This window comes from Bidens hawaiensis, unplaced genomic scaffold (assembly GCF_021521415.1).
Source record: "Bidens hawaiensis isolate Kalapana, Puna unplaced genomic scaffold, B.hawaiensis_p1.1 tig00034270_1, whole genome shotgun sequence".
NCBI lineage: Eukaryota > Viridiplantae > Streptophyta > Magnoliopsida > Asterales > Asteraceae > Bidens > Bidens hawaiensis.
This window is the reverse complement of record NW_027495926.1, coordinates 79,757-151,845: the sequence shown is the minus strand read 5'-3', so window position 1 is coordinate 151,845 and position 72,089 is coordinate 79,757. Positions and strand designations below refer to the sequence as shown.

Below are 72,089 nucleotides of genomic sequence, written 5' to 3'. Positions count from 1 at the left end.
CTAATATCTAATATTTATTTTTATTATTTTTTCTTAAAATCCTTGTTATAAATATGCGTGTTAAATGGGTCATGTGCAGGGTAATGCAAATCAAACTCCAACACATACCCAAAAAATTGACAAGAACCTTGACACAACATGAGTTTTTACAGGTTGACAAGAGCATAACTCGGTTAATCGAAAATTATAAGTTTTTGCAATTAATAATACAAATTGCAAATTCATAGTTAAAAATATATATAGAAGATGGATGTTTAGATTACAGTAGCGATACTTATTTCTCTTTTATCTTTTAAATTTTGAAATAAAATACTCAACAGGTTTAAATGATGACATAATAATACATGTTTTTTTAAAGCATATATAAAAACAAAGCGGTTAAACGGGCCAACCAGTGAATATGTCAGGTTGACCTGAAGATAGCTTACTTAGCTAAACATGTGCGCGGGTTTGACCCGAAACTAACATGAACCCGTTTAAGTAACCAAAAACCACACATTTCGTGTTAGTTAGCGGTGTCAATAATTCAAACTTCGGTTATAAAACATAATAATTGACCAGTATATAATAATTTAAATATCAATATATATTTTTTTGAAGGATTATTACGTTAATTGCAATACAAATAAAATATTACCCGATAAAGTTTTTCTGGAGTTTGAGCTTAAGCTCGGATCTTGTTTTATTTCTTGTTCTTTATTTTCAATAGAATTTATAGCAAATGCAGCGGCTGCAACAGCAGTTCGAAACTCGACGGTTTCCACTTTCTCATCATCACGACTCTTTTCATGTGAAGGTTTTCTTCGACCCCAATCTTGGCTTTTCCGACTATCTACAAATTAAGAAAATGTGTTACTTGTCAACCAGGGTGTGACATCCATTCATATTCTAAATAGTAACACCTTAACTAAAAGTTACAAAAATAAGTCTTATTTATTGTACAGTCGTAACTTTGATTTTTGTTACTTTACCTCCTTTGAATGATCGTGTTCTTCGAGATGAAACCTTATGGTCTCTAATTACACGTGAAGTTTGTGCGTTGTTTTCCTCCTTGACGTGAAAAATTCTCATGCTACAACAATCATAAATAATAAGACCATGAACATCATATCACCCTCTCAAAAATGTGTTAAACATTATATATTGTAAGAACAAACAATAAGCGTACTTATTGACACCTTTGTTAAAAAAAAAACTCTACACATTGTTCATTTTATACGTTAGGAGTGTAACGCTTATGTACAATAACACACAGAGTATAAAGATATATAAAAATTAATCATTTACCAGATTTGTTTGATAAAATTCTCCATGATTGAATGTGAGAGGATGTGAAATTTACTCAAAAGATGATGGGATTATAAGAAGAAGCAAGGTTTTGTTTTTGGTCTTTACTTTGCATTTGGTTCTTGATAATGTATTGAGAAAGTATTCTTTTCTTTTACACTGTGCAATTGGTTTCCTATGGATTTAATTTTGGACCCACTTTTGATTCTTTTATTTGATGTATACTACTTTTAGAACTTGTTTCTTTATGAAGAGATATCAGATATGGTAACTAAATGCAACGTGGATTTTCATATGGGTTGGCTCGGTAGTTAAAATCCTACCAAAGAGCATAGTCAAATGTCAAGTGGACTCTCATATAACATTTGGGTTTGCTCTTTGATAGGATTTTGACTCCTGGGTTAGCCCACGTGAAAGTCCACGTGATTTTAACACTTTTTAAAAGAAAAATTATAAAATTTTATGAGCTTTTTTCTTATAAAAAGTATAAGTTTTTAAAGTTAGCTCCCTTGGAAAAAACTATGCTTTGTAGGGTAGTTACAAAGTCGAATAAGACTCTGTAAACTAATTAATAGATAACAAATAAGTCGAGCATGATTAAAGCTCAAACTTGAAAAACTACTCTTAAACCGTGCTCGAACTTTAGACATAAGGCTCCAACTCTATGAGCCTGAGCTTAAAAACTCTTTATGATTTACGAGCCGAGCTCAAGTTTAAACGAATTCAGACTCAACTCGTTTACTTAGAAAAGGAAAAACAAACATTTTTCTTGCAAAAAGTGTTGATAAATTAAACCATCAAAGTACTTGCACAGTTGCACACTTTCTTCTAGCAAATAAATCCTACGGCCCAAATTCAGCCCAAGTCAATTAAGCCCTAAAAGGCTAAAAATACTTAAATAATATATATTATGTCATATATAAAAATAAGTAAAAGTATAAGTAATTTAGTCCATAAATAATAATGAGCCAAACTCGAGTCAAGTTCAAACTTTAAAAACTACTAATAATACAAGCTCCAACTTTATAAATAACGCTCGAAACCCTTTGAGCTCAAGCTTAAAAAACTACTTACGAACCAAGCTCAGATTCGACACGTTTACTTAAAAAACATTATTTTTGGTGCAAAAAGCATTGATAAATCAAAGTACTTGCACATAGAGGTGAAAAAAAACCCGAACCCAGAGCCGAACTCAAAAAACAAAACATGGAACCGGGTTTTTAGTACTCAAACCCGTATCCGTACCTAACCCTACCGTAGAGTACGGATATGTTATGCATTTAAATACCAAAACTCATACCTGAAACCAGATCTGATTTTACCCATTAACACCCGAACGAAACTGGATTTTTCCAATACTGGAAATCGGGGTTTTCAAATACCCGATCTATACCCGAAAAATACTTGAAAATTACCCGAAAAAAGTTCAATTTCTTAAAACCCCACTCTATAAATTCAAAAATTTGGTTTTTTCAATACCCGAAAATAATGTATTCAAATAGCCGGTTATATACCCGGCTCGAACCCGATGCTTTGATCATAATTTTTAAAGGCAATACTCGAACTCAACCCCAACCCAGGTGTCACCTATACCCAATTTCCAAATACCTAGTAATACCCAAACCCAATTCCATACATGACATAACCGAAACCAAATAGTTAAAAAACCCGATTCATCTAATCAAACACTTCCTACAGCCCAAATCAAAAAATAAAATCAAGCCCTAATTAATCCCACTCCTTCTTCACCATACCATTTCTTCATCTTCTTCACAACTCCAATGACCACCACCACAAACATGTCTGACAAACGCAACATTCCGGACCAAAAACGCCGCATCCTGTCGGAAAAGTTCGAACTCCGTCGCAAACTCCACAAAGCCTTATCCAAAGACACCGGACTCCCACCCGAGGTCCGCGAAACACACCGCTCCAAGCTCGCCGCGTAACAGCTCGTTCACTCGCGTCATGAACCGGTGCGTCTTCACTGGCCGTGCTCACGCCGTTTATAAAATGTTTAGGGTTTCCAGAATCGTCTTTAGAGATTTGGCTGGTAAGGGCTTGATACAGGGAGTTAAGAAAGCCTCATGGTAATAATAATATTATTATTGTTGAGTCTGTTGGAGAATAATAATATGGTTGAAGAAATGAGGATATTATTGTTATTATTATTATTATTATGATGGATTATATTGTTTGGTTGTTGAACTGATTTTGAGATATAATTTGGTTGAATGTATTTAACTTTGAACATGAAATTGTGTTTGATGACTTGATCTGGATACCGATACTGACTAGTATATTGTTTCAGTATCGGTACCGGTACTCAGTTTTTCATGTTTTTTTTCAGTATTGGTATATTGTTTTAGTCATTTTCGATATTGGTATTTTTTTTCCGTACCGATATCGATTGGGCAGCTTAATGTTTAAGGATGTTATAGTTATATGATTATGATCGGTGATTGTTTCGTTGTTGAATTGATTTTGAGTTAAGAGTTTGTATACAAATGGTTTATGATTATGAAAGATTGCATATGAATTTGTGTTTGATCTGGAATATGAGGTTTCTTAGGGATGAATATTTTGTACCAAATGCCAGTATCTGGTACCGGTACTCGGACTTTCATGTTTTTGGTTTCGGTACATTTAATTGTACCGAACTGAAAAGTGTATGGAATTCGGCATATAGTTTTAGTCATTTTCGGTTTATGTTTTTTAATGGTACCGGTATTGAACCAAAAAAGTTCATGGAATTCGGTACATGGTTTCATTTTTTTTTGTATCTGTATTTATTTGGTATGGTATTGGCTGAACACAACGATACCGGTACTCGTTTCTCATGTTTATGGTATCGGTACCATTTGGTTTTAGTATTTTTAATGGTAGCGGTACAGAACAAAAAATATCGGTTGAATGAGGATATTATTTGGAACTAATTTTGAGTTGAAATTTACATACCTTTGGTTTATAATTATGTCGAATCTTGAATATGAACTGTCAATTGAAATTGTGTTTGCTCAAGGTGATTTTATCAATGTTTGATCTGGAAATTTGGAGCAATTTTTAATGAATACCGGTACTGTACAGAACCGAACACAAACGGCCTCGGTAATGGTATACGATTTTTCATGACTTTGTTATTGGTATACTTTGGTTTTGCTATTTTTTGTGTTATAAGTGGTACTGGTGCTGGATTAGGTTAACTGTTTCGTTGTTGAAGTGATTTTGACTTGAAATTAACACATACCTGGTTTATGTTATGATTATATTTGATTATACGAGTTTTGTTTGATTAGGTTGAATGTATTCATCTTTGAACATCAAGTTGTGTTGTGTTGTAAACTCGTTAGGTGCTTGTCGGCTGCGGTACTGACTAAATGATGATTATTTATGTAATTTACAGTTCTATATATTTATATACACACATTTTTACATGTGAAAGTTTGAAGTATACGGGTTTTAATCCCTTGTCAACCCGTTCAGGACCAGAATCACCAGAAATTGCCATGAATTATAGTGATTATTGTCGCTGATTAAGAAAAATTTGACCGACAGGGTAGCCTGACTTATCGCTGATTTTTTTTCCCGATTTTTACAATGAAATTGTGTTTGAGCATGCTGTTTCTATCAATGTTTTATCTGGAAAATTGAGGGCTTTATTTCACTTTGTGCTATTATAATTTCAAACTGGAAATAGAGCTTGTTTGCTTATGAAAGAATTTGAGCTGGATCAAGCTTCTATTTAGTTGGGAGATTCAAACGAAGTTTATATATATAAGAATTAGTTGAGCTACAATATTGAAAACAAGAAATAAAATTCCAATCTTTGCAGTTGAAGTTACACTCAACAGAGTTGCAGACTGTGACCAAAGTCCATCTAGATTCTTTACAGTTTTGTCGTCTAATGTTTTACTTATGTGATGTTGAAAAGTTAAAATTAAAGTTGGATTTTAAGTGATTCTGTTTGTTATTTGGTTAAACTTAACGTACGAACACGAAGCAGTTACAACATGTTCGTTTAAAGCTCTACCTCTTGAAGGACAATACTTGTACATGATTAATTCGCACAAAATCGTAAGGACCAACAATGTGATAAACTTTTACAATAAAAGTTTAAAATTATTTTTTTATTGAATGGTTTAGGAGGTTGTATGAATAAAAATAGACTTTGGACGACTTTCAACCCACTTTTCTCATTGTTGACTCGTAAGAGATACGACAACTTATTCAACCCATTTATAAGTTTTGCTACGACCATTCATTGGGAGAAGATCTAGATCGTTACAGGCTTACAGTAGTTGAGGAGATGTGTCCGTCATACTTCATCTTTATTGAAGGTGTAATATACTATGAAGAGGCTCAATAGAAAGGTCCAAGGCTAAAGGCGCAAGACCGCCCTTTTAACACACGTCGGTCCAAGAATCATCATAATAGACATGTATATCAATATGAGAAATGTATATGAGAATAACAAAGAATATGGAAGATCATTAGCGTATCGAGTAATTCTTCTGGTAATTCTTGTGGTTCAACATCGGTTAGGCCCAACTTGTTGGACTTGACTATATAGGGGTGTCTCCTACAACTAAACGGGTCGAATTTGTCACGTCATAACATTAACACAACTATCAAAACGGGTAAATTTTGGTACATGTTGGGATGTCCTGAAGTACTTTTTGTCCAAAACTTGTATATTTGCATAAGCAGTACTTACAAAATTTCCATATTAGTCAAGATGGCAAGCTGGGCATAAAATTCCTTCATTTATAAACATTGGTAGGGCTGTAAACGAGCCGAGTCGAGCCAGAGTGTGCTCGAGCTCGAGCTGGCTCAAGCTCGGCTCATTTTATTTGTCGAGCTCGAGCTCGGCTCGTTTAAAGTTCGAGCCGAGCTCGAGCTCGTCGAGCCTACTCATTTAATTTTTTTATTTTTTATTTTTTTATTTTATATTTTATAAATTTTGATATATAAAAGAAAAAAAAATTATAATTTTTACATACATGTTATATAAATTTTATAAACTAGAGAATTTTTAATGTTATATGTTTTTTTAGTTATTCTTTTATAAGGTTTTAGGTATTTAGTGGTATAATATATGTATACTTTTTATTTATTTATTCTTGATATGCAATTATTATATATAGATATTAAAATTTAGGGTTTAATATAACCGAGCCAACGAGCTGAGCTAACGAGTCGAGCCAGACCGAGCCACGAGCCGAGTTGACCTTGGCTCGAGCTCGGCTCGTTCAGATTTCGAGCCGAGTCGAGCCGAGCTCATTTAGAATTGAGCTTTTTCGAGCCGAGCTTTTTTCAGGCGAGTTTCGAGCGAGCCACGATCCTCGAGCTATATTTCGAGCCGAGTCGAGCCGAGCTCATTTAGAATTGAGCTTTTTCGAGCCGAGCTTTTTTCAAGCGAGTTTTGAGCGAGCCACGATCCTCGAACTTTTTAAACAGCCTTAAACATCGGTGAAAAAGGTGTCTATTTATGAATGGAGCATTTGGGTTTATTTTTGTCTTATGGATCAAATGGAGTAAATCAAATAAGTTAATTAAAAAGAAAACGAGTCAAATGGGTTAAATAGGAAATTTTTTAGCTCAAAATGAAAGGTTAAAGAGTCAAATGAAAAAATTAGTTAAAAAAATGTCAAATTGGCATGATCAAATAATTTAGTAGAAAAAGCCAGTCAAATGGGCCAAATTAAAAGTTTTAAATTAAAATACAGGGTAAAATGGGCTGGATACAAAAATTAGTAAAAAGGAAAGAGTCAAATCACAAAACTTAAATATAAAAGAAACAGTTAAATTAGGAAAATAAAAAAAACTAAAAGATAAACAGGCCAAACGAGTCAAATCAAATTATTTAGTTAAAAAGAAATGGGTCAAATGAGCCAACCGGTTAAATAGGCAAACTGAAAGAATTAGTTAAAAAGAAACGAGCCAAATCAAAATATTTAGTTAATAAGAAATATGTCAAATGAGTCAAATTAAAATATTTAGTTAGAAAAGAAACGGGTTAAATGACAAATAGAAAAAAAATACTTAAAGATTTGTAAAACTCGTTCGGCGCTAGGTGGGAGATGGAGTAGTGACAATTGATTAATCGGATTGAAATTTATATGTAATTATCCAGATGCACACCCCAAATTTTATATACAAATATATTTCAAATTGTGATAAACTTTTGACCAAATAGCGATTAATAGTTGATTAAGTATCGGCTGACAATTAATTAAGAATTAATCGATGTCTAGACTTTACAATCATAAGTCTGGAACACGAGTCAAATAGGTCAAATCAAAATATTTAGCCAAAAAAAACAATTAAATAAATTAAAAAAATAAGTTAAAAAAAATACAAATCTATGTAGATTGTGTGTAACCGGAAAGGTTTTATAGTTCCCAACCAAGTGATCGTTTCCTACATCTCCACAAAATATATTGTTTTGGTCACATCATTCATGCTTGTAAACATTAACAAATGTCACATTTTTTGTTCTAAAGAAGGGACCACTTTCTGCATTATTTAATTCAAATTTCATATTCATTTAGATCATATATTTTTGGGATGCTATATACATAGGCCCCATATTATTCATATGTTATCAATGTCGATTGTGTTACATTAGCGGGTTACGGTTGACGTGTTAAATGTTTAACTTGAACACGACTCATATCTTTATTCGTGTAAAAAATTCAATTTTAACATGCATACTCTTAAAAACAATTATGTAGCCTAAACACATGCGGTTTAACCCATTTACCTAAACGTGTCAAAAAGGTTGATGATTGATTTGTATAAAATTAGAAAAAAACATGTATAGGTTTTAAAGTTGAACACGGTAACTCATGCTACAAATCTTTAAAACCGTTCATATATAATGTTGTTACAACTCTTATATAACTCATCAATCTATTAAAGACTTGTAATGTTGTTACAACTCTTTTATAACTCATCAATTTGTTTAAAATTTATTTAACTCATTTATAATTTGATTACAACGTCATTAGAAACCGTCAAACCGCTCTTTACTCGTCAACCTATCTCGAGTATGCAGGTTATTAACATATTTTGACACATCGTATTTATGCAATCCAAATTATAACCTATTAACCAATAGTAATTCATACATGTAATGTGACTATGATACCCTTAACATTTATTTTAATTGCCAAAATGATCCTACTTCAACGAAGAAGTAATTATATTTGTCTAGCTTTCATATTTCTCGTCCAAAACAATTCGTGGGCCAAATGCGAGTTGTAAATGTGTTAATCGGGTTTTAGGTTGCAAATGTGAGTTATACATGTCATAAACGGGTTAGTGGGCCAACTTGTTTAATTAAATAGGTCCGTGGGTCAAGTGTCGACCAATAAAACTAAACAGGTGTGTCGACCAATAAAACTAAACAGGTCAACCCGAATATGAACCGTTAAAAGGTTGTCTCGGATATTGCCATCTTAGTTTTAATTATTTTCATGTATTGATTGCAAAAGAAATTATTAATACTTTTAAATAGTCTATAGAAAACACGTGACCACGAAATAGAATTAAGATTTTTTTTAACATTTTCTGAAGATGATTTTATATATTAGCATACTTAAATAATATTAAATATAATGAAACAATTGCACTAGCTAATGATAATAAGATCATCAAATTACAAATCACATTACTTTTATGATTTTATAAAAACATTTAAAAACTAAAATAAATGAAATATACGGATGTCTATCATGGGTTTCTTGCCCTTCCAATTAATTTGTAACTATTTTTCATTTATTGGCATGAAAGTACAAAAAGAGGAAAAACAGGAAATCAAGTGGAAATTCAGGGTGAAGGTTTGGCGGGATGAAACTATGCATATGTCCCGTATATTTATTTGTATAAAATAAAATTAGATTATAATAATATTGACCGATATTAATTCATAATAACAATGTGACAAATACGACACTTCTGATTTTTAGTCTATTTGTTAAAGGACAACCTCACTCTAATGGCTCTTGACAAACAATTGAGTTATTTTTATATTAGTCATACCGTTGTTAATTGTTTTGGACGATAAATATGAAAGCTAGGCAGATATAATTACTACTTCGTTGAAGTAGGATGATTTTGGCAATTGAAATCAACGTTAAGTGTATCATTAGTCACATTACAAGTATGAATTGCTATTAGTTAACGGATTATAATTTGGATTACAAAAATGTAATGTGTCTAAAGAGGTTAAGAACATGTGCGGTTTGACGGTTTCTAATAACTTTGTAATCAAGTTAACATTATGAGTCTTTAATAGATTAATGAGTTATGAAAGAGTTGTAACAACATAATTTATGAATGGTTTAAGAGATTTCTAGAATGAGTTACGTGTTCAACATTAAAAACTATGTATATTTTTTTCATTTTTCTAAATACTATTTTTTTTATACGAATCAACATGTTAATTTTAATTAAAATCTCAAAAGCATTCGTCAATTAAGCAAAATAATCAATAACTTAATGACTTTTTTTATATTTCAAATAAAATGTTGTATACTATTTTAAACGACAAAAATGAAAGTCAACAAAGACAATTACACTTCCATTATACTCGTGTGTAAACACGTAACTATTTAAATTTACAAAGTCAATAAATATTATAAACTATTTAAAACGACATAAATGAAAGTCATCAAATTACACTTTCATTAAACTCGAGTATAAACACATAACTATTTAAATTAACAAAGTCAACAAATATTGAGCATTTAAATAAACAAAAGTACTATTTTGACCCTTTCCCCACCACCCCTATTGAATTAAGCAACCATCTTCCTCATGAGAAAAAAGCCTGTAAATTTAATGAACTCATGGACTTCACTTGATATCACATTCAACATATAAAGAAATAAAAGTACAACTATTATTGCTATTTGTACAACTAGCTTTTATAATCTATCTTAACCTATTTCCATTCTTGTTTTTGCTGTCCACACAAACATGTTGCTATGCTAGCTATTCACCATCAATGAATACAAATTCAAGAAAAACAAGGATGGAAATAGTAATTATATGGTTACAATATTCTTAAAAAAGTAACAACAAAAATAATATAGGAGTAACTAAAATCTTTAGAACGACGACTTTCTTTTTGTGTTTAGCCCACCGTACTTTCTAATTTGGAGAGCTAGCTATCCCATACTGGTTAGACTATGTTGTCTTAACCGGACTCACGCTAGCAGAAATTGACTTGGGAAACTAATCGGCGACTGCCACTTGACAGTCGTTCTGATCATGGGTTCAAGAAATTGACTAAAGATTACCAAAAAGAAGAAGAAATTTAAATAGTAATTATATATGATTACATTCTTAAAAAAGAAGCAACAAAATTAATATAGCAAAAAGCAAGCTACTTTGTAAAATCTTGATCATGGGGTCAAGAAACTAACAAAAGATTATAAAAATGACAACTTTTTAATTGTGAAGCGGGTTTGGTCCAGATGGGACTAATCTTTTTGCTACACCATATCTTGGGTCGATTTCTTCGGGTGGTGGTGGTGGCTGCTGCGGTGGTAGTGGTGGCCAGAAAGGGTGGAGAGTTTGTGATTGGTGATCATGATGGTGGTGGAAGGATTCTGGTGATGTGGTGGAGGTGGTGGTGGTTGTGGTGATGAGGAGTAGTAGTAGCATAAGACTATTCCGGCCAAGTGGAGGAGTTAATGAGAGAAAGTTCTTCATCTTTTTTGTTGGAAGAGATGAAGATGGTGATTATGATGGTGAAGTGAGTATATATAGGAGCTTCATGAGTCCACTCTTGTATTATTACTAATTAATGGATCACACTAGTAGTTTTATTACTTTTTGTAAATAACTAAATATGTAATAACTAATTTATTTATTTTTATAAGTAAGTTAACTAATCTTGCATATTTTTTTATCATTAATGTTTATACAAAATTTAATTGTGAAAGTAGCAAACAATGGTTAAAACTCAAAGAGAGAATTGCGGCTTTTGTTTTTGTGGTTTGACTAAATATACGGTTTTAGTTCAATAGTTTTAAATTTGCGGTTTTCATCAAACAGTTTTGTTTTCACTTGCAATTAAACCCAACCCAACTAACCATGTTAACTCTGGTCGTTAAACCCATCAGCTTGCCCCTCACGTGAGGGACAATTTTGTCATTTTTCCCCAAATAAACCCATGCCATAATTCCGATATCATTTTCATCTCCGTCATTCTTCCCTTCGTCTTCCACAAATCCTACACAAACAAGCGAGGATTACGATTCGTTTGTGGTGGCTTCGATCATGACACATTTGGCAGATAAACGGGCCAAACGATTACACCAACTAAGGACAAAATTGCCCCTAACATGAGGGACACGCTGATGGGTTTAACGATCAGGGTTAATTTGGTCGGGTTCAATTGCAAGTGAAAACAAAACTATTGGATGAAAACCGTAAATCTGAAACTACTAGACTAAAATCGATGATTTGGTTAAACAACAAGGACAAAAACCGCATTTATTTCAACTTAAAATCATTTTTTTAGAACAAGACCGGTCGGTTGGGCTAATAGCCTCCACGAACCGGCTAAGTGCTGGATGAAACAATTTTTTTTTTGAAATATGAATTTTCTTTAGGATAACTTAGCATGGAAACATCCAAACGATTTACAATGAAGTGGCAGGTAAGCGGGCAACAAGTTGCGCCGCAACCTCCTTTTGAATAGCAAACCCAATCCTACTAAAAATAAAGTTTCGGTTTATTTAAGTGTTTTAGACTTTATATTTGTATAATAACACAATGTTATAACAAAAGATTACATACAACACGGACAAAATATGAAACTATAAGATATATCTATAAAATAACTATTATTAAATAGTATTGATGCTATTGATTCCAATATTAGTTTATTTAAAGTTCTCAAAATAAAAAAAATCTTATTTGTTAAATAACATTTGATAATATTAATTCCAATATTAAATTTAATGTGTCCTAAGCATGATCCTAGAAACAAAAAAATATCTAAAAGAAGTCTATCCACACCATAGTTAAGAGAATTACAAAGAAAATATTATAAATATAAAATTACATCACTTTTCCGAATCGAACGATGGTAGCTTTGTGCTACTCTTAATTCAAAGGAAGGAGTTGGCTTTAATTTCCTCGACCGCTTTCAAAATAGATGAAGATCTATTGTTGAAGAGCTAATTGTTTCGATAATTCTAGATACATCAAAATGAATACAATATAATAGCTTGTATCACTTTCTAATTTGATTCATGACCCCACATAGTACCTAGCATCTCCAACAAATCTTTCATCGAGCTGAAGTTATGGGAAGTTGAAATATTACATCAAATAAAAACCTACAAATAAACCAGATACGCAAACTTACGGTCAAGGACTGTTTTGAGGAGTCAATTGCAAAAAGATTGGGAAACAATTCTCTCATAGGACGATCAAATTCCCACGGGTCAAGCTAGAATCTAATCATTTCCTGATCTCCCACACCATACCTTTTTTTTTTATTAGTCTCCATAGAAACAAATTCCAAAACTAGTTTATCTTTGACTGGAGTAATCAAGATGTCATATATGTTGGTAATTTTAGTGTTATCAAGAATCAACATGATGTAGGCGTTGTTGGGTTAATCTTGATAATCTAGTAAAATATTATTAGTTATTAACGAGTTAGAAGATGTGGAAGTGTACTCTGTTTCATTTATTTTTCTTTATTATTATTATTTTTGGGTATAAGCATTGGGCCATACATTGATTTAAGCATTTAACTTGGGCTATCTAAATTAAATGGGTTTTTACTTAGCACATTCATATGGGCTTAAAACTCTTGGGCTTGGGATCTATATTTGGAGCTAGTATTTGATCCAATTGTAAGGATCCGGTTTTGAGATTTTTGGATCGACTAACTGATGGAAAACGTCGACTCAAAAGGAAAAACGGGATATTATGTAAAAATTTATTAACTAAAATATAGTTTATATAGTTTCTTTCGAGCCATTAAATGATCGAAAACACGGATTCCCAGATACATAGTTATTTCGTAACGACCGTAGAATTAACTTGGTGGTCAACTAAACCTTGTAAAACGTGCAAGATTTTTAAAATAATAACAAAATATTTGAGGAAACAAATGGTTGGCCGAAATCCAAACCGTTTTTGGTTTAGGAATTCTTACGGACCACTGTGAAACCCGAGACAGTTCGTTGTCCAACAACTTTACAAAAAAAAGGACCAGGGACACTATCGTCCCCATTCCCCATTATCACCGATCACCTTACAATCACCTTCACATACATCGAGACCAGCGCCTACCATCATTGACCACCGTTGACAACCATTCACCACTGCCGCCGTCATCATCACCGAAACCACCATATCCAACCAGTTGTCCATCAAATTTAGTGAGTGGGGTTTTTATAATATAGAAAGTGGTTTGTAATAAAAACCGATTATATGAAACCGGACTAGAAAAAAAATGTTGAACGCAACATAGATTTTTAATTATTTAGTAATAGATTATATATTGCTAAAATATAATTTGACAACATCTTATTAAATTAGAGTAAATTTGGCTTTTACAACTTTAATATCTAATAGAATTTTGAATTTTGATTTTGATTTTTTGTTGTTATAATTGCATCTCCTAGGTATTTCTTTAAGGTTTATCATTTATGTTGTTAAAGTTATCCTTGTCCTCGTTATAATCCTTCTTAAGAAATTAGTTTTGTTGGCGCTTAGTTAGAATAAAATGTATAGTTAGATTAATAATTCTTGTTTTAAACTCAACTTATTAAAGAAAGTCAAATTGTGAAACCATTAGTAATGGTTCATTGTGGTTCGGTTTCGGTTTCGACTAACAAAAAGTCATTGTTAACAATTTGGCTCACGGTTTATCTTAAATATCGTTAAAACTGGACCACGAGCACCCTTATGTAACATATTAATATTTTATAGTAATATTATACTCAAATTAAAAAGAATAAATTGTTTGTTTTTATGATGCAATTATTTTATGACCGTTTAAAAATCACGCGAGGGAGGGAAGTTGGTTTAAAATGGAAAATAAAAAGAATATATAAGCAAAGATGAAGGGACAAAGTTGTAGCTATTATTTAGATTTACAAAACTTGAGTAACGTTAAAGGGACAAGATTATAACTATTGTTAAAAAATTTAGATTTGGATGTAGTACTCTCTCTCTCTATGTGTGCGCGCGCGTGTGAGAGAGTGATTTTGGGAAGAAGAATTGGAGTTATAGGTTGAAGATGAAGGTGAAATACAAATTAGGTTAATATTTAAAAAGATGAAGACGAAAGTTTTGAGTCAACTAAAGTAAAATTTTATAAAAAGTATTTAAAAAATCTTTTATTTATAAACTGTTTTCATCCAATAGGGTTATATGAGTGAGAAACAAAGTTTTGAAAAAATCACTATTTTGATAAATACGTTTCAAATAACTCTTAAACAAATAATAACAACTAATTATGCTAATTAGTGCATTGAATTTCTCAAATAGTCATGACATTGTTTTTTAATAGATTTTAACATATTGTTGTAGTTAAACACATAATAACCCGTAATTATGCTAATACATTCAATTTCTCAAATAACCATGACACAAGTTGACATACATAAATCTCACATGAGTTTGTCTTCTTTAATTAAAATTAAGGTAGCCGGAAATATTTATATTTCCCTAGATATTTTTATTCTTCATGGGTGGCGGTGTTGGGGTGTTTTGCTTCGGTGATGCTGGTGGTGGTGGCCGACGAAGGTTGGAGATGGCTGGGTTGTTGTAGCGTAATGCTGATCATTGTGCTTGTGAGGGGGGGATGGTAGTTTTCACCGAATTGGTGGAGGAAGTTGTGGTGATAAAGATATGTAAAAGTAACAACAACGTAAGAACTTTTCGACTACAAGTTAATGGCATGGAGTTATTCATCTTATTAAGATTTTTTTAGGAGATATGGATATAGTGATGGTAATTAACTAATATGAAAGGAGTTTTGTAGAAGGTGTTTGTGTTATTTCTTATCTCATAAATTGGTATATTTTACCTAAGGGTAATCTTATCACACAATTTGACACTAAAACTAAGAGTCGTATAGGTAAGGATAATCTTATAACATGTTTTAATGGATTACCTTAATACTATTACTAGGGTTTATAAATTAATATAGGTAAAGTTAAAATACAAATTACAATAAAAATGAGATGGTGAGAAAGAATCTAATCCATTGATCTTAGATTTGAATGGTGGAGATTAATTTAAGAAAAAAATTTGATGAAAATGATATGAGGGCAATAACTCACTTATGATGACTTTCTCTCTCTCTCTCCATATACAAGGCATGTCAATTCCTCCATCATTTTAAAACGTCTATAGCTTTTTCATACGAATATTTTTTAGAAAATTTTTTATCATAATAACAAACGTTTTTCTATCTTTAATATGAATATCATATTGTTATATAAAAATAAATAAAAGTTAGTGGGTTTTTTTACATTGTGTTTTTTAATTGAGTCTTTCTATGTATTGTGTTATTGATTTTGGTCATTGTGTTTTTCAACTTATACTTATATTAGAGATAAAAATTATAAAAAAGATTATTTCGTTGTGTCTTTTTGTTCGTCATTGTGTCTTTGTACTAAACATTTGTCTTTCTACTTATCATTGTGTTTTAGTCATTGTGCTTAACATTCACTTAAGTTGAGAAAAATAGTATTATGTTCATGGTGTATTACGTTAGTCATTGTCTAATATGTAGATTCCATTGTGTTTTACGTTGCAGGTCATTGTGTTATATTTACCATTGTGTCTTACGTTTGAGGCCATTGTGTTATATGCATTTATTATTTGTGTTTTACTTTTCAAGTTATTGTGATATGTATTCATTATTATGTTTTATGTATTAAACAATTTATTGGCATTTTTCTTTATATTTACATATTATTACACAACGATGTTAGTAGTATTTAAAAATAACACAATGATCAGTTGAAATACATAATGGCGAAGAAAACACAATGACTAAAAAAGACACAATGGTACGTAAAAAGACACAATGACGTAATTTTTTTATACTTTTATAACAAAATCATACTCGTATTATAGATAAAAAACCGCATGTTATTATGGGTAATTTTATTTTAAAAAAAATATGATATGAAAAAGTTATAGACGTTTAAATATGATGAGAGAATTAACATGTGACTTGCATGTGAAAAGAAAAAATGTGTACCCAGGAGATTTGAGAAGAAGTGGGAAGTAGACGGCAGTGATTGCTAGATATAAAGGTTGAAGATGAAGGTGAATTTTAGGTTTTTTATATATGTTTTATGGGATGTAGCTAATTAACCTCGAAAACACGAGTTAAACAAATAATAACTATTAATAATGTTTTAATGCACTGAATTTCTCAAATAATCATGACATTGTTTTTACATGTTGCATAACAATTACACCAGTATTGTTTTTATAATATAACATATTGATATAGTTTGCCCTGCTTGCGGTGCGCGCATATAATGTATATATGTGTGAACCCTCGGGTGGGCAAAAGTAAAATTGCACTAATTTTGACGTTATTTTACTAATTTTGTGAAAATAACGTTAAAAGTGATGGAAGGTTAATCAGGCATCATGTGGTGGCGTTGATAGCCGAAAGACAAGGGTACATGCACCAATCAGCCGGCGTCCCGATGATTGAGTGCTATGTGCCTTATGTAATATGTCCAAGGCTTGATGCAAAACTACTATCGAGCCGGGGGTCTCACCGGAAGTAGTCTCTCTATCCCCATGGGGTAGAGGTAAGGCTGTCTACATCTTACCCTCCTCAGACCCTACCATAGCTTTGCTATTGGTGGGATATACTGAGTACGATGACGATGATGATGATGATGATGATGATGATGAACATATTGATATAGTTAAACACATAATAACCCGTAATTATGCTAATACATTCGATTTCTCAAATAACCATGAGACTTTATACATAAATCTCACATAAGTTTGTCTTCTTTAAGTAAATTAAGGTAGCCGGAAATATCATCCCTAGACATTCTTATTCTTCATGGGCGGCGGTGGTGGGTCGTTCATCTTCGGTGTTGGTGGTGTTCGTGGTGGTCCTGGCCGACGAAGGTTGGAGATGGCTGGGGTCGTTGTAGGGTAATGCTGATCATTGTGCTTGTGAGGGGGGACGGTAGTTTCCACCGAATTGGTGGAGGAAGTGGCGGTGATATAAGATATCTGGAGTAACAACAACATAAGAACTTTTTGACTACAAGTTAATGGCATGGAGTTATTCATCTTATTAAGATTTTATTAGGAGAGATGGATACAATGATGGTAATTGTGAAGGGAGTATTTATAGAAGGTGTTCGTGTCATTTCTTACCTCACAAATCGGTATATTTTACCTAAGGGTAATCTTATCACACAATTTGACACTATAACTAAGAGTCGTACATGTAAGGATAATCTTATAACATGTTTTAATGGATTAGCCTAATATTATTACTAGGGTTTATAAATATATGAGACCTAATTTATCTTTTAATCATTTACAAATAAAAAAAAATTAAAATAGGCATTCATAAAGTGTACTAGAAAATAATTGTTAAGTCATAGTCCAGTTTGGCATCGTCTTTGTGGCGTGTCTCGATAATTGCAATTACATGAGGACAACCGAGTTCAGTTAGCCTGTTAATATGTTGTGAATGTATTAAATTCATTTGGAATAGCTGTTTGTTAGTAGAAAAATTTAATGGGTTTGGTAACACTATTCATAAACTTTGTAACAAAACCTATCAGTTTAATCACATCATATATTCGCCACAAATCATTAAAGACTTACTTTCCGTTTATAAAGTTACCATTGATAACCAAGTTTATGTTAAATATGACCCTTTTGGTTTTAATTTGAAGGACCTCAAGGTTAGATACCACATTTCCTAGTTATGTGTTCAATGTGGCTTTTATGGCATCCAAAGTTGATGATATGTTATAAAGATACAAGCATGTTTAGTCTGTAACGGTAAATCGCAGACAATCGGGATTGTTTATGATGAGACTTTTAGCCCGGTTATTAAACCAACCACCATTTGTACAATCCTAGCCCTGCCCATTTCTCAGTCATGGCCTATACATCAAATGGACGTTAAAAATGCCTTTCTTAATGATCATTTATATATAGGAACAATATTTATGCAACAACCTTCGGGATTTATGTGACACGTCTCTTTTTATACACCAATCTGGGGATAATCTTAGTTACTACTATACATGGATGGCATTGTGCCTACTGCTTCGCATTCAAGCCTTATTCACAATATAATCGCTCGCTTATCCACGAAATTTTCCATGGCTTATCTAGGCCCTTGAATCATATTTACGGCATCACGATCACTTGGGATTATCGTGACTTATTCTGTCTCAAGCTCAATATGCATGTGATGTTCTTTATCGGGCTTATATAACCACATGTAAAAATGTAATACACTTTAGTGCCACCAAGGGGAAACTTTTACCTATGGGACATTATATCAAAGTCTGATCGAGGCACTCTAATATCTAACGTTCACCTGACCAAACATTTCATATGTAATTCAACAGATCTATTTGTTTATGCATGCCCCTATGGATTCACATTTTGCTTTCGTACCAGCTTGAACGTTTCATCTTACTCGTGTTCTAGTTGAGGGGGGAGTATTAGACGAGATATTATCAAATTATTATTATTATTATTTAAAATTATCTATTTCAAAAAGTCCAAATATAAACTTATTAAAAATGGACAACTTGCAAGACGCAAAGAACCGAAAGTAAAAGGAAAAGCAAACTACAAACCGTCAAATACAGAGAACATACAAACTTATAAAGGAAAATTGGTAAAATTAAATTTGCACCATCTATTCTACTCCAAGCCAGTGCCATCTCCGAGGATTTAAATACCTCAGTCGGGCCGAAATAAATATGCCCGTAAGCACGAATAACAAAATATACAAGCTAATTTTTATAAATGACGATTAATGTTATAACAATAAATATAACAAAAATATAATATGAATGTAACACCCAAGTTTTCGAAACCCTAAAACTTAATACTTATACGAGTTATTAATACAATAATTATTAAAATTAATATAGTTATTTTTAATATATACTAAATTTTTTAACATTGTTTAAAGGATTTTAAATGGCATGTTGAAATAAAAGTTAAGGGTGAAATATAATTAAAACAAAACTAAAATGGGTGAGTATGTAAATAATATATTTAATTATAAAATAAAGAGCAGGGGCTATTTTGCGATTACTCGAAACTTAATTTTGTTGTTTATCTTTTCCACCAAGACTTTCCGGCAAAGTTATCCGGTGTATCTATTTTTTTCGATGACTTTTAAACAACAAAATTAACGACCGATTCAACCAATTGACGATGTTTCAAGATTTTTTATATATCAAAAATATATATATGTCTAAAAAAGTTTGGCCCATGAAACTTACGTGCCCCGGCCGGGGGTGCGCCTTGCACACCCCGGGCCGGACCTGCTCCAAGCTCGATCGTTTCTTCCTATATTTGATCCAAAGAAAGGAAGTTGACTTAATGTCGTTCACCAAATTACTCACTGAGAAAGGTTTGTTTTCAAAAATCTTTGCATACCTTGATCTCCAACTAACCGACATGTAACAACTGAGATAGCTTGGATCACAGTGTATTCCTCCTTGTTCTTCTTCTTCAAAGATGGATAATCTAAAATGCCCTTTATCGTATAAAAATTAGCGGACATCAGTAACTTCACCCAACTATGAATAATCGACCACACCCATTTAGCGACTTGGCAATGAACCATAAGATGTACTGACGATTCCTGATATATATTACACAACGCACCGACCTCATTCCCGACGGTTATCCCTCTTGTCAAATGTGCTAGTTTGGTAGCAATGCGGTCTAAAAGTAATCTCCACGTAAAACAATTAACTTTGATGGGAATACTATTAAGCCAAAAGTTACCATCCACAAGTTGATGTTTTAAGTTTTCTGATTCCCGTCTCAAGTTTTTAACCAAGAAACCCTCAACCGAACCATTCCATCCTTTCCATAACCACAAATCTGGTTCCCGTTAACATAATCTCCATAACCATGTTATTTTATTATTAGTCAAATAATAGCATTCGAGAACAGAGATATAACTATAGATTGTCTACTTTACATATTTATGGGATGATTGTTAGAAATGTCATTTACTACATATATATAGGGGCTTTGCAATGTGATATTGATCATTCAAATAAGATAAACCGATGATTACTTTCAGATATAGCCTCATGCGTTAGGAAATCAAAAGTATCAAATGCGAAGCGTATCAACATGTTTGGGTTGTTAAAACATGTTTTCTCGTGTTTGATCACTTTGCATGAGAAACTTAAAATGTTGTGATATGATTTTTATACAACTAGAAGATAATCGAATATGTAATTAACCGGCTGGTTTCTACTGATTAAGTGTAAAGTTACAAATGAGAATTCAGTAATAAAAGAAAGAAACGATTACAACCAAGAAGAACAATTAAGAAAGGAGACGAGAAATCAGAGGAGGTACATAGTAGGAGGTGGGAGAAGAAACTCACATAATTCATTCATATTCGTAATTCCCTCTTCTACATTCATCCGCTTTGATATATTGTCAAATCTTTTACTTTGTTGGGCCGCCTTTACTGGGCTAATTTGGGCTCGCGTCCAGTTCATAACATAAAACTAGCCTTGTAATTATACCGGGCTCAAAAGATTTTACTATTTTCACTTTTGGTATATGCATTTATGCATGTGTCATGCTAATATAACGAACAATCTTTATCATGTAAAATTCTCATACAAACTAAGATTTGAAAAAACGATGGAAACCATTTTTATCTGAGTAAAACATCATTAGGTGGACTAGGTCTCACGACATTAAACCCCCTGGTTTTTTTTTTCAGGGTTTAGTGTTCGTCGTTAAAAAAATATATAAATATATATACCTAACAAATGAAACCCACTAGTCTAGGAGCTAACTGTGGACAACATATATTACGTGATTAGGAGGGAAATCAGCAATATATTATGTAATTCTATAATATTAAAGTGGATTAAACCGGCATCACACTATCGATCATATGTAATTCTATAATATTAAAGTGGATTAAACCGGCATCACACTATCGATCATATGTTATTCATGAATTATTCTCAGGCCATGAAGAACTGAAACTAACAATAATATTAAAATAAAAATATAGGAAAATACATATATAACTGATTAATTTAGAAGTGTTTTATAGCCGATCTTGGTGATCTTGGAAACAGTTCATTGGGAACAGGAATAGGAATTCTTGGGTTGTGAAGCCGGTTCGGTCCAGAGGGGACTAGTCTTTTTGTCACGCCGTATCTTGGATCGATTTCTTCCAGGGTGGGCTTTGGGTTGGAGATCGTGGTGACGGTGGTCGTTGTGATGGGACGCTGATTATGGTTGTTGAGGGAAGTTTCCGATGATTTGGTGGACGAGGCAGCGGTGATAAGGAGAGGGAGGAGTATCAATAAGAGAAAGTTCTTCATCTTCTTTTAATTTTGTTGAAAGAAATGAAGATGGAGCCGGTAATTGTGAAGGGAGTATTTATAGCATATTCATGAGTCCTATAACTAACTATAAAACTTATATTCAGTACTCTTATTAATATATTGTGTAGTATCTCCTATTTGTTTTGGGAACATGATTTATATATGTTGGAACATAACACTTTTTAGTTTTGGATGATTTTGTTTATCATTTAATAATTCATACTAGCTTAGTTACCCGTGTTACACAGGGTTAACACGGGTGTAAAATAAAGAAATCGTAATATATATATATATATATATATATATATATATATGTGTGTGTTATATTATAATGAATTATCAATGTCATGTTTAGAATGGATAATTTTACATAATTATAAGTAACCAAAGCATAATAATTATTTGATTTTGTTCCATAAAAATAAGAATAAGAAAAAGAGTATATAAATTGTTTGAATATTATAAAATTAGTATATTGTGAATTATGAAAATTTCAACAATTAAATATAATTTTAGTTTTATACTCGAAGAGATTGCATATATATATATGCCAAGTCAAAAAGTCTTAACACAATTAAATTTACACTACCGCTCAAAAAAGGGGGGTCCAGGCTTAATTTTTGGTCGAAAACGGCTTAATTTACACTACGTATAACAAATTTCGGATGAAAAACAGGCAAATTTACACTATTACGCGAAAAAACAGGGGGGAGAGGGAGCTAATATGTTATGAAGAAATGGGTTTTAGTTGGATTTGGACTTGAGCCTTATGGGCTGTTTGGGCCAACATGGGTTCACTTAAACAATGGGCATTCATTTGGGGGTTGGACTTCTAATTGTTGGACGTTCAAGCCGCTAAATAATTTTGGGCTACGAAAGAATTATCTTTCGAGGTTGATCAACTGAAGAAAGTCAAATTTGCTCGGGTTTTCGTCGTTGTTGAATCGTGTTCAAACAGTATTATTTTCATATTATTTTTTAAAGACGCTTAAAAGGGAAATAATAAACTTTGTCATTTGATCGTTATCCCCAATAGTTCTTCTGAACCTATACTGCTTGAATATTCGAGATGGATAAAGAAGCGATAACTACTTCATGAACGAATTAGGTGGATCATACCTTTAGGGGGTGATTGAAGAGGCTTCGGCTTTATCGGGTTGATTTATGAAGATGCGAGACACGGTTCGACGATGTTTTGATATCACAAGTCAAGGGGGATGATTGTAAAGCCAATATTTGTGACTTGTGATATCAAATTACGAAACCCGTTATTTATTTACGGTCAAGTTAATAATTTATGTTGGCGAGAAATCCGGACACGGGACGAGATCTTCGGTGCACGAAAAAACAAATTTCGGATAAAAAACAGGCAAATTTACACTATTACGTGAAAAAATAGGGGGCCTAATATGTTATGAAGAAATGGGTTTTAGTTGGATTTGGACTTGGGCCACCTATGGGCTGTTTGGGCCAACATGGGTTCACTTAAACAATGGGTATTCATTTGGGGCTTGGACTTGTAATTGTTGGACATTCAAGCCGCTAAACAATTTTGGGCCACGAAAGAATTATTGTTCGGGGTTGATCAACTGAAGAAAGTCAAATTTGTTCGGGTTTTCGTCGTTGTTGATCCGTGTTCAAACCGTGTTCACAAGTCAAGGGGGATGATTGTAAAGCCAATATTTGTGACTTGCGATATCAAATTACAAAACCCGTTATTTATTTACGGTCAAGTTAATAATTTATGTTGACGAGAAATCCGGACACGAGACGAGAGCTTCGGTGCACGAGTATAACTTCAACGGAGAGATCTTCTAGTTTATTTGTATTATGTTAGGCTATAAATATGTTACTTGTATGTCATGTTTGTTTGTGTTTGTATGGTGTACATCATTCACCCAAGGGGAGCTCACCTTGGGTTGGTCTTGTTTAATATATAAAATATTTTAACCGACAACGAGATTGTTCATATATCTTATCTTTATAGTTATGTTCCGTCATTTGGTTTACCACACCCGTCTCGAAATTTTATCAAGCGCAAAATCCGTTCGTTGTCGTTTTGGGACCTACAGTTACATGGTGAAGTTTTTGGATGACATGTTACTTTTGATGCAACTTGTAATTTTTTTTATCATGGTTATGTTTAGAGTGGTTTGAAACTAAATGTACATGTTTTAGTATTCTAAATTCTTTTGTAACGTTGTTTGGATTTATGAAGTTGTATTAATGTTATGATGGTTAGTGGGATATCTTAAGAGTGTGTTAATGTATGTATAATCCTTTTAGTTTTATTTTCTGTTTCATGTATGTTATATCTAACATTACAATAATTAATAGTTTTCAATTATATAAATCATCATTTGAATAGTTATTCATAAAATCATATTATACAAATTGTTCATACTTTATATTCACTAACAATAATATTACTCCCCCTCTCCATGTGTGTTTAATTAACATTGTTTATATTTTCACATGTGGCGTCCACGAGTTAATAACCTTGAGTTCAATAAACAAACAAAGGATATTAGTCTTCAAATAAAAAAAACAAATATAAAAAATCAAATTCTCCAAATATTAAAAATAACAATGAAAACATATCGTTTCTTTATTAGTCAATAAATTGCTAATAATAATAATTTGAATTTGATGATGGAAATAAGAAGTCATCAATTACATCATTTGATGATAAACCGAAGAGGAAACTTGTGGATGTGTTTGATGTTGATGATAAATCTAGCATGTCAGCAATTAAGTGTAAACATCAAATGTGGAAGACCAATGTGTTTAGTGGTGTTGTTAAAGATGAAGTTGATGATAAAATGACATATGGTGTTAAGCTTGTAACTCATAAGTTGGAGAATGTTTTAAAAAAATGATTATAATTACCATTTATTAATTAATAAATAAAGACAATGATATGATTTTATTGTTATGTTTTAAGATTTGGAGACTAATTTTTCTTTGTTTGCGTATTGTACTCATGGTATAAGTTATACAATGTTTTAACTTTTATTTATCTCATTTATCTTTGTTAGTTTTCGTATGTTTTTGTATTTGAATTAAAATAAGTTATGATGTATTTTAATTCATGTAAAATTATTACTTATATATAAATACAACATTTGCATTTCATTAAATTTATATCATTTTACATATATATTACGTTTTATATACGTTTCATCCGTATGTAACACATGTACTATCCTAATTATTCAGGATAGGAACAACCTCTATGCAATACACGATTTTTGGTAAAAAGAAAAAAAAATACGGACAACGGAAAAGTGCATGGATTACATGCAATTGAATGAAACCACTATAAAGCTAGACAGGTTTCTCATTCCTCTAGTTGAGGAGTTGCTTGATGAGCTATGTTATGCAATAGTCTTTTCAAACCTGGACCTCAAGTCGTTGAATCATCAAGTTCGAGTGAACTCCAACCTTAAGTAAGCGTGTTCTTGTATTTTTGTGACAACATTCTCATCTACGGTTTTACAGGAGGTTCCTTATTAAGGAGGAACGTGCAAGTATTTGCAAAAATAATTAGTCCAATTGAAATTATGGACAGATAGGTTGAGTATTTCAGGCATATCATATCAGCCGAAGGTGCAACTACTCATCCCAATAAAATTATAGCAGCCAAACAATTTGCATGTTAAGCAATCGAGAGGCTTTTCAAGCCTCACAAGCTAGTATAGAAGGTTTTATAAGATTGCTTTCACCTGGTGATCAACCACAACTTCGGATGCATCTTAACACTTAGAGGAAGCCTTAATAATAGGGAAAATTCCCCTAAATAACCCTTTTGATGAGAGAGAAAGTGGGAAATAGCCTAAAATCCCTACATATTCCCAAAATATCTCACTAAATTTAGATTGAGGAGACGAGATCTAATGAAATTTTTAAACCAATAGAAATATGACAAGTGTAACTTTTTTTGAAAATCCGACGAGTTATTTGAAAATGTTGGGGATCGGTCCATATTTTCCACTAAATGTTCTACTAATAAAACAGTCTTGTCCGACGGTTTAATAATGTTTCATACCAGATCCCTTCAAATTTCCAAAAACTTGGGAAATTGTGTCTTTAAACTCATTTTTTCAAGACGCGTTTGGGATGAATTTGTACCAAGAAGACGAGCTAGTAGTGTATTTCTTATGTGTTGAAATCTAGTCCACACCTACGATATTAATTTTTAATCCGTCTACGCCAACAAGATTTTATATGATTCCGTCTACTCCGACATGATCATCCAATGAATATTACTTACATTATTTTTCCATATACATGTGTTTCATCTTCATCTTCCTCCTTTGTCCTTTGAATAAACCGGCTCATACCAAATTTAGTGGGCTATTTTGGGATTTTGGGCTTTTCCTACTTTCTCTTTCCTCAAAAGGGTTATTTAAGGAATTTTCCCTTAATAATATCCCCAGTTTTGGCACTTCAAGATTTTACAAAGCAATTTACTAGTAGAGAAATATTCTTCTGAAAAATTATGTAGGTATGCTTCAATGTGTTAGATATAAGCTCTACTACATTGGAAATGTTTCTTTTACACAGTTTAAGAAAAATGAAATGTAGGGATGAATTTATAACTTTATTTGATAATAGTTCACACTTCACACTCATTTTAAACGGAAACATCAATGGAAACACACAATCCAGTACAAAACATATCTTTAAGGCTTAATAATATACAAAAAAAACCAGCATGACTAAGTTGCTTATATGATTTTGCATTCATTTGTATCCGTTGGGGATGATCTTGTTGAAGGTATCAAGTGGATCTTCTTCTAACACTTTTATTTCCACATTATTGAAACCACTCCATAGATAAGAGATTTCTTCATCACAAACCACTTTCAATTTATCAAATTTTTTTACTGACATTGGAAGCTCATTCTGATTCAGACCTGTGCAACCCATAAGATTAATTGTTTCTAGACTACTCAACTCACCTATATGTTGTGGTAACTTGCTCAGGCTTAAACATCCGTACATATTAACGATTCTTAGTTTCTTGAGGTGTCTCGTGGATTCAGGTAACATTGGGAGCCTCGTGCAAGATGTAAGCCGGAAAACTTCCAAATTTGATAACTTTCCAAATTCTTCCGAAACTGAAGTTAGCTCGTGGCAATTAGTGATGCTGAGTTTTTTAAGGTTGATTGCATTGCATAACATTGTAGGAAATGTAAATAAATCATCACAAGAGTCGATATCAATCTCTGAAAGGCTGGTCAACTTGTTGGCGATTCCTTCGTTGAAACTGTTACCTATTTTGCACATGATCAATGACAGCTTTTGCAAGTTCTCCAACATTAGAATGGTTTTACTAATTGAAGATATCGAAACATGATCTAACCTAATTTTTGTTAGGCCAGTTAAGTATTGGGGTGTTGGGAAGTTCTGAATCTCTGAGAAGTAATAACCATAGTTTGTGATCATTAAAACCTTTAAATTCTCCATGTGTTGCATAAACTGTGGCAAGGGATGCATATTTGACATGAAACTCAATACCAAAACTTCCACTTTAGAGGCTCGAATTTCGTTCCATGATAAAGGGAAGCTTTCACCTATCTTCAAGACTAATTGAATAAAAAGAATTAAAGAGTGGCTTTTAATATACATCAACTTTAAATTCAATAGGGAATGAATCAAACAAACCTGTGGAAATTGATAATATACGGGCGGTGACAGTTTCTGGCAACTCAGGGAGAACTTGTCCATCTAGATGTACAATTAACCTCTCTGTGTCTTTTCTGCTTAAATGAATAGCTAGTGCCCTCATCATATCATGTTGCCTAACAGATCCTTCGTCACAATAGTTAGCCAAATGTTTCCTACAGTCAAATACGATATTTATGACAAAATGAATCTTCTAGGATGGCGGCTTTATAATGGTGAGAAACAAGTAAGAGGTAATAGTTAGAAATGCCGGGGAATTTCCGCAAACGATTTTTGGATATCTGAGAGTCGTGTAAACACTATCATATCAAAATTATTCGTGGTTCCCAAATATTTTGACCGGATGAAACTCAGCGAAATCAAGTATGGATTTGTGTATGTTATGATGAACCAATAAGAACTTTGTATGATCAAGATAACGCTATATTAGGGTTTACAGGGATAATGATAACTGCATTGCGGTTATCATAACTGAAAATACGCTCATGTTTAATTTATTAAACGTTGTAACAAAATTAATTAATTAATTTTCAAATATGCTCATGTTATTTCTAATACGTTATATTAGGGTTTACAGGGATTATGATAACTGCTTTGCAGCTAGGAGCAATGCATTTATCATAACTGAAAATACGCTCATGTTTATTTTATTAAACGTTGTAACAAAATTAATTAATTAATTTTCAAATATGCTCATGTTATTTCAAATACGTTATATTAGGGTTTACATGGATAATGATAACTGTTTTGCAGTTATCATCTGCCCCTTGGACCCTGCCAGGGGCTGCCGCCCCTTGGATCCTGCTACCAGGGGCGCTGCCCTCGGACCCCGCTAAGGGGGCGCCCCCTTGGAACCCCATGACTTAGGGGTTTCGCCCCTAAGTTCTAATTATAATAAGATCAAATAAGTGTGCACTCCGCACCCGACTTATTCATATTACAATTAACCTGATCAACAAGTTAATTCCCAATTACACTAAAATCGCTAACAAGAAAAAGTGTGAGCGACAATTTAGTAAAATACCAAAGAGCTATTGCTACTACTAGGTGAGATAACATATCTAAGTATTATAGTAGTTACTTTCACCTTGTATGAGCAGAAAAGTGGTCACATACCTTACTGGCAACTGAGTTGCAAAGTTTTTAGAAGAAAGATTAGTGAGAATGTTAGTTGTAGCCATTCCATTTTCGTCATGCTTGTACAAATGAGTCCACATGTCCCTAAGTGCTGAAGCAGCTATCTTCTGATCTTCGGGAAAAAGTCCCAAGTCCATGTAACATTGTTTCAATTTGTCTTCTGTCATAAAAAAATGCAAACTCTTTTCAAGACAATTTTGTATAGACTGGTCCAAATAGAAAACCGACTTGTTTTCCTCACTGAGCTCCTTCAACATAAACTTCCAGTTATCCGCAGGTGTCCCGTTTAGTAAACTGCCAACCACACTAAGGACCAGGGGATGATTCTTGCAACACTTGACCAACTACACAAATCCATTTATCCATATGTGTTACCAAAAATTCCTTAAAAGAGATAACAATAGGAAAACAAAATAAAAAAAGAAAAAAAGAAAAAGGTTTCACTATACCTTATGAACAAGGTCATTTGATATATCGTTATGTTCATTTCCTTGGTTGCAATATGCGGACACCCAAAACAGACGGGTAGCATCTTCATCGTTCAAAGCTGGCAACGGATATGTTTTGAATTTATTAAAAGTGATCCGCGACGTGACAAGAATCTTGTATCTAGGTGACTTGAACTTGAAGTCTGTAATAACAGAAGCAGACCATACATCATCAAGTACTAAAAGTACTTCGGACGTGCTTTTACCCAAGAAACTCCCCCATTGCTGGACTGCGATGTCATCATCAATATTACCCGGTAGCTCAGGAAGTAAAGTTTTGATGATAACTGTCTTATCGTAGGTGCGTGAGACCGTAACAAAATATATGTTTGTACCAAATCTTTCTGCTCAAACGAAAACACCATCAACATCATCACAACCAAGGATTTCCATTATATGCAACCACAAAACAACTTTAAGGATGAAAGATGATAAGCATTATTGTATTTCTTGTAAACTATGGTTGCCCTCTCATAACCATTTTAGTTCAAAAAATAAATATGGTCTCATATTGACATTCTATATAATCATTGTGTACCTAATTATCATAACTTAGTTACATTTTTCTGCTAAATGAGGTCATTTGTCTCTCAAATGAGGAGCATCATACATCTTTTTATGTTTCTTCAAGTAATCCGTTATATATAATATATTCGATGGAAAATATTATAAAATACGATATGTTGATAAAAAAAAATGATTAGCATGTTTGAGATTGAGTTTGAAAAATGCTTATTGGCTTTTTAATGATTTTAAAAAGCCAATAAGCCAAAATGTGTTTGGCAATCACAAAAATCCTTTTTATTTTAGCTTTTTAAAGAGGTTAAAAAGCAGTTTTCCAAAAGCCTCAAATCCAAACTTTTTAAAATGTCTTTTTGAAAAAGCCAATAAGCCAACGTGCATCTTTTTTAGACTTTTAACAGCTAGGCTCAACGATGGTCTGTTTAAAAAAATGTAATTACCAGGAAACGAGTTTAGCAAGACTCGAACTCAAGACCTTAGCAATGTCGAAACTAAAGTTTAATGGACAATTAGGGGTTTACCATAACATCAAAATGGATCTATCTAAATACCTTGAATATGAGGATCATGACAGAGCTTTGTAACCAGAATCGTCTTCCCACACCCTCCTGCAGCCGAAACAACTACAACCGAGCAATCACCGTCTATAGAATCCTTAAGCACCATGGCCTTCAAATCCCTAACGTTATCGTCAAACCCAATAGCAACGCAGCTTTCCAGTGGAACACTAGAAGACAACCCTCTTGAACTCCCTACCACTATCACCTTTTCGATAGCTTTCACCGCCTCATGTGTTGCTATCACCTGATCAAGTGCATTGTCTACAGTCACAGCAATATGCAACTGAAGGTCGACTTGCACAAGCTTAAGCAATGATTCGTTCATTTCGTCCAACTTCGAAGAGTGGCCGGATCTCTTCCAAAATTCCCATTTGATCTTCTTGCATTTCACAACGAGGTTTTCTGCTTGTTTGAGCAGATTCTTGAACCTCTCAGTTTCCGCTCTCCGCCTATCTAGTTTTTTATTTAATTGCTCCATTTCATCGAGATCAGGCTTCATAATCTCTAAAGTTTTTTGCATTTCCTTGAGCTTAGACTTAAAATACCATGTTTTCTTTATCGTCGTTACGATGACTTTTAATAATCCAGAAACTGCTTCTTCTAACACAACTCCAGCTACTTCAGCCATTGATGAAAAACTGAAACAAAGTCAAGTCAGTTAGATCAATCAAATAAACATTAACATTGGGAAATTACACGGTTTGACTTTTGAGTTCAAGGGGAAAGAGGGAAGAAGGTTCACTGGTTTTAGGAAATTTTTGGAATTGAAAAGAAGTAAATGAATTATGATGATATTCTTTTGAATGTTTATATAACAATGATTAATTTATATTTATAATCTATTATAAATTAATAATACGTTGAAAAACCAAGCGAATATGAGTTGTATTTTGTCCTTTGTTTGTGTATATATATATACTAGCTATTAAAATCGAATAGTGATAAATGTGACTTTTCCGGGGGAAAATGTTTTTCTGGCGACCTGCAGCTAACGGCGTTAGGTTTCTATTAGCGCGGACCGTTGAGAACAAATACGTTAAAAGTTGGATCCGTCAGCCTATTCGTTAGTTGAGATCGACAGCGACCAAAAAAAGAGAGTTATGATTTATAAAAACCAATATACTGTTACAAAACAATTTGATTGTCACGATAGTTATTCAACTGTTAATTAGTAGCTAGTGGAAATACTCATGAACTGTGATGTCTGCTATATTATCACTTTGTGATTCAATTCCAAAAACGAATTACTCTCAAAGGTTAGATTTTTTTAGTATATATTCTAGTGTTTTTTTAATCATATTTGGACTGTTGAGTTTGTTTATTGAGGTGCTGATTAGACGCCTAATTAAGTAAAGTAATCAATGTATAATTAGGTAAACCTTTGAATTAATGATAACCCAATACTGGCCACATTACTATAATTAAATGATAGCTCGATGACCAGGTCTAATACAACTACTAATTACTTACTATATTACACACTTGTGTGATTAGGTCATGGGATATATATACTATAAAATTTTAGAGCATTCTTAACGGGTTTTACATACCTATCTTCATTTTCAAAATTTTAAAAAATCATCTAAATAACCACTTTAACCCATTCCCTATCTCCAAACTTTTTCAAAATTTTAGTGAAATGGTACAGGAAACCTTCAAATTTAGAGCATTGCCACAACACTCCATTTTCAACTACAGTAGAAACTCGATTATTTAATAAACTCTCTAAGATAATATTTTGTGCCGGTCCCGACTCGGGGATAGGGTGCTAAACTAATAATTCACTAAAATTATAAGATAATATATTTTTGATAATTTCTTTAGACCCCAAATAAAATATAAATTAATAATTCCTTATATATAGCATATTACATGAATGATTTATGAAGGTTTCTTGAAAAATGACTTAATTGTCTTTTGTTTTTTGTTGAAATCAATTTCCCCTTGAATCTCGTCTCTAATTTTCCTTAGCATGGTAAAAACTTCTGGTGTTGTTTTCTCATAGCATGGTAAGTGATTCATTGAAAACAAGAAATAAGGTGGGAGATTGAAAGTTTCTTTCAAATTGGGTCGTTCATTTGATATACATGCATTGTATACAATAATTAAGTGGAAGCTTGAAAGGTGTTTGTAAACTAAGTATTCTACTATAAATTAATAAAATATTAATTAATATATAAATTAATAATTATTAATTTATCAATAATTAATAACTCTTTTAATTAATAAATTTTGGTGGTCCAAGTGTATTATTTTATAGAGTTTCTACTGTACCATTTTATAAAAATATATTAGAAATCAATTTATATTAAAAATGATAATAAGCCAAAATAATTAGTAGTTAAAATTATAAATGGAAAAAAGAGAAAAAGTAATAAAAAATATAGAGATGGGAATATAGAATGGATTAGGGAGGTTTTTATAAAATGATGATAAGTTGAAGAATTTATGTTTTTTAGTTAAATTTTAAATATGAAAGTGAAGAACCCATCGGGAATGCTCTAATTCCTCTTAACTTCACAAAAACACCACATCACTCATTTTTCTCTTTTTTCACTTCATCTCATCCAAAAGGAATGATTTAATCTAATTAACTCCATCTCACTCATATTAATTGTTAATTTAATATATTTTTGTTTGTCTTTTTAACACGTGAAAAAATAAATCCATGACCATTTTTACCAAATTAAACACAAGTGGGGAGTAGTTTAATCAATATTTAAAGTATCATGTTATCTTAATTTATATTAGGTGTTAGAGTATATATACCAGTAGGCCTTATCAATATTATATATTTTAAACTAAATGATTTACTCACTTTTGATTATCACTTGACCACATTACATACCGTTTTTTGGTTTTAGTTGCGGGAATCATAGTTACAATCCGGAACCAGTTTTCCTTTATAATACAACTTAGGGGGTGAGCAAATTAACCGTCATAACCGCAAACCGAACCATAATCGACATAACCTAGCCGATTCTAACCGATAACCGATATAACCGATGGGTCGGTTTAATGCATTTTTGAAAACCGCCAATGTGGGTCGGTTTTTGTTAATGTTAATTCCAAACCCGCCATAACCGAACCGCCCCATTTATGCAACTTTTACACTTATTGCCGTTAGTACGTTACTAGAAAAAAGTTCTTCACACCTACTAGAATTTAGTCCAATGATAATAATAATAATAATAATAATAATCATAATAATAATAATAATAATGGTGATAGTGGTTACCATATTCATTCTTATATTCCATAATTGTCGATCTAAATTTACATTTCAATTATTCAATATGTCAATTAGATATGTATATTCCATAAATTGCAGTAAAAAAAGAAAATATATTTGAATCCACAATACAATTAGTGGCTATTCAGTATTCATAATCATACGGAAGGATTATTTATTTAATCACAGTTAACCGACCCATAACTGACTCGTTATAACCGTTAAAACCGATTAACCGAAACCGCCATGACGGATCGGTTATGGTTATGGTTATCTATTAACCGCTATATCGGTTATGGTTGTGGATTTGGCCAAAATCCGCCCCAAACTGACCCATGCACACCCCTAATACAACTATTGGATTTGCATATTTACATTTATGTTCGATTTAAATAAGTTACTCAAATGTTGTAATTTTATTATATGTTTGTATATATGATTTTAATAAATTTACAAATTCACGCCATTGTGTTAAGATTCAAAATATCTATCCGGCCAAGTCTTCACAACTTTGTAAAACACATGTGTATTCAAAACAACTCTTTCTTCTTCTGTTTCTTCATCATCTTTTTTTCCTTTTTCCTTTTTCTTTTTCTTTTTGAGTTTTAGTAATATATTAACTCAAGCAAACGATTACAAAAAAAAAACAGATACGTGGGTAACAAGTTGTGTCGCAAGCCACAACCCTCTTTTAAATAATAAATCCGATCCTACTAAAAACAAAGTCATATCTCCACGACATAAACTGCATATAAGTCTTAGCCTCAATCTAATTTATCAACTTTCCACAACCCTTTTTTAATAGTAAATCCGATATATAAATACCCCAACCCTATAATAACATGCATTTAGCACATAAATCATAACTAAAACAAGAGATATTACTCGCGAATGTACCTTAATAAGTCGGATTTAACTAAGGTGATCGGTTATAGTCGAACTTCTTGATAGTCTTGGTAGCAGTGATTCTTGTGAATTATGTTTCCTTAAGTGGCAGATGATGGAGGCAAAGAGAAGAAGCGGCTAACCGGAACACCGTGTAGATACGTTTTTACGGGTTGAAGAGATCGAGTACGTACATATAATAGAGCGAGGGGAAGCTGCAATGGAAGATGCTCTTTTAGAACACGGAATAGACGCGATTAAGCAATGGAATGGGAAGCAACTTGGAACTCGTTAAGAGTGAAATGTTAATGGAGTGGGGTGGTTGACCGGGTAACAAAAATCAACTTCTTTTGACCTTTACTTATTTCTTTCTTTACTATCATTGCAATTTTTTTTCTCTCCCGTTTATATCTATCTAATATTTCTCAAATTCTATCTATAATATAGTATTCTACCTAGTAGTAGTTTACTAATAATAATAAGTAACATTGGTTTTTATTAACCCCAACTATTATCTTTTGATCGTTGTCGTTCTTAACTAACGAATTTGTTGCTAATGGTCCCAATTTTTAACGTAATTGTTCCCAACGGTCCACGACTAACGGAATCCTAACGCCGTTAGTTGCAGGTCGCCGAAAAACTTTTTTTCGCTGGAAAAGTCACATTTTTTTTCGGAAAACTCAACATTTTCATCCAAAACATCTTTGTAACTTTGTATCAGACATTTACATTTAGGAATCTTTTTCAAGTAATAACCCCAATTATTGAGGTCGTTGGAACCCTATAACCATCGTTGAAATCGGTTGGTGGTGCTCAAGAGGCGGTGGTTAGTTGATAGTGAGTCAATTGGTGGCGGCAGCGGTGTTTTCCGGAAAAAAATGGGACGTTTCGGCTAAAAACGTTTTTCTAGTGACTTGCAACTAACGGCGTTAAGATTATGTCAGTTGCGGACAATTGGGAACAAATGTGTTAAAAGTTGAGACTGTCAGCAACTAATTCGTTAGTTGGACCGTCAACGACCAAAAGCAATAGTTAGGATTAATAAAAACCAATATACATAATAATAATAGTTATATATTATTATTATTGTTGTTGTCGTTGTTGTTGTTGCTGTTGTTGTGTGAAATCTATAATATATATATGTTTATATATATATATATATAAACGGAATCTCTAAAATCCTTTGTATCGCGCTCTGGTCGCCCCCTCCCCTCCCTTCTCTATGAAGCCACCAGATTGCTTAATTTGTTGTGAGCTCTCATTAATTTAACTTGTTTCTTTAAAATTCGCGGGTATGGGTACCATTTTTGACTTGTGTATCTCAAATCAAATACCATATAACCTGTTTTGTGTGAAACCCTAACTTCAGACCTTCTCCATACCCATCTTCGTCCAGATATTTTTCTCAATCTATCACTACGGATCTCACCTTCTTTACTCAACATCCCCTTCTTCTCTTTAATCTTAAGATCTTCTTTGACTGCAGTAGTTGGATTTGAGTGCAAAGACTACAACACCACTAATCCAATCACACTTGCTCTCCAATTGAATGATTAGAGCTCGCCATTGTCAGATTGATGGTGTTCCACCATTTCCATATAATTAAGATTAAAATGGAATACTGTAATATGCTCATATAGGTGATTAGTTCTTCATTATAACAATCTTGCCTTTTTATATATGATTTTTGTTCCTATAACTTATTTAGTTTAGAGAAAAAGGATGGAAGGTGTGAAAAACTCGCAAGGAGGTGGTGCACATTTATAACTTGCCAGAACCCCTTAGCACGGCCGTGTTTTGCAAAACACGGGCCATGTTGGCAAGTTTTCTATGAAATTGAACAGTTTGGGCTGGAAAGAGTACCAGAAACGATCACTGCAAGGAAATTGTACTGGCACGGCCATGGTGAGTTGGGCACGGTCATGCTTACCTAATTTTTTTTAACTTTAATTAACTTATCTCTACAAAGAAAAATAAAATCTAACCTAAGCGTGCTAATTTTTTGCCAAAGTCGATAGCTTCACTTACAGTTATGGTAGTTTAGTTCATGGAATGGGGGTTAAGTACGTTCATCGTAGTTTCTATAGGTTCTCCTATGTAAAGCTTAAGTTGGTAACCGTTTACCTTAAAACTGTGCCCATCCTTCTAGACAAGTTCAATGGCTCCATAAACAAAAACTTCCTTAACCGTAAAAGATCTGGACCATCTAGACATCAATTTTTTAGGAAATAAACAAGGGCGAGAGTTATAAAGAAGTACATGGTCGCCTGCTTTGAATTGTTTTTCACTTTTTAGACGTGCATCATAAAGTCTTTTCGTCCTTTCCTTGTAAATCCTTGAATTGTCAAAAGCTTGCATCCTCAACTTGTCTAGCTCGTGTAGCTACATGAATCTGTTCTTCCCGGCAAATTACAGATCAAGATTGGCGGTTTTAAGTGCCTAATATGCCTTGTGTTCGAGTTCTACTGGATGATGACATGCCTTTCCGTACCCCAATTTGAAAGGTGATGTGCCTATTGGAGTTTTGTAAGCAGTACAAAAAGCCCACAAAGCGTCGTCTTATTTCTTCGACCAATCTGTGCGATTATGACTAACAGTTTTTTCCAGTATTCGATTGATATCCCAATTGGTGACTACCATTAGTTTGTGGGTGATAAGATGTAGCGAGTCGATGATGAACCCCATATCTGGTCAAAACTTTCTCCATTTGCATATTATAGAAATTTGTTCCACGATCGATTATAAGTGCCTTGGGAATACCAAAACGAGAGAATAATTTATTCATAAACTTGACTACCATCCTAGAATCATTGCTGGGTATAGCTTGTGCTTCGATCTATTATGACACATAATCCATTGCAACTAGGATGTAGCGATGAACAAATTATGTAGGAAATGGTGCCATAAAGTCGATGCCCTAAACATCAAATACTTCATAGACCTGGATTGGTCTTTGTAGCATTTCATCTCTGGATGAGATGTTGCTAGCACGTTGTCATGCATCGTAAGAACGAACCAATTTGTTTACTTCTCGGTAGATTGTAGGCCAATTGGAAGCCGGTGTCGAATACCTTTTTTTGTAGTTGCTGATGATCCATAATTATCTCCTCCTGGTCCTTCATGACATTGTTTAAGGATTTCTCGTGCTTTGTCTCCATAGACGCAATTATCAACTCCTATGCGGAATAAGTAAAGATCTTCCCAAAAGTAGTATTTGATATGGGAAAAGAATTTCTTTCTTATAAAACCTGCAAGGCTAAGAAAACTTTGAATAGATTTAACATATGTGGGTGGTGGAAGATTGATAATATTTTCTACTTTGGCTTTATCCACCTCTAATCCTGCTTGAGAGATCTTGTGCCCGAGAACGATGCCTTCTTTAACCACAAAGTGACACTTCTCCCAGTTTAGCACAAGGTTAGCTTCCTCACATCTTGTTAACATCCTTTTAAGATTTTCGAGACATAGATTTAAAAAAACGCTAAAGACGGAGAAGTCCTCCATGAAGACTTCCATTGAATCCTCAGTCATGTCATGAAAGATAACTACCATACAACGTTGAAAAATAGCCGGAGTATTACACAGCCCAAAGGGTATTCTTCGGTAACCGAATGTGCCATAGGGTTATGTGAATGTTGTTTTCTCCTGATCTTCAAGGGAAATTGGAACTTCAAAATATCTAGAGAATACGTCTAGAAAGTAGTAGTAAATCTTTCCTGATAGACGCTCGAGAATCTGATCAATAAACGGGAGAGGAATGTAATATTTCCTAGTAGCATCGTTGAGTTTGTGATAGTCAATCAGACTCGCCATCCCGTGACGGTTCTATTAGGTATTATCTCATTCTTGTCATTGGTGACCATCATCATTTCTCCATTCTTTGGTACTACTTGAACATGACTTACCCAGGGAGAAGCGTATATGGGTAAATTAGCCCTTCATACAGCATCTTGAGTACTTCTTTTTTCATCACTATGTGTTTGAAGTTTTCTTCCAATAAAATATTGTGAGTGCAGAATGACGGGCTGATGCCTTTGATGTCCATGATTTTCCAAGCGATGGCTTTTTTATGAGATTTAAGAATGTCGAGGAGTCTTTCTTTCTCATCGCTCGAAAGGTCGGAATAGATGATGACAGGTAATTGAGATCTGCCCTCAAGGAAAGCGTATTCGAGGTGTTTGGGTAATTCTTTGAGTTCTGAAGTAGGAGGATCTTCAATAGAAGGTTTTGTTGGCTCATATTTATGGTGACTGATGATTGCAGTTAATGCATCCGAAGTTAAAGTATTCGAGGTTAACGTATTCAAGGTTAAAGTATCCGAAGATAAAGTATTCGACAGCTACGGAAAAGGGGGAGTCTTTTATTGCAACTGATCTAATATGTTAGGGGTAGTTTAGTCATTGGATTACATGTAATATGGCTCATTCGCTAAGCATTTTTAGAGAATGAGGTCTATTCGTTATAGACTAGCTGCTCATTCGTTGGGTTAGATAGCCCGTTCACTAAGGGTGTTAGCGAATGAAGGATCATTCATTAAAGTATGGCTATTCGCTAAGGATGTTTAGCGAATGGGAAGCCATTCGTTATGGGATCACCTCATTCGTTAGTGTTACATAGCGAATGAGGCCTGGGCCTATAAATAGGCTGATCATGTTCATTTGGCATAAGGATTTGGTTTTATTTATTCTCCAAGTAACGTTATGATGCCGAATTCTCTCTAGAAGCGAGCTTAACCAATGAACAGTTAATGTATATCAATAACGCATTCGTTTAATGTATATCAATAAAGGGATGTTAATGAATGACCTTAACGTGCGATAACGAATGAGAGGTTCATTCTTTAGGCCTATCTAACGAATGAGCTCGTTTTTCTATATATACTTTGTAATGTATTTAAGTAATTAACAATTTTTATTATTATCATCTAAGTGTCGTTACTTTTCCAAATACTCTCTCAACACACACAGTCACACACAGTTAAGGTAACCATCTAGTTCCTAACAGTATATCATGTCATAAGACTAGATCGTAATGTATGAAATCAGATCACGAGATTTAACAAGTTGTATCGGAGCCTGTGTCTGATTGATTTACAATTAGGAACTATATACGAGTCAACTGAGGTATTAATTGAGTGTTAATTGTATCTAAACATATAGGATTCAAGTTAATTTCGGACTGTTCGTACTGAAATCGATCAATTAGCACTATAATGATGTTAATTGGATTAGAAGTGTTTGAAGGATTGTTCACAATGTTGAACTGAACATTTGTGATCAATTAATTGTAATAATTCGGTGTAATTAGTTGATTTGAGTTTACGCGGGAACTGAGAATTGTTTTGATTGAGTTTTGGTGAAACTGGACAGGAATTGATGTGTTTTAGTGGTTTGGGTTGGTCCAGATTAGTTTGGATTGTGTTTAATTGGTAGTTGTTTGAGGTGATTTTGTTGAGTTTTGTTTGAGTTTATATTGGTTTGGATTAAGTCCATGGTAGTTTAAATCTGGAAAAAATATTTGAAGATATGACTGCCCATTCGTTAATTTCTTGACTCATACGTTAACTTCAAACCTCATTCGTTTGATAGTTGTAACTGTCTCTAACAGTTGTAACCAACTTTGACAGGTTTCATAACAACCCATTCGGAACTACAGTTCCTCATTCATTCAACAAACCTTCATTCATCATACTCATACGTTATTGTTCATACACGTGAACAGTAACATTCATTCGTTGCTTTTTTCATTAGTTACTCCTTATTAGCGTGAACAATACCATTCGTTATTGTTCATTTATTACGCTTACACACCTCATTCGTTACCTAAACACTCAATCGTTTCTAAAGTATACTCATTCATTTACCCAAACTTTCACAGATTGTCAAGTTAACCCCTGAACTTTCAAATATTTATAAAATGGTTAATTTCTATGCTCTGGGTCAGAATGCCCTTATGCAACACATGGATTCTAGGACCGGGTCTCATATTAAATGTTCGAGGCTCACGAATTTGTGTGATTTTACCTAGTGGGAACCAAGGTTTTGAGCAAATTTGGGTTCTGTTCATCCGGATTGTGTTCATAGTTTGGATGTTGTGTATAAAACCCAATTGCTTGGTGATGCTTCTATGAGTTACACAGATAAAACCTTTGAAAAATGCTCGGTTGAAGAAAATATTCTACTTTAACCATGGCATTACCAGAAACTATCTTTCATCCGGTCAGTAGCATTAAGATATGTGCTGCCTTAATCCAACATTTGAGAATGTGGAGTATGGGAAGTACCAAAGACAAGAAGAAGATAATGCTTAAGTTTAAATTCAAAAACTACTGTCTTTTTGAAAGGTGAACTGATGAATGAAATGTTGACAAGGTTTTGTCATTTGATTCCTGAAATGAAGAAATTCAAAATGAAATCTTGTGAAAGTGATCAGATAGATACCTTGAAGAGTGCATTACCGTCTTCATGTTCTAATTTTCTGTTGGTGCTCAAAAAAATAATTTCTTCAAGAATGAAGACCTCACTACTATGTAATCTGTTCAAAAGTCAGAAGAAAGAGAATATGACTTGAAGTGTCAAAATTCCTCAGGAGGAATCAAGACCCTACTTTGTACGGAGGATAACTGTAATAATCAAAATTTTTATATCATTTTAAGAAATCAGATGATAACAATAATAATAATAATCATTTAAAATTTTGTACTCATTATTTGATATCTTAAACTTAATCAAAACAAGTAATAACGACAGTGAAAAAAAAAATTTAATTAAGTAACATAACATAAATAAAGTTTGTTAAATAAATAAAGTTTGTTAGATAGAAAGAAGTCCTATAATTTGTTGTAAAAAAAACAAAAACAAACAAACAGTGCGTACGACCAGATAAGATCAAACTTTTAAGTTAGGATAAAATTGTGTAAAAATAACTTCACTCTCAGTAAAGATGATATCCATCCATCCATCCATATCTCTAGCTTAGCTTCCAAGGAACAATGATGATAAATACATGCATGAAAATATTAAAGCATTCATACAAGCACACATTCCAACTCCGATGTTAAGATCTGACTACACTTTTACGAGTCCACCGAATCGAAAGAAACCCACATAACAAATAAATAACCGTAGTACTTAAACAAGTTTCTGCCAACCGACCTGCACTTTCCGTCAAACCGACAGGAACGTAAACAGTAAAGGAGTTCCCTTGTTCACTCTATAATTCATATCCGGCCCGACCACCACCTCTGAACCACGGAGATCGACGTCATGATGCAACAAACGTTAACCGACAACTTTCTTTTATCACCAGTACTTGTTATTAATCTTATACGTAAGGTAGTCCCGCTACATATCTTTACCTCTCTTCATCTTGTTATTAATATTCGGTCACGCTGTTATATTCAGAAACCACTCCTAAAGCTCGAAACAGAATTTCGGCCAACCGGGACTTTTTCCGGCAAACTTTTGAAGAAGAAGGCTGGCTTGAAGTAAGGCTAATTCTATTGTCTTCTTATTTCGTCACTTAGATAAAATTGATCCTCAATTAATGGTTAAGCATAAAAGCTAATAAATAATTGGTTAGAAGTTCCAACCTCAGTTAGTTCTTGTACCTTCTTAATTCTTTCATTTCTTTTTGAGACCCTTGAACCATGTTACCGTGTATAATTGTAGCTATGACTAAATTATTCACCGTGGTTTAAACTATTATTAAAGAATACAAACTTTTGTTAAAAGTGATATTAGTCATTTCTAGATATTATGAACTACAAATTTAAATTATTGATTGTACAATTACAATGAACTATATATTAGGTTATATTGTTATAAAAACATCCAAATCGTTATCATCAAAAAGTATTCTAAATGCAATATTTAAGTCTTATATATTAAAAACATTGTCTGTCTAAAATGAGTTTACATAAATCAATTTTTGTTATATACCTTGAATATAATTAGAACTTGAATATAACTCATATCTAGATAATTAGAACGTTCGCAAACAAGTTATTGCTTTGGAACCTAAAAGGTACGGATCCTTACCCCCACTTCTTATTGCTTCATACTCTATTGTTATAAACCCATTGAGTTAATATACATTTTATAACTCCTCACGTCTTTGAATTATCAATTCACTTGGATATCCGTTAGATTCCAATTCTAATTAAACATTGGATTTAGCTTTCATGTCATGCGATATTATTATGTTTAATTATACATCATTATCACTTGTTTCGATGTATGTTACAAAAATATATTTGCTATAAGTTATATGAATAAGATCATCTGTATTCTGATACCCTGAGTGTCGCTTCTCGTGGAGTGTCCCACGAGCATGTTGTTGCGGCATCGACAACATGTGCACTATCCATGACGGTGAGATCAGTTCACGGCGTCTCTTAAGTACAAGTGTGGTACATATGGCTATTTGGAGGCGTATGGATCGATCCTAGGATTAATATTAAGGAGATGGATAGCGGGTATGCCAACTCGTCCTCTCGTGTGATAAATATGCAGGAGTAGCTACCTGTATATTGTCACGTTTTATGTTCGCTAATGGGTACATCCATATGATACGTTTTAATTTATTTTAATAAGGTTACTTTGCATCGTATCATCAACTGTAAGTTTAATCTATATTATGTTTCGTTAAATCATTAATTGTTTTGAGCTTATTCCATACTGAGCATTCGGCTCATTCCGTTATTTTTATTTTTATATATACAGGTCCACAGGTTACTTTGGGTGGGATTAAGAGCGAGGAATAAAATATCAGGATCCTAATAAAATATCTTTTCAACCGTGCTAGTGTGTAAATTACCCTTAAGTTTTCTTTGTTTAATGTGTTATACCTTTGACAAGTAAAAATATGAAATTATGTCTTTTGTTCAGAAACCATATTATTGTGACACGTCAGCCCAATCTGGGATGGGGTGTTACAATAACTTCCTATGAACAGCAATTATGTCCCAATCATTGCTTTTAATTCACAAGTTGATCAAGAGATTCCACATGGTGGTAATTCTGGTCCCAATGTATGCTTTATGGCATCTGGATCCGACACTTCGTATGCTGGTGCAAGTTATCAGAAATCATAACCACCACAGGTAAACATGAAGGAGGTTGAACAACAATTTACCTTATTGTGTGCTTTCATGACTTCATATGAGCAGTTGGTGGGTAGCAAGATTGCTACAAGTGATATGACAGATGAAGATTATGATCAGATCGATCAAGATTATCTTGAGTTTATGGATCTTAACTGGAACATGACTATGATTGTGAGGAAAGTTATAAGGTTCATGCAAAGGACATAGTAGGACTTGCCAACATTGAACAAGAGAATTGACTTTGACAAATTAAAAGTCAAATACTATAACTGACAAGAATTTGGTCACTTTTCTAAGAAGTGTGACAAATCAAAGAAAGAATATTTAGAACCCTGGACTCAGGTAAGAAGTTCAAACAAGAAATACAACTCTGAGTCAAACGAGAAGTCAACTAGGGGTGAAGCAGTTAAGTCTGGTGGATCATATGGTGTAATGTTCATTAGTGTCTATATTAAGTATTTTGATATGTTTACGTCAGGGGCGGATTCAGTGTTCGGTCAGGGGGAGCGTTTGCACCCACTGAAGTCCATAGTTTCCTTTATAAATTTGTAATATATTAGGTCCAAACACCCAAGTGACCCATAAAAAAAATTTAGCGACCCATCCAAAAAAAGTTAGTGACCCATTCATAATATTTTTAGTGCCCCAAACTTAACTTTTTAAATTATATGTGTTAGAGATGAATGCAGTAATCTTTCTTCTCAAAATCAAGCAATCAACATGTTAGCCTATTATAAACTCATTTGAATTTGTTTTTTATTTGCAATTGATGTTACACATTTTAGGGTTCACAAATGTATTATCACGATCTCTACAAAGAAGAGAACAAGATATTTTGGAAGTTGTTCATTGTTGGAAACGACTAAAGGACAGTTGCAAGAATATAGAGAAAGATGATATGATAAGCTTTTAGAGAAAGTATGGTATTCAAATTTTGAACATGATAGAAAATTATGTCGATGACACTGGTTATAGACCCAAAAGACAAAGGTACACAATCACCAATCAACATTATTATAATTTTTATTGTTTCAACAGTGTCGTCGATATGGAAATTCAAGAATTTGGTGATCGTTTAATGAGATTAACACAGGTTTACTTCAAAACATGTTGGTTTTTAATTCGTATAATTCATTTTTCAAGTTTGATGTATCAAAGTTAATGAGACTGTGTGAGTTTTGTCCACATGATTTTGATAATGGGGACAAATTTGTTCATGCATCTCAACTTGGCTTGTACATCGATAGTGTGCGAAAAGATGAAAGATTTGCTAATCTGAAAGGTATTGCGGATCTTGCTAGAGTTATGGTGGAAACAACGAAACATATCTCTTTTCATTTGGCTTATGGATTATTAAAGCTAACATTAATTTTGCATATTGCAACTGCAACGGTTAAGAGATGTGTTCGGCAATGAAGATCATAAAGACAAATTTAGGTAATTGAATTGGTGAAGATTTTTTGAATGCTTGTGTAATTTGTAGTGTTGAAAAAGAAACACTTTTAAATATTACGAATGAAACTTTAATTGACCGTTTCTAAAAAATGAAATCATGTAGAGGTGATTGTAATATGTATTTTGGTTATCTGTAATGAAATTTACTGTTTACATTTCTATACGCATTTTGTTAATGTAAATTTTTTACTCGACCCGTTACGGTTTGACCCGACCCATTTTGGTTTGACTTGTTTTAGTTTGAATTGACAAGTTCTAGGTTGAATTTTTTCTTGCACCCACGGGCTATATTTTCAGGATCCGCCACTGGTTTACGTGTGTTTGTCCATTAACATTCATTAGTGTTCATTGGTGTTTGTTCATTAGTGTCCGTTTACAAAACTAATGAACGGACATAGACAAACTCAATTTCTTAATGAACGGAAACAGGAACGAATTTTTTTTCGGTAGATCGTGAACCGTCCGTTTGTCCGACAAAAGCTTAACGGAGGAACACGTACAAGATGTCGTCCGATTCAATTCGGTCCGCTTAATTACAGCCCTAGGTGTTGGTAATGGTAGGGGTGAGCAAAAAACGGTTCGGAACCGTCAGAACCGAGGAACCGAAACCGAACCGGTGCCTCAGAACCGCTAATGTGTGTATCGGTTCGGTTCTCGGTTCTAGAATTTGCATTAAACGGTTCGCGGTTCGGTTCCGGGTAAAACCGGCGGTTCTAGACTTAGAACCGAATAAACGGAATATTCAAAACGTTTTAAATAAATTTACCAATCCTCATTTTTTATAGAGTAACTTATTAACCGGCATCTATTCAATCATTTTTTAATTCAAATCTTCTTTCTTTACGTTCAAGAACTAGCAACCATGATCAATTTTGATTTAAGTTATCAAGGTAATTTAATATAAAATGATATAATCTTCCATTAATCTATCGTTGTTAATGATTTATTTAACTTCAACACTTAGGTTTTAATAACGGATGTTCATGTTGTAATCTAAATTAGTTTACCGTGAAAGAAGATATACAATTGTATAAACTTGTTTTGCAATTTGCAAAGTTTGCATAACTCATTTGATAAATAAATGATCGAACCGGTTCTAGCCAGAACTGCTTAGCGAGAACCGGCTTTAGCGGTTCTGGATCCGAACCGGTTTAGTATAATAGGTTCCGATTCCGGTTCTATTTTTTACTCATTTCCGGTTCCGGTTTCGGTTTGGTTCTCGCAGTTCTGAACCGTTGCACAGCCCTAGGTAATGGTGAAGGGATTAACATTTATAAGAGTTTCATGAGTTCTATAACTTGTGATAAAAGTTATATATAGAGTATATACTTTTTATTTTGTTGTATTGTGTCTTATGCCTAATGGGTTTGGAAACCTGTCGTATTCTTGGATCATGATCGCCATTTAGTTGTATATGATTTTGTTTTTCGTTCAATAATTTATTATACAAAAATTCACATTAATAGTACAAACTTATACAAAATGGTGACTAATAAAACAGATTTTTTTTTAATTTCTACTAGTTCTCTAAAACTGCTGATTTGTATTTTTCAATTACTCTATTTTATATAACTCGTGATTTTACAAAAAAAATTTTGCAGGTCAACTCTAACTTAAAATTATTATGTCAATTCTCATTATTTTAATCCTTTTAAACCTTGAACTATTTAACAAAACATTTATAAAAATTATGTGGACGTAGAACTTAAAGAGCTGGTGGAAGTAGCATGCATGTGGAGGCTAATATAAATGAAGAGCATATGCTAGGCCTAATCATGTTCATATATTTGATCCAAGAAGGTTGGAATGACTTAATTATGACAAGATTAAACTTTTAACCGAGAATGGTTTTGAAAAGAGAGAATAATATAGTATATGGCATCATTTTTCTTTCAGCTAGGTTAATGTATTTAAAACCTCATGACTGGCCGTGTCCTTAACCTTTATGTTTTAATAGATCCGACCAAGCCAACTGGTTTGGTCTATCGTTAAATTTCGTTATATAACCGAAGCAAAGCACACACATTCTTATAAAATTAAGGAAACAAAAGGTTAAAGTAGATCACACCGGCATCACAATATCAAACATGTATTTTTCAAGAAACTCATGTTAATTCACTGGATTGATACTAAGAACTGAAACAAAAAATAATATTAGTTAAAATAAAATATAGGACAAGACATCATTAACTTTTTATTTTTAAATGTCAACTTTTATTAAAAATGACAAACTAGCAAGATGCTAGATCCACAAAACAAATAAAAGTTGAAATTACACCTATCTTTAATTAATAGAAGTGTTTCATTCATTTATTGTATATTCAGGATCTTGAACTTTCAATTATGAAGACCGTTGGGTGCAGAAGGGATTGCTCTTTTCGCCACACCATATCTTGGATCGATTTCTTCCAGTGACTCATATTTTTGCTCTGGTGCGACAAGTAGCCGGCGAGCGTGGATTAAATGAGATTGTGGGTTGGAATTAGGAGAGTCATCAGGGTAGTGGAGGGAAGCGACTGGTGACTTAGCGGAGGAGGCGGCGATAAGGAGAACGAATAATAGCATTGAGATAAACTTCTTCATCTTCTAAAGATTTTTTTTTTTTGTAAAAATGAAGAATGAAGATGGTGCTGGTAATGATTTTTTTTTTTGTAAAAATGAAGAATGAAGATGGTGCTGGTAATGGTGAAGGGAATACTATTTATAAGAGCTTCATGAGTCTATAACTTACTGTAAAAGTTATATTATATTTAGAGTCAACATTTTTATTTAATGTATTGTATATTTTCTATTCCGAATCATTTTCCATAATTCTCTATTTTGTTAAGAGACCTCTTTTATATATATATATATCTTGGATTACAAGTTATAACAACCTCTTAGTTTTGTATGATTTTGTTTCTAATATTTTATTTTTGAACAGCGATTTATTTCCATTATCACACTTAAAAAGATATATCACACTTAAAAAGAAACCTACCATACGTGTGAAAACCCAATGACCCAACTTAAAACCGCTATTATGTCACATATGGGTCATTGGCATAATAGTTTAATAGTGCATATGTATCACTTTAAATGCGACATTTTATTAGAATTAAATGGTTATTTACGTTGGCCATTTCACGAAACAATGTGGATTATTCAAGGAAATAGGATATATGGAAGGAAATAGGGCACAAAATGTCCTTTTTGTGACAAAAATAATAGTTGTCACAAAAATGTTAAAACGAGAGTGAATGTTTATTAAGTTAGGTTAAAGGCCTCACCATGATCTTATTACTAAGAAGATAGTACTGATCACTTCTTCATACCTCACTAGATGATAGTGATTACTGATCACTCTTTTAATTCATAAGGCAGTGATAACCTCTTCTCGTATCACTAATCTAAATACTAATTAGATGTGTATTAATTCTTTCTAACTTCGGTTGAGACCACCACTCACAAATACAACATAAGTGTTTTGACTTTTGATGCTAGATATTACAATGATTCACAAATACTCCCCATTTGCTAACTGGTGATGTTTAATTTGTTCTTTTTTTAGAATGCTACTCACACACTTGATCTACTCTACTTGTAAGTTACATGTATTTTGACCGCCATGGGATTTGAGCCGCCGCTCCTCAAACAAGTAAAGTCTTATACAACTCCCTGATGTCGCTAGACCAAATAAATACGGAACTAAAAGCTCCTTAACATATATATGACTAAAAAGTGTAGGGTTTGAGTTTGCAAGAGAGATTCCCAAATGCGAGAAAAAGATTTGTTTAAACACTTGTTGAAAATAACATGTCTTTGTTTTTTATGTTGGTTGTTTTATAAATTCATTGTTGTGATGTATGTCAAATTGCAAAGGTTAAGATTTATGAGAGAGTTCTTGTTGATTATTTTTATATTTTTTCCTTCTAAGATTTGGTTTAGCCCAGATTTCTTCTTGGTTCATAATATTCTTGAGTTTATGTGGCTTGATTAGGGTTTTATGACAACAACGTAAAAAGGTAATTGAAAATGTTAATAGATAATATAATCTACGATTGATCTCATGGCACAAGGTCTAGTTGTCGATATTCTTACAACATTTACCATTTTAGAAAATACAAATGTGGCCACTTTTTTAAAAGTATTTTCAAACATTTTGGGTGAGTTAGATATGTAAGATGTTGTGTCATTAACCAATTAGCCCTAAGTTTATCACAATATGGTGATTAATGTATAAGCTCAACTTAAACTTCATCACGTTGATAAGACTGGAATATATTCGAATAAATTGTTAAAAGAGTTCTAATTGGAATTCAATTTTTAAATGTCCAATTAGAAATGGCACTTGTATAATTAAATTTGGGACTTTGGATGTTAAATATGCTAAAGAACAAGGTTGTTTAATTTAGAAGTTTAATTTCAACTAGGATTTACTCAATTTAACTAAGAAAACAAATAGATATATCTTTATAATTTAACTTCCGATTAATGGTCTAGTCAAACCTAACATAAAACTTAAGAGCAATAACGGCAAAAACCATCTCCTTTGACTTTTAGTCTTAGTTGGCTGGAGCATCAGTAATCTACTAATCTGAGACCGTGTGTGTAATGAATCACTCAAAACATGTATATATAAGAGAGCCACGAGCAAACTCTTGAAGTGAAACGAAAATAGAGAATATCCAGCAAACTCATACCGATAACGTGTAAGAAAAAACAAGATGGAGGTAGGATAGAAATTCATTTCAATCATCAATATTTTTTAAACGTTACATATCTGAGAAGCGTCTAGAGAGTTATCACAGTATTAAAGTATGTCTTAATATATACTCGTAACACTACTCTAAATATATAACTTAACTTTATCATTAATTATATGACTCATGAAGCCCTTATAAATATTCCCTCAATTAACCATTACCAGCACCATATTCATCTCTCCCAACAAAATCTTAAGAAGAAGACCTTTCCCTTGTTCTTACTCTTCCCTCTCCTTATCACCGCCGCCTCGTCCACCAAGTCATCGGAAACATCCCTTGACTATCAAGATCAGCATTCCACCACAATGACCACCATTACCACAATCTCCAACCCTCGTCGACTACTTCTCACACCACCATCACCAACACAGCACCAGCAACTATCTTCACTGGAAGAGAGATATCCAAAGTCCCTTCTGGTCCGGACCCGATTCATAATTGAAAATTTCTAGTTCCTGTCACATTGTTTTCAAGATCCCCATAATACGATAAAAGAATAGAACATGCACTTCTACGTATTAAAATGTCTTTTCCCTGTTTTATATTATTACACGAGTTTCTTGAGAATTATATATCAATAATAATGTGATTCTAGAGTAATATACTTTATTCTTCTTACCCTTAATCTTGTAAGTTAGAATGTCTGTGCTTCGTTTCGGTCGGTCGTTACAAAATATTTACGTTAGACTGACCAAACCAGTTTAATAATGTTGTGAATTTAACTAACATTGATAAACTTTACATGTCAGTTTAAGAGAAAAAGTAGATGGGTGTTTGAGTCATCACTAAAACTTTTAAAAGATTCAAGTATTTACATAATTACATTTCAGCATCTATATGTCCAAATTAATAATGCTGTGAAAATAACATTTGTAAGGCCCGGTTTTGTTTATTAGTCTTTCGTATTTTTAACTCGTTAGCTTACGTTTATGTTTTGTTTATGTTTGTATGTATTGGGCCCGAGGCCTTGATGTACTTGAAGCCCATTGGCTTTTGTTAATGAGAATAGAGTATGGATTACTCACACTATATATTGTGTGTGTAAAACCATACTCAAGGTAAACCTTTGCAAATACTATTGTCAAACACTCTAAACTCTCTCTTCCTCCCTCAAAACCTTCTTACTTTCGGCTCCATCTCCACCACCACAAGATCCGAGATCTCGGTCCTTGCTAGTTGTTTCCGTCAACTGGTAGAGATGTTGATCCAAGACAACTAGTTCTTAGTTTGTTGTGTTGTTTGATCCGGTCACGGGACCTACAACATTGATATTGGTGAAGGAACATCTAAGAGAAACCATAAAAATGTTGAGAAGACATGGAGTAGGTTTAAAAAGGTTAAAACATTTACAATTTGGTTTTCATAACCAACAGTAAGTACATGCGCTCAGTTTATTCATAATTAATTTGGGTTTATAACTTGTATTTCCTATTGTCACGTCAATTAAGCATTGCAATCGGTCTTTTAAATTAGATATTAACGTGGTTTCAGACGACGTTGAAAAAAATATCAGTTAAGCATTGCTCTTATTCTAAATGTTGACCGGGGAAACAAATTGATTTTTGGTATTACTTGGTTTTCTAATTTATATTCTTTGTTTACCTAAGAAATGTATTAAAGGTTCACTTTTGACAATGTCTAACTTAATTAATTTTACTATACGCTAACTGGTGATGTTTAATTTGGATATTTTTATAATGCAACCGACACACTCGATCTACTCTACTTCTAAGTTTCTTATAGAACTCCTTGATGTCACTAGACCAAATAAATATGTAACTAAAAGCTCCTTAACATATATATGACTAAAAAGTGTAGGGTTCGAGTTTGCAAGAGAGATTCCCAAATGCGAGAAAAAGATTTTTTATAAAACAGTTGTTGAAAATAACATGTCTTTATTTTTATCAATGTTATATTCAAATATGTTTGTTAGTTGTTTTATGTTTTCTTGTGTTTTCTACATATATATTTTGCGTTGGACACCGGAGCCTTATTAGGCTTGAGATAAAGTTTTAGCGTTGGGCTTGCTGAACACTTAGTTTATATGCTACATTTCGAAGCCACTTGACTTTATCTGAATGACTTGCTGGCAGTGGCGAAGCTTGGACTTAGGCACGGGGGCCGAGCTCAAAACGTATACAAAATTTCACAAACCGGGGGAGGTTCAAATTTTCGGCCGAAAAACGAGTAAATTTACACTAACGCGCAAAAAAACAGGGTGGGCGGGCCACCCGGGCCTCAATGAAACTTCGCCGGTGCTCGATGGTATCCAACGTCTTATTATAAAGAAGAGAGATAGTGCACCTTCTTGATTATCATATTTCTATCTCTTTCACTCTCTCTTAATGGTTTAACTTCTAGGTCTTGTTAATTCTTGATGAAAATTTGTTTGTAGCATATTATTGTTTTCTTTTATATATATATATATATATATATATATATATATATATATATATATATATATATATATTCATTGTTGTGATGTATGCCAAATTGCCAAGGTTAAGATCTATGAGAGAGTTCTTGTTGATTATTTTTATATTTTTTCCTTCTAAGATTTGGTTTAGCCCAAATTTCTTCTTGGTTCATAATATTCTTGAGTTTATGTGGTTTGATTATGGTTTTATGACATCAAAGTAAATAACTAATTGAAAATGTTGAAAATGTTACAACATTTACCATTTTAGAACATACAAACGTGACCACTTTTTTTAAAAAGTATTTTTAAACATTTTGGGTGAGTTAGATATGTAAGATGTGTCATTAAGCAATTAACCCTAAGTTTATCACAATATGGTGATTAATGTATATGCTATTATTAATGGATGTGAGAGCATGTTGCGGACTTGGAACTTGAATTTTGGCTTGATAATGTACTATACAGAACCGTCTCATCAACCGTGATCCTTTTGTTGTTATGATCTTCAAACTTGTTTAGCTCGATCCTAGAAACATTTGTGTACCAACCTTGAACGATTGATGTATGATGGAACCATAGTGCTTCTATCTAATACTTCATCGATGATCATTTTGACACCCTTCATCGATAGATCATATGTTATCGACATATGAAGTACATTCCATAAAATGTAGACATGCATGCACTAACAACAGTCACAGTAGTTTTTGTGTACAATAACATATATAGTCATCTTTCATAAAATGTAAAAGTTTCCTCGTAGTAATTTAGTATTCTATGATAAACAAATAATAAAATATATAGCCCAAAGTAAAAGGGGTGGTATATAAAAATAATAAATAAATAGCAAATATATCAAAGTTTTCTTTCTTTTTCTTCTTCTTATTATTTTTTTTAAAAAAAGATAGTTTCATACATTTTATTACGACTTCACTTTCAAGCATTTGATAGATAAAACACATTGAACAAATATAAGATACCCATGAGTCAAGTGCCTATTAAATACTTCAAATTCATTCATACGGACAACATATGCATAAAATTAAACCTTATTATTTCCTATATAGTGTTGGATTTAATTTGCATGTTGTTTCAACTTTCAAGTTTACGTAGGCTTGGTAACCTAATTGTGAAGCGGGTTTGGTCCGATAGGGACTAATCTTTTTGCTACGCCATATCTTGGATCGATTTCTTCCAACAACGATGCTTGTGGATGCTGTGGTGGTAGTGGTGGACCGCGAAGGTGGGGGTCCTTTGCGATTGTAAGCACGGAGGATACGCGTGTTTTGGGTTGGATATGGCGAGGGTGCGAATTGAGAGATGATGTGGTGGAGATAAAGAGAGCGAAAAGTAACAACATGAAAAGAAAATTCTTCATTTTCATGGAATTCTCTTGGGAGAGATAACAATGATGATGGTGAAGAGAGTATTTATAAGAGTTAGAAGATAGCTAAGAATTCTGAACGTAATTAATCACTAATTTAAGGAACTCTTTCGTAACGACAAATGAATTTTTTAAATAGGCTATTGATTAAATTCATTGTATCAGGATACATCCGTCTTTCAATATGGGAAAACCTTCACCTAAGTCACAACAATACGGTGAGATAAAACACGTTCAGTTTATGGATGCAACTAATGAACGTCACATATTTGTCTAGTCTCCCATTATCACCTGGTGTCGCCGAAACTAAATGATAAGGACATGAATCAAACCTGGGTCATATGAAACACCAAATCTCTATCTTAACACTCCACCACCAACTCATTGGCCACTAATTTAATGAATCACCCTCATTTTTGCTATCTTTTATAATTATATACCAACTAATTGATTCATTTATATGATAATTTTGTTTTATCAATTATCACGTTTATGTCATTTATTTTGTTAAATAATTAAATTGTAAAAGTGGTAAAGTTTATAACTTAAGGTCATATAAAGGAAAGCTAAATGCTAAAATTATATAAACTTATATTTTGAATGGAAAAACATTAAAATTATTTGATACTATTTATTGTCATTTTTATAGTCTTTGCAATTCTTAATCCACTATGCTATCTATATTTTTGTTAGGGTGGAATATAATTTTGATTAAAAATGGAAAGTTATTTATTTTAAGCTTGCTCATTTACGATTAATATAAACATTAACGCTCCTAATTATTAAATATCTTGATAAATTTGTGCTTATGTTATTATTATTTTAAATAATTTGAACTAAATACATGTTAACAGATAAGAAATAAAATTACAAAATGAGATTAATAATTTAATGAGCATGTAGAAATAGTCGATGAATCAATATTTTCATTTTTATCAATGATAACTAGTTTTGTTTTCACGTGCGTAAAGCTAATTATCAGACTCCTAAAAAAATATAAATAAGAATTCTATTTAGTACCAAATTCGTGTAATACGACTTTAAATCTCACCAAAGGTTCTTTGATCTAGTGGTATTAATATATTGATTGTTGAATAAAGGTGTTCTTAAACAAGTTGTGAGGGTTGATTGTATGTTAGGTTAAAAAAACGTAAATTTTAATAGAACTAAAAAGTAAAAAGCCAATGAGTTGCCGTTCTAAAAATAAATAAAAACAATTAAAAAATTAGTGATTACTCATTAACACGTTTAAAGGTTGAACAATTATTAATTTGTATGCCAAGAAAGTATAATGAATTTTGTCAAAAGTAGAAACACATTAATAACATTGTGATTAATAACATTGTGTAATGTTCGTCATTTATTTATCGTTTTAGTTTAAAATGGATTTTTCGTCTAAATTATGGTATATGTTTTACCTCTTAAGTTACAAATTCTATAACTTCAAGTAACTAAAAACTTGCACGGTGATAGTTTTTACAAATTATACGTGTATAAATAGTAAATATTTCCAAGTTCTCCTTTCTTCATAGTATATTTTTGAATTTTTTTTATTAAAACATAAATTACAATCACGTTACAAATAAAATAATTTGGATGATGTCAAGTTAGTACTTATTAATTTCTTTAAGCTCGGCTTGTTACGAGCTTTTTTTTTCTAAAGCTCGAGAACAATGATGAGAAGCTTAGGTTCAATCCTTAGCACGTTTGTTAGTTTAGAAGAGAATCGACCCTTTTAGTTATTATTGTGACTCAAAGCTAGGGGCCCTAACACACAATTAATTGATAATCCAAATCAATGTGATTTGCACACAAACACATTAAAATGATAATCCAAATCAATAAAATGATAATCCAAATCAACACGTTTCTCAAATTTAGGAGGTCGGTACAAACTTCGTATATAATTTACTAGAAGCAACAAGTTCACGAATAAAATGATTACCCATATCCAAATCAATGTGGTTTGCACATTCATAATATAAATTCATGGCCTAAATTAAAAATATAACATTTGAAAATTGAATTCGAATCAGATATGGAAATTTATTCGAGTATACACAACCTAATTGGAATATTTGACCCCCTGTGAGAATTTCCTTTCTATTAAGTTTTTTTTAAGATCACACTTCATCAAACTGTTTTAATTAGGTAGATTATTGAGATATTTCTTACGTGGTAAAATTTATCTAGTAATTGAACTTTGCTCAATTACTAAAAATGAAACATGTATGAAACATATGTTACTTCACAACTTGATACTAAAAACTAACTGATCGAAATCAACAATATAGTAAAATAAAAATATGTGAAAGGAAAGAGCAAAGTTATAAGGAAAGAAACAATCTAAATGACAAATCTTGTTGCTACTTCATATTTTGGATGAATTATTCCCAGCTACGTAAGCTGCAACCGCAGGTGCTGTGACGGTGATAGTGTGTGCCATTTTTTTCTTGAGAAAGAGGGTAATGGTGAATTGATGATGGTGGAAGGGGTATTGTATTGTATTTACAAGAACTTGAGTATAAGAGTCCTATACTAAGTATAATATTATCACGAATTTAATGGATCATGATATATAACTGTTATTGTTATTTTAAATATATACCACCTATTTTGTTTATTTATTATAATTAATTTAAACTTATCATATTTTATCTTCGTTTATGAATGTAAATGAAAAACTTTATGGTCTAATTGATAAAGTTTATAACAGAAAACGTTCAAAAGTGCATGTATACAAAAGTTAAAACAATTTATATAACTTTACTGTATATAAAAGAAATATTATGATTTAATAGTGATTTTGTAATTTATTAGAAAAAGTTTCTCTAAATTCTAAATTGAAAATGAAGTCTTATCTAGAGACAAATTCCGTATTTTTAACGAGATGTATATCATTCTCGATAGCGTATATAGATCATAATTAGAGTATATATATTCGTCTTGATAGGTTGGTGATTAAGTTATGGTATATTTACTTATTTGTTATATTTTATTATATGTTATGTGATTAAAAAAATATGAATAGCTCGTTTGAGTGTTATGGAGTGACTGTAATATTCGTTCTCTTGGGTGACTAGGTTGAAATTTATAACTTAAATGAAATTAAAAACTATCAATCAAAACTTGTTTAAAATAGAAGTTTAATTTTAATTAGAAATTACTAAGTTTTATTAAAAAATAAATAAATAAATTTTTATCTTTTTATTAATGGTCTAGTCAAACCTAACATAAACTTAAAAGCAATCAGGGCAAAAATTCATTATAATTTTATAATAAAGAAATGAATTAATATGTATATATCTAAAGTATAACAACTTTGTGTTCGAACTGTAAAATAATTATAATATTAAACAACAATTTGGATTATCCATTAAATTATTGGTACACTTATTAGGAATATGAATCCTAGTTATGGTCAAACTGTTAGTTATAAATACTCATTTAACCATTAGCAATTCACATACCATATTTTTCAAGAAATCTTAAGAGTTTTGAAGATTGAGAAGATGAAGAATTTTATAAGAAATTAGTTGTTTTGTTGTTATTACTATCCCCTCTCGTTATCACTGCTGCCTTCACTAATTCACTGGAAGCCGCCACCACCACCATCTTGAAGCCGAAGCACGTAAATCATCCTTACTTAAAGTCGCACATCGTCCATACTCGTCGGCTACTTCTTCCACAACCGTTGTTGTCTCTGGATGAAATCGATCCAAGATATGGAGTAGCAAAAAGATTAGTCTCTTCTGGACCAAACCCAATTCACCACTAAAAGCTTCAAGTTTCCATTGCATTGATCCAAGATTTTATATTTAGATTGTTTATTTCCCTTTATTTAAGTGTGATGTTTTATTTTACATGTTTTTATAGATTTTATAATTAGACTGTTTATTTCCCTTTGTTTAATTGTGATGTTTTATTTTACATGTTTTTATATTATTGTTGATTTTTAGTTATTGGTATCAAGCTTGTGAATTAATATGATTTTCTAGAATAACGTACATGTGTTTCATTATTTTATTTGACTTTAATAAAAAAAATTAAGAACTTCGTCAAATCCAAGATAAAAAAATATACCAATTACGTTCTATAAGACTGGAATAAATTCAAATGTCCAGTTAGAAGCTTATTAAAATTACAAAGTTAATTCAATGTAGGTTTCTTGGACTCGATGTTTTCTCTATGTTAAATGGCATTGTAGAACTAAATTTGGGATTTTGGATGTTAAATCTGCCAAAGAACACGGTTGTTTGATTTAGAAGTTTAATTTAGTTAGGATTTACTTAATTTAACTAAGAAAACGAATAGATATATCTTTATAATTTAACTTTCGATTAATGGTCTAGTCAAACCTAACATAAAACTTAAAAGCAATAACGGCAAAAACCATCTCCTTTGACTTTTAGTCTTAGTCGCCTGGAGCATCAGTAATCTACTAATATGAGATAATGTGTGTAATGAATCACTCAAAACATGAATATATAAGAGTGCCACGAGCAAACTCTTGAAGTGAAGCGGAAATAGAGAATAACCAGCAAACTCGTACCGATAACGTGCTAGAGATAACAATATCATTGAGGTAGGAGAGAAATCATTTCATTGATCGATGTTTTTTAAACGTTACATAAGTGAAACGCGTCTAGAGAGTTACAACAGTATTAATGTATGTCTTAATATATACTCGTAACACTATAAATATATAACTTAACTTTATCATTAATTATATGACTCATAAAGCTCTTATAAATATTCACTCCATTAACCATTACCAGCACCGTATTCATCTCTCCCAACAAAATCTTAAGAAAATGAAGACCTTTCCCTTGTTGTTCCTCTTCCCCCTCCTTATCACCGCCGCCTCGTCCACCAAGTCATCGGAAACATCCCTTGACTATCATGATCAGCATTCTACCACAACGACCACCATCACCACAATATCCAACCCTCGTCGACTACTTCTCACACCAACACCACCAACACAGCACCAACAACTATCTTCACTGGAAGAGAAATATCCAAAATACGGCGTGTCAAAAGAAAAAGTCCCTTCTGGTCCGGACCCGATTCATAATTGAAAATTTCTAGTTACCCGTCACATTGTTTTTAAGATCCCCATGATACGATAAATGAATAGAACATGCACTTCTACACATTAAAATGTCTTTTCCCTGTTTATATTATTACATGAGTTTCTTGAAAATTATATATTAATAATAATGTGATGCTAGAGTAATTTACTTTAATCTTTCTTACCGTTAATCTCGTAAGTTATAATGTTTATGCTTTGAATCGGTCCGTTGTCACAAAATTTATACGATAGGCTGACCATACCAGTTTAATAATGTTGTGAATAGAACTAACATTGATAAACTTTACATGTCGGTTTAAGAGAAAAAGTAGATGGGTGTGTGCGTCATCACTAAAACTTTTAAAAGGTTTAAGTATTTACATAATTACATTTCAGCATCTATATGTCCAGATTAATAATGTTGTGAAAATAACATTGATATTGGTGACGGAACATTTAAGAGAAACCATAAAAATGTTGAGAAGACACGGGTAGGTTTAAAAAGGTTAAAATATTTACAATTTGGTTTTGGTCACCAACAGTAAGTACATGCGCTAAGTTTATTCACAATTAAATGGGTTTATAACTTGTATTTCCTACTGTCATGTAAATTAATCATTGCAATCGGTCTTTGGTTTAATGGCATGAGATGATGGTTAAGACAAGATCAAATGGTCTTAAGGATTTTTTTTAGAATGCAACCCACACACTCGACAGCTACTCTACTTTTAAGTTACATATATTTTGACCATCATGGGATTTGAGCCGTCGCTCCTCAAACAAGTAAAGTCTTATACAACTCCTTGATGTCACTAGACCAAATAAATATGGAACTTAATACTCCTTGACATGTGACTAAAAAGTGTAGGGTTTGAGTTTGCACAAGAGAGTCCCTACTGCAAGAAAAAGTCTAGCTTAAAGAGTTGTTGAAAATAACATGTCTTTGTCTTTATCTATGTTAGTTGTTTTATGTTTTCTTGTGTTTTGTACATATATTTTAGGCTGGACACCGGAGCCTAATTTGGGTTGAAGATGAAGTCTTAGAGTTGGACTTGAAGCTTTTGGCTTGCTGAACACTTGGATTATATGCTACATTTTGGAAATCCAGTTGACTTTATCTAAATGACTCGCGGGTATCCAACATCTTATTATAAATAAGAGGGAGAGAGCACCTTCTTGGTGTGATGATCATATTTCTATTTCTTTCACTCTATGTTAATGGTCTAATTAACTTCTAGGTCTTATTAATACTTGATGTAAATATGTTTGTAGCATATTATTGCTTTCGTAGATATTTATTGTTGTGATGCAATATTGTAAAAGTAGATTTACAAGTCTGAGCACTCCCTGAGTTCTCGTTACAAGGTATATCGCCGACGCGAGTTTCTTTAACTCCGTTAGTTATTAAGAATCGATCAAAGGTAATTAAACTCAGCTAGAATCACATTTAATTGTTGAACTTGGGCGGATATTAACTTAAAATATTAAAGCATAATTCGCATTTCTACAATATTAAAGAACAAATATAATATTTTCTAATTAATGATTAGCAGCTTTTTAAAATAACATATAATTTAAAAATGTGAATTATATTCTCTCTAGAAGCGAGCTTAACCTATGAACAGTTAATGTATATCAATACCACATTCGTTTAATGTATATCAATAAAGGGATGTTAATGAATGACCTTAACGTGCGATAACGAATGAAAGGTTCATTCTTTAGGCCTATCTAACGAATGAGCTCGTTTTTCTATATATACTTTGTAATGTATTTAAGTAATTAACAATTTTTATTATTATCATCTAAGTGTCGTTACTTTTCCAAATACTCTCTCAACACACACAGTCACACACAGTTAAGGTAACCATCTAGTTCCTAACAGTATATCATGTCATAAGACTAGATCGTAATGTATGAAATCAGATCACGAGATTTAACAAGTTGTATCGGAGCCTGTGTCTGATTGATTTACAATTAGGAACTATATACGAGTCAACTGAGGTATTAATTGAGTGTTAATTGTATCTAAACATATAGGATTCAAGTTAATTTCGGACTGTTCGTACTGAAATCGATCAATTAGCACTATAATGATGTTAATTGGATTAGAAGTGTTTGAAGGATTGTTCACAATGTTGAACTGAACATTTGTGATCAATTAATTGTAATAATTCGGTGTAATTAGTTGATTTGAGTTTACGCGGGAACTGAGAATTGTTTTGATTGAGTTTTGGTGAAATTGGACAGGAATTGATGTGTTTTAGTGGTTTGGGTTGGTCCAGATTAGTTTGGATTGTGTTTAATTGGTAGTTGTTTGAGGTGATTTTGTTGAGTTTTGTTTGAGTTTATATTGGTTTGGATTAAGTCCATGGTAGTTTAAATCTGGAAAAAATATTTGAAGATATGACTGCCCATTCGTTAATTTCTTGACTCATACGTTAACTTCAAACCTCATTCGTTTGATAGTTGTAACTGTCTCTAACAGTTGTAACCAACTTTGACAGGTTTCATAACAACCCATTCGGAACTACAGTTCCTCATTCATTCAACAAACCTTCATTCATCATACTCATACGTTATTGTTCATACACGTGAACAGTAACATTCATTCGTTGCTTTTTTCATTAGTTACTCCTTATTAGCGTGAACAATACCATTCGTTATTGTTCATTTATTACGCTTACACACCTCTTTCGTTACCTAAACACTCAATCGTTTCTAAAGTATACTCATTCATTTACCCAAACTTTCACAGATTGTCAAGTTAACCCCTGAACTTTCAAATATTTATAAAATGGTTAATTTCTATGCTCTGGGTCAGAATGCCCTTATGCAACACATGGATTCTAGGACCGGGTCTCATATTAAATGTTCGAGGCTCACGAATTTGTGTGATTTTACCTAGTGGGAACCAAGGTTTTGAGCAAATTTGGGTTCTGTTCATCCGGATTGTGTTCATAGTTTGGATGTTGTGTATAAAACCCAATTGCTTGGTGATGCTTCTATGAGTTACACAGATAAAACCTTTGAAAAATGCTCGGTTGAAGAAAATATTCTACTTTAACCATGGCATTACCAGAAACTATCTTTCATCCGGTCAGTAGCATTAAGATATGTGCTGCCTTATTCCAACATTTGAGAATGTGGAGTATGAGAAGCACCAAAGACAAGAAGAAGATAATGCTTAAGTTTAAATTCAAAAACTACTGTCTTTTTGAAAGGTGAACTGATGAATGAAATGTTGACAAGGTTTTGTCATTTGATTCCTGAAATGAAGAAATTCAAAATGAAATCTTGTGAAAGTGATCAGATAGATACCTTGAAGAGTGCATTACCGTCTTCATGTTCTAATTTTCTGTTGGTGCTCAAAAAAATAATTTCTTCAAGAATGAAGACCTCACTACTATGTAATCTGTTCAAAAGTCAGAAGAAAGAGAATATGACTTGAAGTGTCAAAATTCCTCAGGAGAAATCAAGACCCTACTTTGTACGGAGGATAACTGTAATAATCAAAATTTTTATATCATTTTAAGAAATCAGATGATAACAATAATAATAATAATCATTTAAAATTTTGTACTCATTATTTGATATCTTAAACTTAATCAAAACAAGTAATAACGACAGTGAAAAAAAAAATTTAATTAAGTAACATAACATAAATAAAGTTTGTTAAATAAATAAAGTTTGTTAGATAGAAAGAAGTCCTATAATTTGTTGTAAAAAAAACAAAAACAAACAAACAGTGCGTACGACCAGATAAGATCAAACTTTTAAGTTAGGATAAAATTGTGTAAAAATAACTTCACTCTCAGTAAAGATGATATCCATCCATCCATCCATATCTCTAGCTTAGCTTCCAAGGAACAATGATGATAAATACATGCATGAAAATATTAAAGCATTCATACAAGCACACATTCCAACTCCGATGTTAAGATCTGACTACACTTTTACGAGTCCACCGAATCGAAAGAAACCCACATAACAAATAAATAACCGTAGTACTTAAACAAGTTTCTGCCAACCGACCTGCACTTTCCGTCAAACCGACAGGAACGTAAACAGTAAAGGAGTTCCCTTGTTCACTCTATAATTCATATCCGGCCCGACCACCACCTCTGAACCACGGAGATCGACGTCATGATGCAACAAACGTTAACCGACAACTTTCTTTTATCACCAGTACTTGTTATTAATCTTATACGTAAGGTAGTCCCGCTACATATCTTTACCTCTCTTCATCTTGTTATTAATATTCGGTCACGCTGTTATATTCAGAAACCACTCCTAAAGCTCGAAACAGAATTTCGGCCAACCGGGACTTTTTCCGGCAAACTTTTGAAGAAGAAGGCTGGCTTGAAGTAAGGCTAATTCTATTGTCTTCTTATTTCGTCACTTAGATAAAATTGATCCTCAATTAATGGTTAAGCATAAAAGCTAATAAATAATTGGTTAGAAGTTCCAACCTCAGTTAGTTCTTGTACCTTCTTAATTCTTTCATTTCTTTTTGAGACCCTTGAACCATGTTACCGTGTATAATTGTAGCTATGACTAAATTATTCACCGTGGTTTAAACTATTATTAAAGAATACAAACTTTTGTTAAAAGTGATATTAGTCATTTCTAGATATTATGAACTACAAATTTAAATTATTGATTGTACAATTACAATGAACTATATATTAGGTTATATTGTTATAAAAACATCCAAATCGTTATCATCAAAAAGTATTCTAAATGCAATATTTAAGTCTTATATATTAAAAACATTGTCTGTCTAAAATGAGTTTACATAAATCAATTTTTGTTATATACCTTGAATATAATTAGAACTTGAATATAACTCATATCTAGATAATTAGAACGTTCGCAAACAAGTTATTGCTTTGGAACCTAAAAGGTACGGATCCTTACCCCCACTTCTTATTGCTTCATACTCTATTGTTATAAACCCATTGAGTTAATATACATTTTATAACTCCTCACGTCTTTGAATTATCAATTCACTTGGATATCCGTTGGATTCCAATTCTAATTAAACATTGGATTTAGCTTTCATGTCATGCGATATTATTATGTTTAATTATACATCATTATCACTTGTTTCGATGTATGTTACAAAAATATATTTGCTATAAGTTATATGAATAAGATCATCTGTATTCTGATACCCTGAGTGTCGCTTCTCGTGGAGTGTCCCACGAGCATGTTGTTGCGGCATCGACAACATGTGCACTATCCGTGACGGTGAGATCAGTTCACGGCGTCTCTTAAGTACAAGTGTGGTACATATGGCTATTTGGAGGCGTATGGATCGATCCTAGGATTAATATTAAGGAGATGGATAGCGGGTATGCCAACTCGTCATCTCGTGTGATAAATATGCAGGAGTAGCTACCTGTATATTGTCACGTTTTATGTTCGCTCATGGGTACATCCATATGATACGTTTTAATTTATTTTAATAAGGTTACTTTGCATCGTATCATCAACTGTAAGTTCAATCTATATTATGTTTCGTTAAATCATTAATTGTTTTGAGCTTATTCCGTACTGAGCATTCGGCTCATTCCGTTATTTTTATTTTTATATATACAGGTCCACAGGTTACTTTGGGTGGGATTAAGAGCGAGGAATAAAATATCAGGATCCTAATAAAATATCTTTTCAACCGTGCTAGTGTGTAAATTACCCTTAAGTTTTCTTTGTTTAACGTGTAATACCTTTGACAAGTAAAAATATGAAATTAAGTCTTTTGTTCAGAAACCATATTATTGTGACACGTCAGCCCAATCTGGGATGGGGTGTTACAATAACTTCCTATGAGCAGCAATTCTGTCCCAATCATTGCTTTTAATTCACAAGTTGATCAAGAGATTCCACATGGTGGTAATTCTGGTCCCAATGTATGCTTTATGGCATCTGGATCCGACACTTCGTATGCTGGTGCAAGTTATCAGAAATCATAACCACCACAGGTAAACATGAAGGAGGTTGAACAACAATTTACCTTAATGTGTGCTTTCATGACTTCATATGAGCAGTTGGTGGGTAGCAAGATTGCTACAAGTGATATGACAGATGAAGATTATGATCAGATCGATCAAGATTATCTTGAGTTTATGGATCTTAACTGGAACATGACTATGATTGTGAGGAAAGTTATAAGGTTCATGCAAAGGACATAGTAGGACTTGCCAACATTGAACAAGAGAATTGACTTTGACAAATTAAAAGTCAAATACTATAACTGACAAGAATTTGGTCACTTTTCTAAGAAGTGTGACAAATCAAAAAAAGAATATTTAGAACCCTGGACTCAGGTAAGAAGTTCAAACAAGAAATACAACTCTGAGTCAAACGAGAAGTCAACTAGGGGTGAAGCAGTTAAGTCTGGTGGATCATATGGTGTAATGTTCATTAGTGTCTATATTAAGTATTTTGATATGTTTACGTCAGGGGCGGATTCAGTGTTCGGTCAGGGGGAGCGTTTGCACCCACTGAAGTCCATAGTTTCCTTTATAAATTTGTAATATATTAGGTCCAAACACCCAAGTGACCCATAAAAAAAATTTAGCGACCCATCCAAAAAAAGTTAGTGACCCATTCATAATATTTTTAGTGCCCCAAACTTAACTTTTTAAATTATATGTGTTAGAGATGAATGCAGTAATCTTTCTTCTCAAAATCAAGCAATCAACATGTTAGCCTATTATAAACTCATTTGAATTTGTTTTTTATTTGCAATTGATATTACATATTTTAGGGCTCACAAATGTATTATCACGATCTCTACAAAGAAGAGAACAAGATATTTTGGAAGTTGTTCATTGTTGGAAACGACTAAAGGACAGTTGCAAGAATATAGAGAAAGATGATATGATAAGCTTTTAGAGAAAGTATGGTATTCAAATTTTGAACATGATAGAAAATTATGTCGATGACACTGGTTATAGACCCAAAAGACAAAGGTACACAATCACCAATCAACATTATTATAATTTTTATTGTTTCAACAGTGTCGTCGATATGGAAATTCAAGAATTTGGTGATCGTTTAATGAGATTAACACAGGTTTACTTCAAAACATGTTGGTTTTTAATTCGTATAATTCATTTTTCAAGTTTGATGTATCAAAGTTAATGAGACTGTGTGAGTTTTATCCACATGATTTTGATAATGGGGACAAATTTGTTCATGCATCTCAACTTGGCTTGTACATCGATAGTGTGCGAAAAGATGAAAGATTTGCTAATCTGAAAGGTATTGCGGATCTTGCTAGAGTTATGGTGGAAACAACGAAACATATCTCTTTTCATTTGGCTTATGGATTATTAAAGCTAACATTAATTTTGCATATTGCAACTGCAATGGTTAAGAGATGTGTTCGGCAATGAAGATCATAAAGACAAATTTAGGTAATTGAATTGGTGAAGATTTTTTGAATGCTTGTGTAATTTGTAGTGTTGAAAAATAAACACTTTTAAATATTACGAATGAAACTTTAATTGACCGTTTCTAAAAAATGAAATCATGTAGAGGTGATTGTAATATGTATTTTGATTATCTGTAATGAAATTTACTGTTTACATTTCTATACGCATTTTGTTAATGTAAATTTTTTACTCGACCCGTTACGGTTTGACCCGACCCATTTTGGTTTGACTTGTTTTAGTTTGAATTGACAAGTTCTAGGTTGAATTTTTTCTTGCACCCACGGGCTATATTTTCTGGATCCGCCACTGGTTTACGTGTGTTTGTCCATTAACATTCATTAGTGTTCATTGGTGTTTGTTCATTAGTGTCCGTTTACAAAACTAATGAACGGACATGGACAAACTCAATTTCTTAATGAACGGAAACAGGAACGAATTTTTTTTCGGTAGATCGTGAACCGTCCGTTTGTCCGACAAAAGCTTAACGGAGGAACACGTACAAGATGTCGTCCGATTCAATTCGGTCCGCTTAATTACAGCCCTAGGTGTTGGTAATGGTAGGGGTGAGCAAAAAACGGTTCGGAACCGTCAGAACCGAGGAACCGAAACCGAACCGGTGCCTCAGAACCGCTAATGTGTGTATCGGTTCGGTTCTCGGTTCTAGAATTTGCATTAAACGGTTCGCGGTTCGGTTCCGGGTAAAACCGGCGGTTCTAGACTTGGAACCGAATAAACGGAATATTCAAAACGTTTTAAATAAATTTACCAATCCTCATTTTTTATAGAGTAACTTATTAACCGGCATCTATTCAATCATTTTTTAATTCAAATCTTCTTTCTTTACGTTCAAGAACTAGCAACCATGATCAATTTTGATTTAAGTTATCAAGGTAATTTAATATAAAATAATATAATCTTCCATTAATCTATCGTTGCTAATGATTTATTTAACTTCAACACTTAGGTTTTAATAACGGATGTTCATGTTGTAATCTAAATTAGTTTACCGTGAAAGAAGATATACAATTGTATAAACTTGTTTTGCAATTTGCAAAGTTTGCATAACTCATTTGATAAATAAATGATCGAACCGGTTCTAGCCAGAACTGCTTAGCGAGAACCGGCTTTAGAGGTTCTGGATCCGAACCGGTTTAGTATAATAGGTTCCGATTCCGGTTCTATTTTTTACTCATTTTCGGTTCTGGTTCGGTTCCGGTTTCGGTTTGGTTCTCGCAGTTTTGAACCGTTGCACAGCCCTAGGTAATGGTGAAGGGATTAACATTTATAAGAGTTTCATGAGTTCTATAACTTGTGATAAAAGTTATATATAGAGTATATACTTTTTATTTTGTTGTATTGTGTCTTATGCCTAATGGGTTTGGAAACCTGTCGTATTCTTGGATCATGATCGCCATTTAGTTGTATATGATTTTGTTTTTCGTTCAATAATTTATTATACAAAAATTCACATTAATAGTACAAACTTATACAAAATGGTGACTAATAAAACAGATTTTTTTTTTAATTTCTACTAGTTCTCTAAAACTGCTGATTTGTATTTTTCAATTACTCTATTTATATAACTCATGATTTTACAAAAAAAAATTTGCAGGTCAACTCTAACTTAAAATTATTATGTCAATTCTCATTATTTTAATCCTTTTAAACCTTGAACTATTTAACAAAACATTTATAAAAATTATGTGGACGTAGAACTTAAAGAGCTGGTGGAAGTAGCATGCATGTGGAGGCTAATATAAATGAAGAGCATATGCTAGGCCTAATCATGTTCATATATTTGATCCAAGAAGGTTGGAATGACTTAATTCTGACAAGATTAAACTTTTAACCGAGAATGGTTTTGAAAAGAGAGAATAATATAGTATATGGCATCATTTTTCTTTCAGCTAGGTTAATGTATTTAAAACCTCATGACTGGCCGTGTCCTTAACCTTTATGTTTTAATAGATCCGACCAAGCCAACTGGTTTGGTCTATCGTTAAATTTCGTTATATAACCGAAGCAAAGCACACACATTCTTATAAAATTAAGGAAACAAAAGGTTAAAGTAGATCACACCGGCATCACAATATCAAACATGTATTTTTCAAGAAACTCGTGTTAATTCACTGGATTGATACTAAGAACTGAAACAAAAAATAATATTAGTTAAAATAAAATATAGGACAAGACATCATTAACTTTTTATTTTTAAATGTCAACTTTTATTAAAAATGACAAACTAGCAAGATGCTAGATCCACAAAACAAATAAAAGTTGAAATTACACCTATCTTTAATTAATAGAAGTGTTTCATTCATTTATTGTATATTCAGGATCTTGAACTTTCAATTATGAAGACCGTTGGGTGCAGAAGGGATTGCTCTTTTCGCCACACCATATCTTGGATCGATTTCTTCCAGTGACTCATATTTTTGCTCTGGTGCGACAAGTAGCCGGCGAGCGTGGATTAAATGAGATTGTGGGTTGGAATTAGGAGAGTCATCAGGGTAGTGGAGGGAAGCGACTGGTGACTTAGCGGAGGAGGCGGCGATAAGGAGAACGAATAATAGCATTGAGATAAACTTCTTCATCTTCTAAAGATTTTTTTTTTTTTAAAATGAAGAATGAAGATGGTGCTGGTAACGGTGAAGGGAATACTATTTATAAGAGCTTCATGAGTCTATAACTTACTGTAAAAGTTATATTATATTTAGAATCAACATTTTTATTTAATGTATTGTATATTTTCTATTCCGAATCATTTTCCATAATTCTCTATTTTGTTAAGAGACCTCTTTTATATATATATATATATATATATATATATATATATATATATATATATATATATATATATATATATATATATCTTGGATTACAAGTTATAACAACCTCTTAGTTTTGTATGATTTTGTTTCTAATATTTTATTTTTGAACAGCGATTTATTTCCATTATCACACTTAAAAAGATATATCACACTTAAAAAGAAACCTACCATACGTGTGAAAACCCAATGACCCAACTTAAAACCGCTATTATGTCACATATGGGTCATTGGCATAATAGTTTAATAGTGCATATGTATCACTTTAAATGCGACATTTTATTAGAATTAAATGGTTATTTACGTTGGCAATTTCACGAAACAATGTGGATTATTCAAGGAAATAGGATATATGGAAGGAAATAGGGCACAGAATGTCCTTTTTGTGACAAAAATAATAGTTGTCACAAAAATGTTAAAACGAGAGTGAATGTTTATTAAGTTAGGTTAAAGGCCTCACCATGATCTTATTACTAAGAAGATAGTACTGATCACTTCTTCATACCTCACTAGATGATAGTGATTACTGATCACTCTTTTAATTCATAAGGCAGTGATCACCTCTTCTCGTATCACTAATCTAAATACTAATTAGATGTGTATTAATTCTTTCTAACTTCGGTTGAGACCACCACTCACAAATACAACATAAGTGTTTTGACTTTTGATGCTAGATATTACAATGATTCACAAATACTCCCCATTTGCTAACTGGTGATGTTTAATTTGTTCTTTTTTTAGAATGCTACTCACACACTTGATCTACTCTACTTGTAAGTTACATGTATTTTGACCGCCATGGGATTTGAGCCGCCGCTCCTCAAACAAGTAAAGTCTTATACAACTCCCTGATGTCGCTAGACCAAATAAATACGGAACTAAAAGCTCCTTAACATATATATGACTAAAAAGTGTAGGGTTTGAGTTTGCAAGAGAGATTCCCAAATGCGAGAAAAAGATTTGTTTAAACACTTGTTGAAAATAACATGTCTTTGTTTTTTATGTTGGTTGTTTTATATATTCATTGTTGTGATGTATGTCAAATTGCAAAGGTTAAGATTTATGAGAGAGTTCTTGTTGATTATTTTTATATTTTTTCCTTCTAAGATTTGGTTTAGCCCAGATTTCTTCTTGGTTCATAATATTCTTGAGTTTATGTGGCTTGATTAGGGTTTTATGACAACAACGTAAAAAGGTAATTGAAAATGTTAATAGATAATATAATCTACGATTGATCTCATGGCACAAGGTCTAGTTGTCGATATTCTTACAACATTTGCCATTTTAGAAAATACAAATGTGGCCACTTTTTTAAAAGTATTTTCAAACATTTTGGGTGAGTTAGATATGTAAGATGTTGTGTCATTAACCAATTAGCCCTAAGTTTATCACAATATGGTGATTAATGTATAAGCTCAACTTAAACTTCATCACGTTGATAAGACTGGAATATATTCGAATAAATTGTTAAAAGAGTTCTAATTGGAATTCAATTTTTAAATGTCCAATTAGAAATGGCACTTGTATAATTAAATTTGGGACTTTGGATGTTAAATATGCTAAAGAACAAGGTTGTTTAATTTAGAAGTTTAATTTCAATTAGGATTTACTCAATTTAACTAAGAAAACAAATAGATATATCTTTATAATTTAACTTCCGATTAATGGTCTAGTCAAACCTAACATAAAACTTAAGAGCAATAACGGCAAAAACCATCTCCTTTGACTTTTAGTCTTAGTTGGCTGGAGCATCAGTAATCTACTAATCTGAGACCGTGTGTGTAATGAATCACTCAAAACATGTATATATAAGAGAGCCACGAGCAAACTCTTGAAGTGAAACGAAAATAGAGAATATCCAGCAAACTCGTACCGATAACGTGTAAGAAAAAACAAGATGGAGGTAGGATAGAAATTCATTTCAATCATCAATATTTTTTAAACGTTACATATGTGAGAAGCGTCTAGAGAGTTATCACAGTATTAAAGTATGTCTTAATATATACTCGTAACACTACTCTAAATATATAACTTAACTTTATCATTAATTATATGACTCATGAAGCCCTTATAAATATTCCCTCAATTAACCATTACCAGCACCATATTCATCTCTCCCAACAAAATCTTAAGAAGAAGACCTTTCCCTTGTTCTTACTCTTCCCTCTCCTTATCACCGCCGCCTCGTCCACCAAGTCATCGGAAACATCCCTTGACTATCAAGATCAGCATTCCACCACAATGACCACCATTACCACAATCTCCAACCCTCGTCGACTACTTCTCACACCACCATCACCAACACAGCACCAGCAACTATCTTCACTGGAAGAGAGATATCCAAAGTCCCTTCTGGTCCGGACCCGATTCATAATTGAAAATTTCTAGTTCCTGTCACATTGTTTTCAAGATCCCCATAATACGATAAAAGAATAGAACATGCACTTCTACGTATTAAAATGTCTTTTCCCTGTTTTATATTATTACACGAGTTTCTTGAGAATTATATATCAATAATAATGTGATTCTAGAGTAATATACTTTATTCTTCTTACCCTTAATCTTGTAAGTTAGAATGTCTGTGTTTCGTTTCGGTCGGTTGTTACAAAATATTTACGTTAGACTGACCAAACCAGTTTAATAATGTTGTGAATTTAACTAACATTGATAAACTTTACATGTCGGTTTAAGAGAAAAAGTAGATGGGTGTTTGAGTCATCACTAAAACTTTTAAAAGATTCAAGTATTTACATAATTACATTTCAGCATCTATATGTCCAAATTAATAATGCTGTGAAAATAACATTTGTAAGGCCCGGTTTTGTTTATTAGTCTTTCGTATTTGTAACTCGTTAGCTTACGTTTATGTTTTGTTTATGTTTGTATGTATTGGGCCCGAGGCCTTGATGTACTTGAAGCCCATTGGCTTTTGTTAATGAGAATAGAGTATGGATTACTCACACTATATATTGTGTGTGTAAAACCATACTCAAGGTAAACCTTTGCAAATACTATTGTCAAACACTCTAAACTCTCTCTTCCTCCCTCAAAACCTTCTTACTTTCGGCTCCATCTCCACCACCACAAGATCCGAGATCTCGGTCCTTGCTAGTTGTTTCCGTCAACTAGTAGAGATGTTGATCCAAGACAACTAGTTCTTAGTTTGTTGTGTTGTTTGATCCGGTCACGGGACCTACAACATTGATATTGGTGAAGGAACATC

The 72,089-nt window shown here is 32.7% G+C and overlaps 3 protein-coding genes across 3 annotated transcripts in view; 1 reads left to right on the top strand and 2 right to left on the bottom strand.

The window, feature by feature from the left end:
* The window catches only part of LOC143586000 (uncharacterized), a 1,993-nt gene extending 459 nt beyond the window's left edge, over window positions 1–1,534 (bottom strand). The window contains exons 1-3 of the mRNA XM_077067651.1: window positions 1,288–1,534; window positions 972–1,072; window positions 638–832 (exon numbers count right to left, since the gene is read on the bottom strand). Of these exons, the coding sequence (XP_076923766.1) occupies window positions 638–832; window positions 972–1,072; window positions 1,288–1,313 (322 nt within the window). The 5' untranslated portion in view covers window positions 1,314–1,534. The remainder of the gene's footprint in view (window positions 1–637; window positions 833–971; window positions 1,073–1,287) is intronic.
* Window positions 1,535–26,520: 24,986 nt separating this feature from the next.
* LOC143586005 (putative disease resistance protein At5g66900) lies at window positions 26,521–31,127 on the bottom strand. The gene is made up of 5 exons (XM_077067655.1): window positions 30,288–31,127; window positions 29,176–29,558; window positions 28,706–29,070; window positions 27,569–27,744; window positions 26,521–27,489 (listed from the first exon to the last, which is right to left on the bottom strand). The coding sequence occupies exons 1-5, from the start codon at window positions 30,922–30,924 to the stop codon at window positions 26,645–26,647; spliced, it is 2,406 nt and encodes an 801-aa protein (XP_076923770.1). The 5' UTR covers window positions 30,925–31,127; the 3' UTR covers window positions 26,521–26,644.
* A 9,474-nt stretch (window positions 31,128–40,601) lies between these two features.
* LOC143585999 (uncharacterized) lies at window positions 40,602–44,935 on the top strand. Its single transcript, XM_077067650.1, has 3 exons — window positions 40,602–40,756; window positions 44,558–44,612; window positions 44,663–44,935. Exons 1-3 carry the CDS (start codon window positions 40,602–40,604, stop codon window positions 44,933–44,935), a joined length of 483 nt encoding a protein of 160 aa, XP_076923765.1.
* The last annotated feature ends 27,154 nt before the right edge of the window (window positions 44,936–72,089 follow it).

Bases quoted from the DNA above. Each gene is read 5' to 3' on its own strand.
- LOC143586005 (XM_077067655.1), bottom strand. From the start codon at position 30,924: ATGGCTGAAGTAGCTGGAGTTGTGTTAGAAGAAGCAGTTTCTGGATTA. The intron at 29,071-29,175 runs GTATAGTGAAAC...GGATTTGTGTAG, and splicing joins CAAATGACCTTGTTCATAAG to TTGGTCAAGTGTTGCAAGAA. The intron at 27,745-28,705 runs GTATGTGACCAC...ATTTGACTGTAG, and splicing joins GCAACTCAGTTGCCAGTAAG to GAAACATTTGGCTAACTATT.
- LOC143585999 (XM_077067650.1), top strand. From the start codon at position 40,602: ATGGCATTACCAGAAACTATCTTTCATCCGGTCAGTAGCATTAAGATA. The intron at 40,757-44,557 runs GTGAACTGATGA...TTGTTTCAACAG, and splicing joins AACTACTGTCTTTTTGAAAG to TGTCGTCGATATGGAAATTC. The intron at 44,613-44,662 runs GTTTACTTCAAA...TCATTTTTCAAG, and splicing joins GTTTAATGAGATTAACACAG to TTTGATGTATCAAAGTTAAT.